General features: G+C 32.0%; 4 protein-coding genes and 2 long non-coding RNA genes across 6 annotated transcripts in view; 4 read left to right on the top strand and 2 right to left on the bottom strand.

Annotated features, from left to right (window-relative positions):
* LOC134228517 (uncharacterized) overlaps positions 1–7,633 on the bottom strand; it is a 10,364-nt gene extending 2,731 nt beyond the window's left edge. The window contains exons 1-5 of the mRNA XM_062710174.1: positions 7,550–7,633; positions 5,619–5,729; positions 2,839–2,919; positions 2,421–2,465; positions 2,198–2,272 (exon numbers count right to left, since the gene is read on the bottom strand). Coding sequence (XP_062566158.1) covers positions 2,198–2,272; positions 2,421–2,465; positions 2,839–2,919; positions 5,619–5,729; positions 7,550–7,571 — 334 coding nt within the window. The 5' untranslated portion in view covers positions 7,572–7,633. The remainder of the gene's footprint in view (positions 1–2,197; positions 2,273–2,420; positions 2,466–2,838; positions 2,920–5,618; positions 5,730–7,549) is intronic.
* A 20,087-nt stretch (positions 7,634–27,720) lies between these two features.
* On the top strand, positions 27,721–31,266 carry LOC134228528 (uncharacterized). The gene is made up of 4 exons (XM_062710187.1): positions 27,721–27,912; positions 28,967–29,116; positions 30,013–30,184; positions 30,886–31,266. The coding sequence occupies exons 1-4, from the start codon at positions 27,721–27,723 to the stop codon at positions 31,182–31,184; spliced, it is 813 nt and encodes a 270-aa protein (XP_062566171.1). The 3' UTR covers positions 31,185–31,266.
* A 12,331-nt stretch (positions 31,267–43,597) lies between these two features.
* Positions 43,598–47,521, bottom strand: LOC134228527 (uncharacterized protein K02A2.6-like). The gene has a single exon (XM_062710186.1). It carries the CDS (start codon positions 47,519–47,521, stop codon positions 43,598–43,600), a length of 3,924 nt encoding a protein of 1,307 aa, XP_062566170.1.
* Positions 47,522–51,021: 3,500 nt separating this feature from the next.
* Positions 51,022–58,994, top strand: LOC134228526 (uncharacterized). Its single transcript, XM_062710184.1, has 4 exons — positions 51,022–51,264; positions 51,468–51,587; positions 52,226–52,301; positions 58,937–58,994. The coding sequence occupies exons 1-4, from the start codon at positions 51,030–51,032 to the stop codon at positions 58,992–58,994; spliced, it is 489 nt and encodes a 162-aa protein (XP_062566168.1). The 5' UTR covers positions 51,022–51,029.
* A 119-nt stretch (positions 58,995–59,113) lies between these two features.
* On the top strand, positions 59,114–59,723 carry LOC134228516 (uncharacterized). The gene is made up of 3 exons (XR_009984013.1): positions 59,114–59,188; positions 59,412–59,489; positions 59,671–59,723. It is a non-coding gene; the product is annotated as an uncharacterized LOC134228516 (long non-coding RNA).
* A 2,709-nt stretch (positions 59,724–62,432) lies between these two features.
* LOC134228515 (uncharacterized) lies at positions 62,433–64,012 on the top strand. Its single transcript, XR_009984012.1, has 3 exons — positions 62,433–62,577; positions 63,332–63,491; positions 63,688–64,012. It is a non-coding gene; the product is annotated as an uncharacterized LOC134228515 (long non-coding RNA).
* Positions 64,013–72,089: the final 8,077 nt, after the last annotated feature.

The following is a 72,089-nucleotide window of genomic DNA, read 5'->3' as shown; positions in this document are numbered from 1 at the left end:
TACTCAAATTAATGGTTGTCACATGCAAAAATTACCATGTGTAAATTGTGAAATATTTGTATACTGTGCTACAAAAGCAATGTATGGAAAAAGAGAAGAGGATGAAAGGGGCTTGATCAGTTAGATTATCCCAATTGTAGAAAATGTCAATTAACACCATTCTATCGATCAAAAAAATGAAATACATTACCAGGTCTAGTGATATTTTTTTTCATCTTATTCAAAAGACCAATCACAATCTATTTGAAATATAGATTTATGTATATTCTGCTTAATTGATATGCATTATAAATATCTGTGTGACAAAAATGGTTTATGCTAACTAAACTGTCATTATATAAATACTATATTTACCAATACCATCTATTTCTTGGATGTTTTAAAGACAATAATATAAGAGATGATTTAGAAAATATGATCCAATCAGGGTAGAAAGCTATTACGTCCATACGAGCTGTATTGAAGTCATAATTTTTGGATCCTACATCTGTATATAAATCCTTTTTTTTCCCTAACAACTGTTATTTTAACATACATGTTAAGTAAACTAAAACTAAGTAAAGGATTAAGAAAGCACATTTAAAGATTAATTTTAAATATTATTCGAAAACGCATTTTGCCCGGGAATATAGGCAATAAATGTTTTGTAATACATTTCATTTTATTTTTTTTTTTTACATACATACACATGTATGTATTTCATACTTTCTTTTGTAACGTAACCATAGGTTCGTCAATTTTGAACAATAAGGAATAAAAATGAAAAACTAAAAATAAAAACTGCCCATTCTGCGGCGTAAGCGGTCGTACACCATCTCATCGACAGGTCCAACATCTCACTCAGTGGTCCAACATTGACTTTTTACGCCCTATCAGCAAAACATTCGAAATGTTAGACCTTTTTCCCGTTTATATTTGTATAGAAACTAATTTTCAGAAGTAAAACAAATTATTATATTGTTATCCGGAAATATTGTCCAAGAAAACAAAGTGACATGCAGTGAAAAAAAAATTCAGCAAGAATTCTTGTCCTTGTTTTTTTTTTATTCTTTGGGAGTGGATTTTCATGTATCCATGCTAGTTTTGGGTTGTTTTACTATTTACTTTAGAACAAATAAACACACATATTCATTTAATATTTTGATGTTTTACTGACTCTGGAAGAAAAGTGACAAATACATGTAACAAGACATAGTGCTATATATATTACATAGCTGCACCATTATCAATGTAGATATTTATATACGTAGACTGTTTATGTTCATCTCATTTTTCATAAGGTATATTTACGGTTCTTGGTTTCATTTGGAACATGGTAGAATATATGTTTATTCCCACGGGTTCATATATGTGGAACTATTGTTCAAATGTTTCAAAAGGACAAGCGCAGAAAATATGTTTATATCTGCTGATTTACAATTACTTTTAATTTTTACAGATACTTGTATAACTGCATTTTGCCCTTTTTGCTTCCTATTTCTTTGGGTCTGAACTTGATTAAATGATTTAAATATTAATGATTTCTCGACCAAATATTAAGTATTTTCTTTAAATAAAGTCACATTAGTGGCAAAGTACAATATATTTAAGTCTTTTGTTTTTTTTTCTGAAAAGGGAGGGTGAAGGCGGTTTTTCTAAATCCTTCGATAAAACAATAACTATAAATGGGATCATTACAATAAACGGAAATTTTAAAAATGAGAAGTTCCACTCATTAGTCATTTTATCAAAATGAATTAGCATTGGCAATTGTATATAGATAATGCTTTTGTCTAACAGCTTACTCTAAAAAATTGTTCTGTACACAATCCATTCAATCCATGCTTACATGTGATTAACTGATAAATATATATTACTGGAATTTCAAGAATATCCTTTAAAATCTAAATTCCGTAAAATTCCCTGACGTTATAAAGATTTTTCCATTGCAAATATAGCCTTTAATTTGGTTATGTTTTTGCTGAGTTGATTAACAATTGACTAGGTAACATTCCATCGATCTGATTAAATGACAAACCTCAAGGTGATTGTGGCCAGTCGATAGGTGTTGCTTATTTCTCCTTTGTACCTATAACCACCTCTCGAATTTACAGTTTCTATATTTTATGAGCTCTAAACTCATTCATATTCTAATACGTTTTTTAACGATTTATTATTGGTCGTTATTTTTAGCTTTTAATACGTCCATTTAACTCACCTTTTTTTGAGGTAGATGGTTTTGAAGAAATCTTGCTGCAATTTTCATCCTCCTCAATTTTTTTCCTTTTTCTACCTAAAATTTCAAAAATGAAAGGTGAATAAATGCTTGTTTTCCATATTATTAACGAATTTGATGTGTGAGAAATTAATTTTGTAAAAACGTTTTCCAACTAAACTAAGCAATATATTTTTTTCAAAATGAAGTCCTAAAGAAAACTCACATTTCCAACATACACAGCATGAAGAGGAAGGAACAATTCTAATTTCTGAAATGTCTTGATCATTAATGCTCACACTTTGTATTTGTTCTAAAACACAGATATTTAATTTTGGATTTTTGTAATTTTTTTTAAACATCATCTTGACAAAAACAATAACTTATTATGCGTATAATTAATCAAATAAATCTACTCTTTATCTCTATTAATTTTACAGCAGATGGACAGTTTAAAAGTCAAAAAAGTTTACATTCCCCTTTATCAGTATGTCATTTAATGATGTCTTTGCAAAATAATTTATTTTCAAGTAAGTGAAGTCAATTTTACAAACCTAAAATGTTTTAATACTAAATATGATGACTTTGAAAATCTCAGAATTTTAAGGATGTTCAAAAATACAGTACAATCATATAAAACGTACCTGTTCTTGAGCAGCATGGACTACAGTAACAACCACAAGTTTCTGTTTTTTCTTGAGATTCTGGGTTTTCGTTTTTACTTCCTGAAAACCAATTTTACTTTCGATGAAAACATATATACACACAGTAATTATAGTTCTAAATGTTTTAGGTATGCTTCGCAAACGTTAAGCTTATTACTAGATTAACTTTCTGTTTTCAATCAAATCTGAATTAGTCAGATATTATTCGTCATCTTCCAGTTCATAGTGTTCATACAAATTATTTACATTTTCGGTGATGATGATGCCAAGAATACAGTAAAGTTTTTGTGAAATCGATTTTTTGTGATTTTTAAGCTCAAGTCAACCAGATGAAATAAACGCTATATTTAATGGATTAAATATACATATGCACAAGTTATACTGTGGGGAGAGGAAAAAGTACATATAACATGACTGATAGAAAATTCACAAAAGAACTTGGAATGTATACCTCTCTCTCTCTCTCTCTCTCTCTCTCTCTCTCTGAAGGAATGTTCATAATTTTCTGCTTAATAGCTTGAAATGCATAAAACCATGTAACAAATTTCACAATATGAATAGAGAAACACTTTGGAATATAAATACCCAAAGAAAGTATAACTAAGTAAACGGTCAATGCTGTGTTGCTATGTTGATAATTCGTTGCTTGTGTTTAGTTTTTAATAAACAATTGAGTACTGTAGAGTAATTACATTTCATAGTGGTTCAATATTCATGGAATTTCAATGATTACATCCTCCAAATTCTACTACTTTAGGGTTGAAAGCTATCTCCCCTTTCAAGATATCAGAAAATGCACGAAATTAGCTCACCCCCTCAAACGGAAAAACTAAAGAATTCCACAAAAATTGGCTAACACAAATTTTGATGATTCAACAGTATTCTTAAGTGTTCGTTATTACTTTGCAATGTCTTGTAAACTTGTAAATTTTGTAAAATTCAAGAAATTCCATTAACAATCCACATATATTATTTGAAGTTAAATGTGAGAGGAGGAGTGAAAGGATGCTCACGCGAGCTTAAAGTTGACCCCCTTACCAGTAATTTCCAGATTAGAGAGGTTGAGATTTCAAATGTGTACGTGTACGGGTACGTCTAGAAGGGGAAAAACCTAATTTCTGTGTGTATTACGTCATCAATTTTAGTGACGACAAGATTGCTACACGTTCGTAAAACGTGTAGAATGGAATCTACACGTAGGTGAAAACGTGTAGCTTTAATAATAAAAATTAGCCAATTGAAGTGTGAAAATGTGATTGTTATACATTATATAGGATGTTTACTTTTACGAGCACTTATTTTTATCAAGTTTTGTTTACTAACTGACGACAAAAAATCTTCGAAGTAGTTGAAAAAGAGACACGATCGCAATGTACACGTACATGTTACACGTCATAAAAATCTCAACAGAAAAAAAAAACGTGTACGTGTACGTCAAAATACATACAAGTACACGTACGCGTACAAGTTTAAGATCTCAACCTCTCTAATTATACAATGTAGTCTTAACTTTTAAATAAATTAATGATAGGGCTTTCATATGTCACACATGTATTCAATGTTATATGACCTTTCATTAGGTATATATTTGACATTGACCTTAGAGTTTATCTCACATTAAAAAAAACACTAACCTTGACTTTTGAAGCATTAGTACTAAGGTTTTCATATTTCAATAGTACAGTATATTCCTTACGTAAAAACCTTTTTGGGGATACCAACAACTTTTAATCTTTTGAAGTTAACCATACATAGAGTTTGACCCACTTAAATACACTGTAGCTTTAACCTTTATAATTAGTTTTGAACTGTTTGTACTAATGCTTTTATATTCACAGGTGCATTTTTGTGAGAAAAACTTCCTTTTGATACGAACAAATTTGACCTCTTGATCCTAACCTTGGAGTTTAATTAGTATTCAACAATAGCAATACGCTGCTATACGGGGACATCAGTGTTTTGCAAACACAACCTCTAATGTTTCTGTTTGTTGAGGAGAAAAGACAGTTTTTATTCTTTTAAATTTTGTTCGATAAATGTTTTTATAAGACACGCATGAGGGTTGTCCCATAAAGCTCGTGGACAACATTAATAATTTCTATATAACAAACATTCATAAAATATTAAAAACTTATTTTAATTACAAATAATTTTTACTACACCATCTCATTTTCTTTATTTGAATGTGTTAAGATTCCTATGCTGGTTTTGACAATTATACAGGTGGTTTAACATATCGATTATAATGGATTAAAAAAAGATGGAAATTATTTTCTTAGAACTTTACAATATCATTAACACAACACTTTAATCAAAAGGATCTGAAAAGGAAGAGATGCAATGGGACGAAGACCATTTTTAATATCAAAACTTTAATCTAGACTCCACTTGAAAAGTGTTGAAAATTAAAAAACCCTTAAAATTGAAGAAAGGTATTAAACATATTTTCATTCAACAAAATTTAGATTATAGTTTCTTTTTAGGTACTTGAATCATCAACAATTCTGAAACCAATAAATATTTGATGAGTTGCATTGAGATAACGAACATTCTCAAAGTCCATAAAACAATACAAAATAAGAGCAAAGCAAACACGGACCTCCCAAACATCAGAGGTGGGATCAGGTGCCATGCAGGAGTAAGCATTCCCTGCCGACCATCATAAAAAATATATAATAGCAATAACCAGTGTATACAATTGTGCAGTAATATCGACCAGGTTGCGAAATATATGTTACAAATGCAAATTTTCAACGTACCATTAGAACAATGTTGCATTAGGCATAGAATTATTAAGTAGATGAGAAGAAAAATTAGAAATCCAATCAAAGAGCGGCACCATATATCCTCCAAACTAGATGGTGTTTTACCTGTAAAATTTTAATTACAGATGAAAGAAAAAGGTGCAGTTGTCATTCAAATGTGGCCCTGTGTTCTAAAATATAATGGAATTGATGTAAGTAATTGAAATTCAATGTTTCAGAACCATTAAAATTCCATGCAATAAAAACCTAGAAATTGCTTTTCTGATAAGACCTCCTGAATGGAAAATGTAACAGGATAAACTAATAATTTTCCCTTATTTTCTTAAAATGTCCAGGAAGACATCAATTTTCAGTGGAATTTTCTTTAAGAAAAGATACAGCACATGTATCGCATACAAACATTTTCATATATGTAATTTTTCAAAACATTTTACACGTTATATTCAAAAACTGAAGTTTCAACGGGAAAATAACCACAAAAATTTGTCATTTTTGATGCTTTTCTGAAAAAAAACTTAGAAAAAGTACCATATTAATGACGCATGATACATACAGTATTCTATAATGATTTTGCATTTTCATCTATTCAAATCATGTGCATATAGGAAACACCCATCAGCCACGCAAATTATAAGACCCGGCAAAGTGCTGTAATTGTTCTTATTTCTTTTTGATTTTGACATCGTTTTGAATAACTTAATTTTTTTCGGGATCGAAATTCCGAGGGCTGACATATCAAGGAAATAATTATAAATCTACGTCAAATTAACTGTTGAAATTTGAAAATGTATCAATGATCTCCATAGTATTACTGTATTGATGTATCAATCGCCGCCCAAACAACAATGATCGATTCCGCAATTCAATTACTGTACTGCAATATACAAGGGGTGGGGCTTACTGGCGGCGCCCATCACTGTTAAGGCTTTCTATGAGAAATCAACGGAAAATAGACCTGCAAAAAAGGGGGTTTTTTTTAACTGAATTTATTTTAATTAAGCTGTTTTATTATCACAGAACTTTAATACTTATGTAAAAAGCATAGTTTAACCCAATCTGTACTGTATTTAGTTAAGTCCCATCGATGGACAGTCACGTGATGAATGCATAGTTATTGTACTGAATGTAGGTAATTAACAAATTTCATTATCGCAAGAGCAGACCCTAGTTGAAATTAAAATTCAAGGTATTAATTGTTTCTGCATTCTTTGTAGTTTCTGAAAAGTGCTGCTGCTTCGAATAGAATTCGCTATTTAATAGTTAATTTTTTAAGTAAATAGGCCAATATCAAAATATGTTTGACTTTTACCAAATATTTTGTGTACAAGTTTATAAAATCACGCCTTCGTTTTAAAGAAAGCAGTAACACTTTTCAAGTTAATAAAAATATCCTTTATCTATATTCAAAAAAATGGTTCAGATCTATGCAGTGTATGCTCGATGTAAAATAGACATAGCCTGTAAATAAAAATACGACATAATTAATAAAATACATTGTCTTGATAGTTGATTAATTATCGCACATAACAAGGGATATACATTGGTATTAATCGACTATTTAAAACATGTAAATAATATTCCGTTTAATAATAAATCGCATTTTTCATTGTTAAAACAGTCTCAATCTGCCTCTCACAGCACACGAAATACGTCATTTTTACCAATATGACGTCATGTTTACAAGTTCATCGCCATCAGAGGTTTATTTATAACCAGCTACATGGGATTTACCTAGCTACTTTTTAATGCATTGCTAAGTTAAACTGTTGTCTATTATGCTAATGCAATTAAAAGTTGCAAATTATTTCATTTTCAGGTATTATGAGTAATACATAAAAGTCATAGTTTTGTGTGACGTCACAGTAAACTTTTCCCGTTTAAATGCCCCGTCCCCTTTTTTCAAGCCATAACAATATAAGACTTACCTGACATACTTTGGATCTTCATACATTTGCTCCCTATGCATACAAAGAAGAATATAAAATAGAATGATGCACTTTATGTAGTAGTTGAAGAAGTTTCCATTCTCGTGAGCAAACGCATGTACCAACTGAAAACTGGAGTTTCAATGTTAATCAATTCATCACCATTTTATTTTTCAAAAAGGGGAAAACCCCTAAATATTGTGTTTTATCGTCGTATATTTCATCAGATACAAAAGGTGTATGTGTAATAGTAAATTGTATACATTGTGCAATGTAAGGATAAAGATGTTCATTTACATGTATGACATGGGACCCAGGACAGAAATACCCCCAGCAACTATAATGGAATTACCTACAATTTACAGTGTGAAATGAAGAGTTTTAGAATTTTTTCGATCACAGTCAGCATAAAAACCTTTAAGAAACATTGAATTTGGACTAATGAGAATGATAAAACAGTGTTTAACTTCAATTTGTCCCTGAGTAAGGAATCATTTGTAATTCTATCTGAAAAATCCTCGTACATACATGTAATATCTCTGACCATGTCACGTAACATTAAGTATTCTGAATTCTTGTACCCTGGCAACATACCTAAACTTTTCATGTTATCGATTTTTTTTTTCATTTATACAGAGGTTGTTTGGAAAGTTTTGTGGGCTTTTGTCATATTTTAGGTCACTTGGGTAAACTTAGGGACCTCTTGCTATCCGTTTTCGTCTGTTGTCGTGCGTCGTTCCTCGTGATACAAACATTTGAACATTTTCAGATTCTTCTCTGCCACCGCTCATCCAATTTCAACCAACTTTGGTATTAAGTATATAACCATAGCTGAGTTATGGGTAATCTATTATGGAACAAGAAATTGTAAATTTTATGGTCCCCTGGGCGGGGGGGGGGGGGTCTGTGTGGTTTTGCTAAAACCACTTAAATTAATGTAATCTTTAATTATCTTCTTACTCCTGGACACAAAACAGTGAGACTGTTTTCATGATTCTAACTATCATTAAGTCCTCTACCAAACTTGTAAAATTCATGGATCCAGGGTCAGGGGTTCAAGTGCTATGGCGGTGCTATATTAGTTATATATTGATAATACATTATTTATTTGAAAATCCTCATCTCTGCTCCTGGGTATTTAATAAATAAATCACATGCATTGTTACACTGAATAAAGCTGCTTCTTACAAAATTGTGAATTTCAGGGCCCAAGTGTCAGGGGTTCTGGTGTTAGGGATTGGATTTATTAAGTATATACTTAAAATGCACATTTTTTTGAAAATCTTCTCTCTCCTGAGTATTAAACAATCTAACCAAGTATATAATTATGATGATTGTTTTTATATAACGTTACATGTTATCCAAACTTGATAGAAATATCTAATAAATAAACTCAAATAATTTGTATAAATGACTTTTTAAAATATCATGATTTATTTTAAACTTAAATCGATTTTAAAACTGTACAAATCAGATCACAGCACAGGTAAATATTTAAATATGAATATTTTATAATTATACGAAACAATACTCAAAAAATGTCTTATAAATCATCTTGAAGAACTGGAACATAGGTTGTGCTGATCTTGTGACAGCACTTAATTAATCAGGTATATAAATTTAAAACATTGACAAAGGAACTTATACAACGATATCGATTGTTAGGGACATTAATAATGTCGAGTGATAGAAAAGAGATTTTTGTGAAAGGTTAATAGTGAAGGAATATTTGACTTTACTGTGTGAGATGTAAAGGAATGGTATTTCTGAGAAATTTTTGACGCTATGTTTTGACATTACATTGCCGTTAAGTGTGCTCCATGGTTACAAGGCATGTACATTTTAAGATGAAATAAATTTATTTCTATTAGATCGAATATTGTAAAACATCAAACAGCAAAACAGATATTGTTATCCATGAAATTGTGCGTATTTAAAATTTCATGAAAGAACATTTAACGAAGATTGACTTTGTTCAGAAATTATTTATCAAACCTTGTATCTTATACGAGCTACCTACAAACGTGTGTCGTATACCAATAAAACTTTTGAAATCCAAGAACGATTGCATTCAAAAATTTAAAGCACTCCACATTTTAGTTATTTTTCGGACGGAAAGTTTCGAAACCAGATTACATATCTATGTGGTATCGTTGATTAAATTGATTGTTCATCTAAAGGATAATCCTAGTTAAAAATATGTCAATTGTTTTGAAAGAATACAATGCTTTGATCCAATTTTGGCTGCATATTCAAAGTAAAAAATGAACGTCTATTCAAATGTAATGGAACATTTGTAATGTGATGTAAAACAAAATAAAAACAACAAATCATCCATTTCAATTTTGAAATACAGGATGCTACCAATTACAGTTTGAAAGATATTACAGTTAATGATTGAAATGTGAAAGGAGTCTGAAGAAGAAATTTATGTGACACAAGGACTGGGATACTAATATGCCCAAATCGTGTTAGCAGTTGTTGAGATAAAAAGTAAAGTTAGCCTCCCTCTGGATGTCATGCTCACTCCTCCATGGCACCTGATCCCACCTGATGTTTCGGAGGTCTGTGTTTGCTCTGCTCTTAATTTTGTATGTTGTTTAATGGACGTTTAGATTGAATACTGTTCGTTATTTCCATATCCATCTTCTATGCTAATACATGTTCCATTACAGAGCTATGGTTGTATACTTTACTATACCCCATATTCGTATATTTTCTAGATTGTAAAATTTCATACATTTATAAAAGATGCATAAATTACTTACCACTTGGTGCGTAATCTAACATTGGAGCACTTAAAATGTGATTTTGTTGGACTTTGTTATCGACGTCAAGTTATCAGTTTCAGGTTATCAGTTTGTATACACTTTATATGTCCTTATTTTTATAAACTGGTGGATTCCCCGTCAAATGATAAAAGGTAATAGTTTATGCATTTTATAATATTTCATCTTAAAATTAATTGATAAAATAAGTTTCGCATTTAAAATTTTAACAAATATTATGAAAATCGAATGGGTAATCGTGATATTTTGTATTATGTTTGTTGAGTGGTTTTTTTTTTTAAAAAATAGCAAACGATAGTTAGAGATTCCTTATCAATCTTTATCTAAATACGAGATTATCAAATGAAAACTTCACTAACTGCGTAGTAAAGTATTCGGGGCATATTTTAACTCTACAGAGAGTCTTCTTTATGATTTTAAGGAGATGGAAACGATTTTATTATTAATTTAAATTCCAGTTAAACATTGCTAACATTTGTATACGTGCATTTGAAAGTCAGCTGTATAAAGATTGCCTCAATCAGTTTTTCAACTCCTTTGAGAGACTAAAAATATTCTATACAACTTTATCCAAAACTATGTTGTTTTGTCTGAAAATGTCAAAAGTTTTCGATATTTTTTGTGTTTAACCTATTACAAAGGATCAGGGCCTTGAGCTGAAAAAAAACCGATCAATGTATTTTTTCGTATCTTTGATTTATTATGTACTTAACATTTTTAAACGATCCTGTCATTGGGTTTCTTGCCTTAAAAAAGATTTCGCCTCACAAAAATCGTCCTTAATAATGTTTGTATGAAGTATCGATACCTGATGTTTACGGGTCCATTACGGAGTCCACAATGCGCACAAAAGAAAAATATGTTAGATAACACTATATACACAAATAATGCAGGGCATTCATTGTGTTTATAGTATCTAAAAGCATTTGTTTTAATTTCATATTGTCTTGAGAATGGATCAATTTTGCTTTTTTTATGGCAGGTGCAAAGACAAAACCTTAATTTGAAAAAAAAAATCTGCCAATAGATATTGCTAAATTTACGATTTAATGTTAGTCTTTCATCGTTATAATTAGCTGTATAAATATCGCAGGGTGGGTGAAGCCTACCTCAATATCGCACAGGGCATCGTTGCATCAGATGTAAGCATGGAACAAACGCTTCACATCTACATTATCCGAGTGCAGGGAATCAAATGTGACCTCAAACGAAAACATAGACACGCAAAATTATCTAAATACAGAGCATCTCTGTTATCAAGCACGAAATAATATTAATTGAACATATCAGCTACAGAAATTTACCACGATGCATTGAATTTAAATTGTTCATTATGAAATGAAACTGATCATGACGAGTGTAGCTAATTATATATAATGTGTGCATGATGTCGCTGCATTGGGAATTCAAAAATGCGTCACTGACGTTATAGACTGCAGGGTAAAAAGAAACGGATATGTGGATTTGGCGAGATTTTTAAAAACTCTTAATTTGTTTATTATCAATGTTTAAACAAAACATTTTTGGAATAGAATTTCACAAGACCTGTTGTTGTAAACAAAGTTTTAAATTTACATCAGCAGCGACTATAACGTAATCTGTCTTTTGAGTCATGTGATATGTTTCCTGTCTCTCCTTAAGTGATTTATACTTATATACGTCAATTTACTGTGTGCCGTCTCAATCTGTAGAAGCATGTAGCAACATGTGCATTTTGTATATTAAGTAGATATGGTTTTTGCTACCCATTTTGATCAAAATGAAATTCAATTTTTTTTCCTATTGTTGCATGGTAGATCTGTTTTTCTATGTTTCCCTCTCAAATACTATAATTATGGTAAGCATGTAAAGTATAAAAAGAACGGATATTGATTGACTTAAAAAAATAAAAATTAATTACGAAGTTAACGAACATTGGTCGTTTTTAACTAAGTTAATACCAATCTCAGAAGAAGGCATCAAACAGGAACCCTTTGAAATCGGGTGACTAGGAGTAGTAATCATCCCCTTTCGACCGGCTGCATTCGTCGAGAGCCTGGTGAATTGATCGAGGCTACATTGACTAGTAAGATTTGAAATAAAAAAAAAGAAATGCCTCGAGTATACTCTATAACAAGTCAGGCAACAAACATGTACCGGCGTCACGATGATAAGTTATATTTCCTAATTAGGTCATTTCGCCGTACTTACAACGTATTTGTGGATCATATTTTTCAATCAGGAGTTAAACTTTTTTTTTCAAAACCATCTATATTGGGATGCATTGTGATAATATGGAAGCATTGTTATAAGGAAAACATAATGTTATTTCTTAGGAAATACTTGCAGGGGAGGGGTTGTAAATTCTAGAATAACAATAAAAAGTTAAATTATGAATACACTTGAAGGTCCAGATAGCCTTTGATATTTTTACCTTGATTATTTTTCAACCCAGTTACCCTTAAGGTACTTGTCACTTATCAAACTTATGCTTCTTATGATTTAAACGGTAACGTTGAAATTCATAGTTTATAAGTAGGTCTATGATTTATCTTAAGTATTTACGATAAAACACTATGAGCTCGGAATTAAATGTTGCAACAAGTAACTTACAAACTTGATCGATCTCTTTATCTCTAATCTTATTCTTGTTAAGGTCTTCCGTTCCCAGCCGAAAACCTCCTACTGATTCTGTTGGTAAAAATTATCATTCTTTTTTTTTTTCTTCTACTTCCTTGACTCCAACTTTGAAGCCTCATATCTCACTCATTTTTCAATAGATTTCGCTCAAATTTTAGGAGTATATAGACGTTATTAAATTCTCTCTGAATACTGTCTGACATTTCAAAAATTCACTTCCGCTTTTGAGTGATTTCCCTTTAATTGAAAATTTATAGGCTTTCGTTTCAAGACAAAGGCTCGGAGACGGCAAAAGCTGGAACATAAATTCTACTGATTTTAGATAATAGATGGATAGAAGTTGTGCATATCTGTTTTGTTTTTTGATTTATCTATTCAAAATAGCGCTATATAAAGGTAAAAAATTAGAAGGTCAAAAGAGCGAAAATTTACACATTTCTCGCTTTTTATCTTCTTAACTAAAAATATTTTGTTAAATTGTATAGAACAAAATTTGTGCAGACTTACAAGATTTTTAAAATTATATCTCGGTAAAGGGGCTTACCCCTAAATTAAGGGACTTAGAGGGGCCGAAAGTTTCTTTTTCTACATATATCTCAAAAATTATTGAAAATTTCTATGCATGAATTAAGCAAAGTTGTTTCAAATCTATAGTAGAATCTATTGAGATCATCAAACTATGTCTTATGACGTCAATACCGACCAAACTGGAAGTAGTCAGAAAATACATATTTTTTGCCGTGCTTGACTCGTTTTGAGGAAATATTTGTCACTGGAAACAGAAAACCTAATTTTCCGTCCTTCGACGTCACTTCTGATGGAACAGGCAGTAGCAAAAATTGCTCACTTTTGCAATTATTAACGAAAATTTGGAAGATTTATATCAAAAGAGACGACATTCTTCTTTTTCTTAAAATTAGAGTTACTTCCGATCAAACAGGACGGAAGACTTACTAGTTGCTAAGCAACGAGCTTTGCTCTAGTTTCTTTCCTTTTTATTCAAGAAAAGGAAAAAAAAGAACATAAAGTGTCTTTTCTATGATTTCTTAAGTTCCTCATGTTTAATTATGTGAATAAAGCATCACTTTTATTATTAAGAAATGCTAAAAGTGTAAATGTTTGACGTAACGAAAAAGGCTTTCTTTTACTCCGATAGATTTTGCAGTTTATATGTGCCTTTTTTATCTAGGAATTTTCATCTTATATGGATAACAGTCTAAAATATTTGGACAAAACGAATTTCACATATTTAAAAAAAATAAAAACTTATGCATGTATCATAAAAACCTCACATTTTTTAAGCTTTTAAAGAAATACTGCAGAGAAAATGAGTTAATATTTGGACAAAGTGCCATAAATTGATCAGATGTTGTGCTCCATAAGAACTTTTGAAAAATATGATACAATTGTAGGCCATATTCAAAGGAATATATATTAAGCAAAAGGGCATTAAGAAGACTTATTACCAATAATATACAATTATTGCTGTTTTTTGAGGTCAATACAATGATTTAGCCATCTGAGGAGTACAATATTCACCGAGCCCGAAGGGCGAGGTGAATATTGTACTTCGAAGATGGCTAAATCATTGTATTGACCTCAAAAAACAGCAATAATCGTTTTATTATATGATTCACTGATAAAATGATACAGCTCATTACTTGTTTGCATTTAATTAAGTCCTTGCCAAGGACAAGACAAGAGAGAAGCAGAATTAAAATGTAAATAAACCTTACAAGTCGTATGAATTTGAAATGTTTTTTTTTTTATCAATTTTAGTTACCATGAAAAAAATGTCAGTCTTTTTTATAGGATAGATTTGAAAGGAAGGAGTATTATCAGGGAAAACTGACAATTGTTGTTCGTAAAACGTAAAAAATTGTTGTTCAGTAAAAGTGTTGGAGGGGGTCCCTGCATCCCCTCTTACCACCCTCACCCGAAAATATATATTCGCTTATGTTTTGTTCACATGAAAAAAAGTTATAGTCGCTTAAATAGCTTTCCAAAACAATTTGTATCAATTTGGAATTTCCCGATCTATTTTTAGATCAATGTAGAGGAAATAAATCCTTGTATTTACCTGTAACGTCACGTGCAAGTCAATACAACGTAGTATTTTTCTAACATAGTTGGATCTCAGCCAATCAGAGAGATGGAAATTATTCAATCATATAATAAAACAAGTTGTCGGTTGACTTTTTCTTCTTATGACATCTATAAGAATTGCTAGATAAAGGCTTAATTAGACAAGTGAGAGGTTCTTGGTTCGCATCTTGGACGATTCTTTTTTAAAAAAAAATACTTTTTACTAAATGACAGTATTCAGCATGTAAAATGAACAAGTTATGACATCTGGGTTGTTCAAACTCATAAAATCATCATTACAGTGTAATAAATATTATATATAAAAATTTTCTATAGATAATAAACAATAAGCAATCAGAAATTGATATCCATCTTGGCCTTTTTTTTTTTGCTTCAATAAACATATATACATTTAATTAATCTACAAATTCAGATGGGGGATTAACCCCTTTCCTCCCAAACTGTGCATAGGTTTGTTTTTTTTCCTAAGGGGGAGACACAAATTTTCTGAAATAGACTGTTTAACGTCAACCTGGAATCTCTTAGCAAGATAAATGATATGCTGAATTATATATTAACTAATATATAAAACACGTTTGTTTCTATGATAAAAATTGAAGTTAAAAAATTGTATTTAGAAAAGTACAGTTCATGAAAAATCTACTTTCACATGTACATGTAAGGTTCCAGCAATAAGATTAAGTTTTCCTGTATAGTAATTCAGATGGTAAAATATTATTTAAGATTAAAGGATTAAAACGCATGTCTTACGCCTGACCACCCCCCCCCCCCCCCAAGACAAAATAGAAGAACATGAGAATCAAAATTATATAATTAAATAAATACACTGTATAATTTTGCTTAAAGGAAAGAAAAAAATCTAGATCCAAATACGTGTGATATCAATATTATCTAGCGGACTATGATATTCCTGGTAATATAACTAGAAAAACTCGAATTTAGGGCTACAATCTATACATACCTATCTTTGAAATCAAATTCATGTTACTTCCACCACCCCCTTCCCCTGCCCCCCCCTTTTTTTTTAAACTTCACGAATTCTTTTGTTGTCAAAATGCACGAATAATCAGGGTTCGTCACATACCCAAAAACATCAAGATACATGTAATGTTCAGTGATCAATCTATAAGTAATACTTAAGTGAAACAAATCTGTAAAGAAGTGATTAAACAAACTTAAGGATCCCTGGAAAAGCCAAAGGGGGATCAGTTGTCTCAGAAAAGTTAAAATCCCCAGTTTCTATTTTATCCCATAGGACATTTTTTTTTCAAAAATTCAAAATTAGGTAGAGAAACATAAATTGTTTAAATCGCTAGAGTAGCATAACGCAATTAAAATAATCATATTCTTTTGTAGGTATTTAACAAGAGAAGCAGAAAAAAAAATGAATTTATCAATTTCTTTTCTTTGATTTCAAAAATTGGAAAAGACAAAATGTCTTTATATTGTTCTGTAGTAACACATGTTAGATATTATCATAACTTAAGCAAGGCACGATGTACAACTGTGAATAAAACAAATAACTAAAGAGTTGCAGCACTGCACAGTAAATTCATGTCTATGAAAATATTACAATGCAACATGTAATGTCTCTTTTTCAATATTTGTATAGGATCAACCGTTGTCAATAATACTTTTTGGTTGAAATGGAGGAGTACAGCGCTGACATCATCGAACTAAAAGAAATTATATCTTCAAATAAAAAAGCATATAAAAGTCTTGTGAGCGATTTTTCTGCATATGATGAGGATGGACAGGATTTTACAGATATGGAATATAACAAAATCTTACAGAAATGTAAATCGAACTTAAAACGGAAAGAAACCTTTCTGAAAACAAGAAAGCAAAAGAGGGATAAGCTGCGAAAAAGTGAGGTTTTTTTTCTTATTTTCATTTTACGATATTTGTCATAAACAATTTTTTTTTTAAATGTTCTTTTTCTCATGTTATGTTTCAATATAAATTCATATATATGAATCAATCTATCAATCAACATAAATTCTTACATACCTACAAAGCTACCAAGCTACTTACCAACCAACCCACTTCCGCCTCATCATGGCGTTGAGCGTCAGATCTTCAAAATCCGTTTCCTAGCTGCACACGTTTGACTGCTCGGCTATCTAAGCAAGTCAAACCACTTGTTTTCGATGCTAACGGAATTTTCGGGCCTTACACCGGTAATAAAGAATAGAATTGATAGTGATTGGGACATAGAGTTTTAAGAGAATCGTTACCAATAAACAATAAAATATATTAATAAAGCATAATTTGTATATTAATCAATCAAGTGAGGATTTTCATGAATTTCATATTTGTCTTATTAATCTACACCTGTTTATTAAATTTACTGTGGGAAAGAGCGGATCAGAACTACCCTTTTGAGATATCTTTATAATTAAGGAGGGTCGTAAAATAGACGGAACTATTAAAAAGGCTAAGTTTTCTAAGATTTCTGTTCTACTAGACAAGGGGCACAAAAAAGATTCCGCTTGCCGTTACACATAATCATCGGAAACTACATGTAAAACATTGTGCAAATTTAAAGGAATTATTTTACATGAAGAGCATAATGTATAACTAGCGCCATCACCCAAACCTACAGATCTAGAAACATTTAACAAGCGTCAGATGGTTGTCAAATGAGACAAATGCACAGTTACCGAAAATGATATCTATGTGTGTCATTATTTAAAAACAAGAAAGAAGTTTAAATGTGTTAAAACATTTACCGTTGATGCGTATATTTCATACTAAAAATTCTATATACTGCATTGTAGCGACCTCTTATGATAAAACACCGATTAATGATACAAATAGCATTAAGCGTTGCAATTGCAACGCTTAATGCCATAAATTATTGCATTAATAGCTGACATCAATAACCACTAAAATAAATGCTAAGTTGCCGCTTAATGACAAATTTATATCATTAAGCGTAACAAATGCAGTGCAACATCGACGTTTAACAACGTTCAATCCTGATATTTAAAGTCTTAAACTTTTTTTGCCAAGTGTATATATTTTTAGTTTCTACATACATAGCTTAATTAAAATTCAAATCAAAAAATGGGGATCAATATGCTTCTTTTAGCGCTACAGTACATTCCATATGACCTTTCTACACTGAAATTTGTGTCTTAATTAAAAATTACATCTTCGACGTTTTCCCTCCAATATTTTTATCCAATTCAAGCATAAAACAAAATGAACTCTAAGTCTGTTTAAAAAAAGACACTTCAAAATTGTGACTAAGAAATAGTTTCAAATTGCTTCGCGTAATCAATTATTTGACCTTTCTCTACTAATAAAATGTTAAGAAAATTATTTTAAAGTCTTAAACTTTTTCTGATTTTAAGCAAATAGGTCAAAGTTATCTTGAATATTTAGAAAAGAACATCAAAAGTGGGGGTATATGATGTACATTTTCAGATATTACTAAAAAAATTGTGAATTTTACGTTAAAATTGGATCATATTTTTTCCGGATTTTCAGAATATATTTACTATATTTGTCACACTTTGTTGATAGTAATCATTTAATACATATTTCAGAACCAGCATAAAACATTTCACTGCAAAAACAGCTTTTTGTGCAACCAACATGGAAAAAATAGGCATCCAAAATTAACAGTACTGTTATAGTTCAAATGGAAAAAACTGATCATTTTCGTCTAAAAAAACCCGCCACAAAATATAGTCCCTAGCTTAATTCTACTTGAATGGAATTTAATCGCGGTTTTTTCATTGAATATAGTTTAATTTGCATTGTAGAATTCAGTTTTATTGTTAGAAGCTAAAAATTATGCTTAATTTCATGAATGAAGGACCTGCGCGAAATACGCTCAAAATATCAGGATCGAACGTCCTAAATGAAACAAGCAAATATCGACATATTCGACGCTTTATATTAAATTTATCAAAATTTATTAAAATTCAATTTTTATAAAATAGTTGAGTATTAAAATCAGTGTATCAAATTAAAAGGAATTTAATTGGTTGTTTGGTTATGTATTTTCAGTAAAAGAAATGGTTCTTTTAAAAGGATTTGAATATCATTTTATTTATCCCTTTGTTTGTATCTCTTTCTTCTAGCTATCTGCCTATCTATCTCTTAAACATCCGGGGCTTAACGACATTCCCTTGACTAGATAGAAAACACAGTAAAACTTCAATGATTACCATTTATATAGCACAAGGACATATATAAATATTTTGACAAGTGATATTTCATTGTTCAGGAAAGGTTGATGTGTGTTTCTCTTAGATATAACAAGCGATTTCTTAATTTAATATCATTAAGGGTTGCAACTACAACGCTTAATGATACACTAGTGTGTATCATTAAATCATTATGCGTCGAATATGTCGATATTTGCTTGTTTTATTCAAGCGTCGGTGTTGCACTGCATTTGTGACGCTTAATGATACAATTCCTTCATTAAGCGGCGATTTAGCATTAGCGGTTGATGATGTCAGCTATTAATGCAATAATTTATGGCATTAAGCGTTGCAATTGCAACGCTTAATGCTATTTGTATCATTAAGCGCGTTTTATCATTAGAGGTTGCTACACTGCATAACTTCATGAAAAGTGCATTGGACATACCGGTAACAAACAATGCTGCCGGTGTAATAAACAGCAAATACGGGACTTTTTTCACGTGCAAATGGAAACGTTTTTCTTTATATTTCCACTTCAAAATAGTTTAAGAAGATGATGAAAAATTACGGAGGGTCAGTGTACATGTGTTTAATTCTATACTTTTGGCTTCCAATTGGCATATACCTGCGCCAAGTATAACGCTGCCTTCATTTTTAGGTAGTATTAGTTAAATGGATATTTATATATAAGAAAAAAGCAACACTTCTTGTAAATATTTGTTCTTTTTTTAAGAAGTTCCCTTTCATTTGCTTGTAATATTAGTTTCCTGCCACACTGCTATTTCTTTCCATTGTAAATGACCGTTTACTTCAGGTCAGCGCAACGCAAAGTCAATATAGCGATCAAAGATGAAAAAAGCTGTAAAATTTTAGAAAAACAAATATTAAGATTTCTTTATGTTCATCATTTCTTTCTTTTTATTTATATTACATATTGTATGTACTCACGGAAGCATTTAAAACGTATCATAGCTGAATAAAATGTAATGTATTTCAGCTATAATCAATTGAATAAATGTGTTGTAAAATATCAATTTAACAGGTTTGTTCAATAAAGGTAAGAATTTTATAACCATGTATGCATCCCAGAAAGTTAACCTTACCTATACTTCGTATTTGATGAGCATTTGCTATGGAGTTGCGGAGAGAAAATTTGATCCGAACACTTAGAGATTTTAATCCTAATGTAAAGTACATGTATGAATGCCGTTGCTCTAAAAAAAATCAATATAAGCAAGGGTACAGTGTTGCAGTAAGTGTTAACACAAAAGATTCTTTAAGGTTCCGTTGGACTGAATCCCAAGATGTTAACATGCCGGAATTTTTTAACTGTGTAAAGGAGTTATCGTATGCAGGTGAAAGGCTTCAAATCTAGACCTACACTCAGCACTCAGCGACATTGAGCATCGAGGGTACTTTATCGTGCCATCGCCTACCGTTGTATGGGATATACTTTTCACGGTAATTTCCAAAAGATCTGTGACTTTCATTTCCAATACCAAACGCTTCGCTAAGGAACAGTTACTACCTATATTTAGGTCTTAGATATTTAAGTCTTAAATTTTGACATGGCTACGCGACCAGGAATCGAGCTCGGGCCTCTCCATCACGAAGCAAACGATCTAACACTAAGCTATTGAGAACACTTGTGATGGTCTCGATCAAGTCGCAGAATACCTAAACCGAGAATACTGCTATTTGGGATTCCCGTGTCATAAAAATGAACAAATATTTTAACTTTAGCGAAATCGTTTTATTTATTGTAAATACAATCATTGCGTGGACCCCAAGGTCCAGGCAATAAATATATAAGCGAGGTTAAACCGGATGCCCTGAGCAAACGACAGGCTACGCATGCGCGAAAATACTAGAGAGTTCGCACCTTAGGTAACTTGCGCGTAGAATAATTCGCCCTATTCGAATTAAAATTTGCCTTTCATTAGCAAATCGCGCTTTTTAAAGATCTGCACATCGGCATTTGCATATTAATTGGCAGGTCCGATTTTCTCTTTTTTACATATAATTTTTTTTATACAAACTAAACATTGATTCTATGGTACAAGCATTTTAAAGAAAATCGTGACTCGACGAATAGAGAGCTTTTAAAAAATAGGGCAAGTTATCACCGGCATTAGTTTTGTGAATCAAGGCAAAATAATTTAAAATTTCAGCAATCAAAATATCGTTTGATAAAGGTTTGTTGCAACGTCTTCTAATGAGTGTGTGTGTGTGTGGGGGGTGGGGGGTGGGGGGAGGGGGGTCTGACAAAAAAATCGGCGTATTACAGAGCTGTGCTACTCCTTAACTATCAGATCTCTATTTTTCCCATGATAAATTTCTTCCGTATAAATCCAGAACAGATGTCAAGGTCCAGTCATTCTGAGTTAAACGTATCAAAATAACCTTTTTTTTTACACTGCATGACAAAACTATATAGGTCGCTAATCGGAGATAAAATTCACAATTATGCTTTGAGACTACAATCAGTTATAAGTAGGCAAATCATTTTTGAAAAAGTGAACAAACCTACATGAATATTCCCTAAACCTAGTGATTTTCTTAATTGAATTTCAGTTAGAAAAAAGGCATATGGTCCACGTATTGCAGTCCTTTCTTAAAGGACAGCAACTTGTTGTTTCTTATATCAAGTGAATTAACTAAAAAATACGATTGAAAACGTCCATAGTCTGGTTCCCTCTCCCTCTTATGCTTCGTGTACTCAACATCACAAGGGCCAGGTGAAGTATTATGGATAAGAGGTGAATCTGACAAAATAAACCTAAGCCCATTGTAATGTTAAATTTAGCTGCATTTCCGGTGTAGAAGTTCATTGTGACTTTGAATTTTTCTGCTCCGTCGAAGGAAGGTGTCATTGTTTCGTCATTTTTAGGAGTTGAACTATGTTCAATCTCCCATGGTGATCACGTATTTAACATGTGCATTAATTTGTGTTAATTATATAGAGCCAAAAGCGAGGCTACTGCTGTGTCGGCCGATTTACTCCGATGATATTCAACAGAAAACATGCATAAACATCCGCCACACATAGTTCATGTCATTTTCTCCTGAATTAATCTAATTTTCATAATGTAAGTAAATGTAATGATAAAGTAATCTTATTTTAAATGTTAGATTTCGTTCAAAGTACATATGTAAAACTTAATTATGAAGAACCTTGAAAGATTTTCGTAACGGAACTATTTTTAGTGTAGCTTCATACACTGAAAGAGATACGAACAACAACTCTACATACTAACGGTAAATTTAGTCTTATTCAAACTTTTCATGAACACTTTCTTGGTTTAAATGAATTCATTTATGCATAAAAACTTTAGGAAACATGCGTATTTATTACAAACTCAGTAGTATCACCTGCCAAAAGCGGTAAATCTAGTACTCTTTTATAAATATTAAAACCAAAAAACGGACACCGATGTTTTCGTAAAATTGCGAATAAAAACAACAAAATAAAGTATATTTTTTTACTTAAAGGAAAACTTCATTTACATATGAGATAATTTGTACGCACACAAACTCTCACATATACCACTGTTTTTATGTTTTGTAAATAAATACTTGTTTTTAACTTGGTATTGCACTTTTCTTCACAATATTTAAAAAGCAGTGAGTATAAAAAAAGACTAATGTAGGCAGGCAAGCATTACGGCCCATGATTTTTTTTTATATTTAATGTCTCTGAATGTCTTTTTCAAGATTGTTGCATTTCAAAGAATCTGAAACAGTTGTCTGTATTTGAAATAATAATATTGTTCACTCTCTTAACCTCTCGATCAAAGATTTTATTTTACACAATGTTCAACTCCCATGAGTGCTTTCAGTACTTTGATTTCCCGTGGTTGACGGCAACGGCTCAGATACCCACGATTTATCACGCATTGTTCTGACCAATCAAAGGAAGACATAGAATGTAATCTACCTGGCTTTCCTGCCTTGACAAGGATGGGACAGTAGAACAGGTTAAAATGTGCAATGACCTTAGTAACATTTACATCCGGTATCTATAAATGTAGAACATTGATGATCGGAACTGAAACTTTCTGATTTTGTTTAAATTCTATCTCTCAAGCCTCTTGATCTATTGAAATTCACATGTAGACACCATCACTTGCTGGTGGAATGCTGCAAATTCGTTGTATACTCAGCTTTCAGGCCGTTGAGAACTATGGGATATTTTTCGTACCAACATGTATTGTGACACAGAACCTCTGTTTAAACGATCCCATCTAAAGGACCGGTTTGGGATTAGAACCCACGACGTTAGAATTAAGTTCCTTACTCCGCAATTTTGGAGCTGAATTCTAACCATTACATTACACGGTACACTTTTTTAAAAAGAAAAAAACTAACTTTTACACAAAAATATAATGAGAGCATCAATCCTAATTCCAAATTTTTAATATTATCCTTTTGCATAGTATTACTGCTTGATGTATACCCTATTTTTATGTTACACGGATCTTTTAAATCAACATCAATATCAGCCCATTATCGTAATTTTAAGGGCCATGATCACCATTGCAACTATTTTTTTAAACAAGCTTTAATGTTTAAAGTTGTTGCATTATTGCTTTAGAACTTTTTTTTGGTCTGGGAATATGTGCGATTTTTTTTTATTTTTCACTGATTTAGCAATCAAATACATACATGTATACATGTCCCTGAAAATTAAGTCAGTGAGGATAGTGATAACGGATTAATTGTAACAGAGAAAACCGTAACACCTAATTAATTGTTTTTCTCTATTTGGTAACAGTAAAATATGAAACTGGTATAGTAAAAAAAAATCTTTGAGAAATTTTAGTATCACAAATCTGGTGACTCATATGTTTTATATGTGTTTTTAAATGGTTGACCATAATAACTTTTTTTCAACAATATATATATTTTGGGCATGATTTTTTTTTATATTGTTCTTTTTAAAACCCAGACTCTGAAATAAAGAAAGAAGTAGAGGCTATAACAGTGCTTGAAAATGAAATTCAAAGGTTTAAGAAGAAATTAAATGATTTCCAGTGGACAAAACAAATTTTAGACGAAAAGGAGCAGGAGCTAAAAAACAACTTAGATAGCGGTTTGTTTTTAAATCACATCAATTCAATTTTTTTTTTAATTGTGAAAATTGATCATACAAGTTAAAAAAAAAATACTCATGAAGTTGCTTCAATCGTGCATGTTTTGGGTAGGCAAAATTAGTTTTTAATTAAAAAAACATATTTCTCTTTTAAATATACAATGTGTCATATGTGCATAAATTTATAATTTGTTATAAGTAACAATTAAAATCATAATCTAGTTTTTTATACTTAGATAAAAAGAAAGGAACAACTATGTGGCGAGAAATAAATGCAGCTCGTGCAGAGTCCTTCGACGATAAGGTAATCAAGGAACATATTTAATAATAACATATATTCTGAACAAAAAAGAAGGTATATATCTTAATAAATGTGCATTTATTTTATTTTGGTTTGAACGTAAACCTTTACGCCAAAACGTCTTACATGTATGTAGGAGACATAACCAACAGCCAATTCTGATGAAAAAAAGCCCTGATCATTCAAGCTTTACCCTTTTTAATTTTATGTTCTATTGATAAAAGACGGTGCTTAGGAAAATCATATCACGTGTAACTGTACAGAGTTTGACATAGAACATATACCCTTGTCTTAAGTCCTCGAATAAATCTACAATTTGGTTAAATTTCAGCGGTTTTTTTTGTTTTGTTTTTTGTTTTTTTTTTTGCTTTCTGTTTTGTTTTTTTTTAATGCAACGATTTTATAAAAATAAACATGAACGTTCCAAAGGGAGGCTGTAAGCAGGCATGTCTCAAAACCCTGTTGCGAAACAACTCCGAAGACAATTAACCATCTCTGTAGAGGTTTTATGAAGAAGGATTTGCTCTCATATAGTGCGAAACTGATTGAGGCATTGCGGTTTTAAAGCCTGTATACTGTACACAGGGACATTACTAACAAATTGGCACAAGACATTAAGAAGGAAGTTTGCACATCATCATTTGTGCTTTCGATTGCAAGACTAGTCCAGAGTACTCTTCAATGATTGATTGATTGTATATTGTTAAACGTCCTCTTCGAAATTTTTCACTCATATGGAGATGCCACTACTTGTCTGTAGAAAGCTGAAATTATGCTATACTCGGCACTCATGGCATTGAGTAGTAAGGGAACTTTTTTGTGCCAGCATCTACTGCAATAAGGTATTATCCAAAGGAGCGATCTCAATAGTAGGATTCGAACCTGCAATTTAACAATAAACTCCTTACATTGCGAATCTAGAGCAGACACAAACCTATGTGCCACATTGACGACTGTCTTCAGTGATAAGTCTCCTTTTCATTTAAAAGAACTTGTGTCTGGAGGAAACGTGAGGAGGGTTTTGCTGGTTGCTGTTTGATTGTAGTATATAGATTCGGCGTCAATTGTGTCATGGTTTGTGAGGTACTTTTGGTGGAAACCGCAAAATATTTGTTGTAGTGAAAGGTACGCTGACAGCTTAAAGATACAGATATGAAATTCTTTCTCGTCTTGTACTTATGTATCTACGCATCAATAGTCGTGGCTTAGCATTAGTTCAGGACAACGCAACAACAAACACACCCTAACAAAAAATACTATAGTTAACTATAGTGAAAGCTTTGACACTTTGAAAACTTTGATTTACTATATAATGAAAACTTTGACACTTTGAAAAACTTTATCGAAAACCTGACACTTTGAAAAACTTTATCGAAAACTTTGACACTTTGAAAAACTTAATCGAAAAATTTGACACTTTGGAAAACCTTGTCGAAAACTTTGACACTTTAAAAAACTTTGGCGAAAACTTTGACACTTTGAAAAACTTTGGCGAAAACTTTGATACTCTGAAAAATTTACGAAAAGACTTTGACACTTTGAAAAACTTTATCAAAAACTTTTAACTTTAAAAAAAACTTTATCGAAAACTCAAACATTCAAAAACTTTATTGAAAACTTTGACACTTTCAAAAACTTTATCAAAATTTTGACACTTTCAAATTCTTTATTAAAATCTTTAAAACTTTTAAAACTTTATCAGAAACTTTGATAATTTGAAAAACTTTATCGAAAACATTAACACTTTCAGAAACTTTATCGAAAACTTAAACACTTTAAAAAACTTTATTGAAAACTTTGACACTTTGAAAAATTTTATCGAAAAATTCGACACTTTTAAAAAACTTTGGCGGAAATTTTGACAGTTGGATTTTTATAATTAACTACTGTAAAATATAGTTACTATGGTTAACTTTTCTTAGAGCGCGGCTCGAATAACAAAAGATTTGAGATAAGAAATCCTGACGTAAAACAACGTGAATATGTTCTAGTTTGGCCCTCAAATCTCCGAATCTCTCCCCAAATTAATATGTTTGGGTTAAGTGAGGTAGGAGAGCTAGGGTGCGCAGATCCCAGCCATATAGCCTCTTCGAACTAGCGACAGCGCTAGAAAAGGAATGGCTTACTATCCTGGGACATTTTACTCGACAATATGTATCAGATGTTTCGCAGTACTGATGCTGGCGGTAAACATACAACTGACTTGTAAAATGCGATTAAAACCCCAGGGTAGATCAAGGCCATGTGTGTATTAAACTGAATAGAATACTCTCAAACAGTGTTATCTTTTTATTATCACTAAATACTGTTTTTATTCTATAACTTTAAAAACAATTGAATATAAATTATTTCTATTAAACCTTTCCTTTTTTACTCTATAACTTAAAATATAAATAGAGGATATTCAATGTTTTGTAGTTGAATATAGAATTTATTTCACGAGTGGGACAGGATCTTTGATATTTTCACGAGTGCGAAGCACGAGTGCAAATATCAAGAAATCCTGTCTCACGTGTGAAATAAATTCCATATTCAACTACAAAACATTGAATTTTCCATTTATTACATTTTTTTTTTAATTTTTCCTTTGCCTCTGTCTTTTTTGTAATGCATTCATGGACTCGTGACGTCATAGTTGAGCAGTTGAGACGTCATAGCTAAGTGAGGTGAAAACACTGTAAACATGAATTTGACAACATATTTGTGGTAATTTTGACAGTTGTATTCGCTGTCAGAATGATTTATTTATTTCCATCTATCTTATATTATGTCAAGGAAGATATTTTACAGCAATCTTCGTTATGAGAAAGGAAATCGAGAGTTTTCCCGCACTTTTGATATTCGTCACACTGTGACAGGATATCATTTTGATATCCTTTCACACTGTGACAGGATATCATTTTTATTCAATGAAAAAATTACAGTATTTCACGGGTAAAAATGTAATAATTGATAATAAATTATTTCTATTATACCCTTCTTTATTGTTCAGAAGACATCAATATTTCTTTTGATTTATTTTAATGTTTAAATACTTTTTAAAACCATAAATACTTAAGTAAATTGATCACAAAAGATTTTTTTAGGTTAGAGAAGAATATATGAAAAAGATATACGACATCGACGCAAATCTTCCAAAAGCGGTCAAGTATATGAACTTACTACTTATTGGAGTAGCGGGTTCCGGGAAATCTTCATTTGTGAATTCATGTGCAACGGCTTTGCTAGATGATGGAAGACTGGTTCAAGCATCTCTGGCCATGAAAGCTGGAATGGCTAGTGCTACACGAATGGTAAGTAAATCAAACTGTCGAAGACTGTTTCATTTGACCAATATTCGAAACTCAGGGTCACTAAACTGTGATTCATTTTTTTTGCTCGTGTTAGCATTTATAGCAAAATGAGCATTGGTTCATACCGTAACATCTGAGAAACTGTTTCCATACCTCTCAGTGGGATTCGAATTATTACCGTAGAGAAAACGTTCTAACATCTGTACCACACAGAAAGGCATTTTCCTTAAGATAAATCTGGAGTAAAGGTCAATTCAAAAAATTAAAAACCTAGATTAGGAGAATCCCTAACAAAAAATACTACAGTAAACTATAGTTTACTAAAGTTAACTATAGTCAACTATACTTATAACTTTGACACTTTGCAAACTTTGCTTTACTATAGTGATAACTTTCAAACTTTGAGAAACTTTATTGAAAACTTCGACACTTTAAAAAACTTTTTTGAAAACTTTGATACTTTGACAGATTTGACTCTTTGAAAAAAAAATTATCGAAAACTTTGACACTTTCAAAAACTTTATCGAAAAACTTTGATATAATTGGGTGAAAACTTTGCAACTTTAAAAAACTTCATCAAAAACTTTGACACAAAAACTTAATCTAAATCTTAAAGACTTTGAAAAACTTTATCGAAAACGTTGATACTTTAAAAACTTTGACCCTTCATATGAAAAAAAAAAATCATCAAAACTTAGACACTTTCAAAATCTTTATCGAAAACTTTGATATAATTTGTTGAAAACTTTGCAACTTTAAAAAACTTCATCCAAAACTTTGACATAAAAACTTGATCTAAATCTTTAAGACTTTGATAAACTTCATTGAAAACTTTAAAACTTTGAAACACTTTATCGAAAACTTTGATATTTTGAAAAACTTTATCGAAAACTTTAACTCTTTGAAAAACTTTGTCGAAAACTTTGACACTTTGAAAAACTTTGGCGAGAACTTTGATACTTTGAAAACCTTTGACGAATTTTTGACACTTTGATTAACTATAGTTAACTATAATAAACTATAGTTAATTATAGTTTTTTCTCTGCATATTTAGCTTAAGCTAGCACCCTTGAGAAGAAAAGGAGGAGATGTAATACCTATTCGCCTTTTTGATACCAGGGGTATATTGAAAGAAGGTACCGAAGTAGTTGGAAAAGAAGAAATGAATTATATAATCGATGGTTACGTGAAACCAAACGCAAAAGTGAGTTTCGATGTAAAGTTACGTTGTTTATTTGAATCAAACCATACCAAAGAAAAAAGTCTATTCAAAACAAATCAGGTTCATCCAAATAAGGCCCATGAAAACGAAAATGTCATTAAAGTAGTTAGAATGTGAAATGCCGAGAATCAGCAATTTTATTTAAAAACCGAAAATGTTTATCAAAATGGTTCTTAATCAACAAAGTCGAGATAATTTTCTCATTGTATATTTATTCAATTGTAGATTGATCACAAATTTCAATTGGAAAATGATCCAAATATATTTCGGAATATAGTGAAATATGAGTTTCAAATATAAGTATGGAGACAATAATATGTTAAAGACAGTTACTGTAAATTATGATAATGTTCTATTATTTACACTAATCTAATCTTAGACAACTTTTGGAAAAGTGTAAATAGATGTTGTACATTGTATGTTTTGCTTCGGAATGCATCAATTATCGGTTTTGTTAGTTTTCATATCATATAATTGAATCATATTTGCTTTTCAAAAATAGCGTCGAACAGTAATATTATGCCTAGAGCCTGTGGTTTGTAATTTGTTCAGGTAACTTGAGATTTCTTTGAATATACAAATAGAATATCCGAAAATCGCCACTTGGTTACTCAGATGCATTTGGTTTTCCATATTTTAAAAGTATATGCTTTGCACAATGCTTTTAATGAACACAAATCCTTACTAAATAAATACATGCATCTTTGCCGAAAAAGAGACCAAATTAAAAAACGGAGATGTTTCATTGTGCTTTTTATCAATTCGGCTGTGAAACTTTTCAATCCCTCAGCGGATATCAATATTATCCATATTAAAAAGAAATTGTCATTGAAACGCTTAATTGTAAATGATAACAATATTTAAAAAATATGTTACAGATGACATCCTTGTCTGATATGAAAGCTGAAAAAAAAAGTCAAAGAGAAACACCTAAGATAGGAGATGAGATGCACTGTGTTGTTTATGTAGTAAGGGCGGATAAAAGCATGGATGATAAAGATCCTTGCCTGGGGGAAATAGCTGGCATTCGGGAGACAGTAGCTCAAAGAAGTACTAAATTATATTATTATACTTTCATGTTAAATACTAAAATCTGATTGGTTTAGACGCAGGTAACAATCCGTTCGATTACCCTGAGCCTTAGAAACACACGTGACAACGGGTAACACAACGGTAATGCCTCATGCGTTTAAGTTATGCGCGTACGGTTCACCGTAGAATTCTCAAATCGTCAGTTGCGCGTTTGAAGGAACCGGAATTAACTTGACGTCAATAAAAGCTTGCGTCCGATATAGCTTACTTGAAAACAACAAACGACAGACGATACATGCTTGCGAGTGTAGGAAACATGCTTGCGAGCCAGAAATAACGAAACTTTATATGATAAATGACTCGAATTCGAGTATCAAACAAACAATAAGGAGATTAGTGAACCGGTGAGTGTGAAAGCTTTCTATACATGAACGTAAAGACGATCGACGTTTTTTTTTTTTGCTGACGTCCTAAATCAATAAGACATTCAGTATAATAAAATAGATGGTGCCTGTTTTGTAGGGTAACATTTGAAATTGACACCCCTCGGAAAACCATTGTCAACCTCCGCTGACGCGTCGGTTGACAATGGTTTTCCTTGGGGTCTCAATTTCAAATGTTACCCTACAAAACAGGCACCATTTATATATTATTTATTTATGTAACTTTTCTATTAACGTTTCCTATTTTCTGATTATTATTTTTTTTGCACTTTGTAGACCTACCTCAATGCGTTCTTATAACAGCAATAGACAAAATTCTTCCAAATGCAGATGACGTTGGTGACATGTTCCGGTATTCAATTGTACAGAAACTTTGTAAATTTGTCTCTAACTCTCTTAAACTTTCACCGGGGAATATTTTTCCAACCGCTAATTATGTCATTGAAGGGGTACCAGATGCAGTAAAGGACGGTATTTCCCTTTGTACTCTATGGAAAATTGTTAGCCTTGGAATTGATTATCTGAATCAGATGGAAGGGATTGGTGATAACATTCCTGATGATTTTTTCGATTAAGACTGAGTGACTTTGATTGTTAAACTTTTGAAATACATCTGAATGCACAATGATATAAGACATATATAATCTCGACGAAGGAAGCACAAAAAAGTCATAAAAATACTTACTCAAAAACGAATGATAACAATTAAGGGTTTCAATTCAAATCTAGCCGTAGTTTGAAATAATTGAAAAGTTGAAACTGCTCCTTTTAAGGTCTTTCAAATTTCATACATTTCAATAATATATTTTCCCCTTTTCATAACATTCTTAAGGTAGGATTCTTCACAATCAAAATTGTATTTCTCGTGTCTAAAAGTTAATGAAATTTTCACAGAATCATGAGGACAATATTACTAAGTGATGGTATTAGTTAGATTAGTTTTGACCGTTATATATTAGAGTAAATGTCAGGTCAAGATCATAACCTTTCCCCTGGTCATTAAGAATAGAAATAACTGCATCCAATCATGAGATGGTGTCTTGTATTTCATAATTTTTTTTTCTTTTTGCATAAAAAGATCTTACCATTTAGGGGCTATAAGACGATATTACCAAATTGACACAAATATTTTAACAAAAAAAGATTTTTCCTAATCCGATTTTTTTTTTATTTTTCTTAAATTTTTAGTAAATTTAAGTTATTTTTATATGCACCCAAAATTGATTTTTTATTATTTTCAAACATGGCAAAACAGTCATAAAGAGATACAAATTGATACAAAAACAAAAAGATTTTACTGTTTAGTAAAAGAGTCTAATACTTCCTATGATTTTTTGGAAATTTATATTTATTTGATATATTTTAAAATCTTTTTCTTCTTTTTTTTTAATTTAGCTAACATTTGAAAGATTCTTCTAGTCTTTGCCTGTGTAAAAATTATAACCAAATTCGTAGTTCTATAATAATTTTTAGAGGTAGAATAGAAGATATTTTCATACTCCATCATCCCGCCAAATATATAGTCCCAGCTAATTTTCAAACACAATTGACCATTTCTATTTAAAGTTGTACAATTGTGATGAGGAAAAGAAATATGTTCTTTTTAATCTATTCACCTAAATATATGACATATAAGCAAATATACATTGAGTATTTCATCTACTCAGAAACCAGATAAGAATCCTACCTTACGGCTAAGATAAAGTAAATGAAAGGTGCGTACAGATATGTCAAATTAAGATATAAATTCCATTAGGGATTCCTTAAGGTTACCTCGTTTTAGAAATCGGCCATACCAAATATAACTAAGGATATCTGCAGAATTGTAGCTCTCTGAAAAAAATATATTGATAGACCGGAGAGCTACATGCACAGTGCCACCCATTGAAAAAGTTGTGCGCTGTTTCTCGTTTTCTTTCTCCATTTTTTTTTAAATTGTCATATCAAAACATTTCAAAACGTGTGTTACTAATATATTCTTTCAATGTTTCTACAACAAAACATTCAATATAATTGCTGCTAAAGCCTTCCTGGCCCTGAAATTGAGATAATCGAAAATGTCGGCTATTTATACTGCCATTTTGTTTTGCAAGATAATAAGGCCCAACACAGTTCTTGCACAATTCAACTACGAGAGAACTTCATAGAGGATTTGTTTTAAATCTATGCTTTTCATGATTGACATGACAACGTGGAAGAAATAATCCAGAACTAAACGCACTTTTTGTATGACTTTTATAGATTTTTATGAATGAAATCATGAATTATCTTTATCGAAGAACCCAATGAAATGTTAAAAAATGGTCGGTTTTAAATGACCTCTTACATTTGTATATATTTTCTTAAATCAAACTATTCGTTTTTTTTTACGTGATTCTTATTATGTTGTAGTTTTAACAATGTCCCATCAACTCGATGGCTCGATAAGACATTAAGAAAACACTTTTATTGTTTTTTTATCAAAATTAGATAACTATATATATATATATATATATATATATATATATATATATATATATATATATATATATATATATATATATATATATATATATATATATATATATATATATATATATATATATATCTTTGAATACTTATCAAATTTAAGTACCAAACACTGGATAAGACAAAGATTGAAAAGCAAACACAATGTGATGTGACATGATTATGTTTGAATCTATATCTATACAAGCTGCAACATATTTTTATTTGAAGCAAATGAATTTGTATAACTGTGGCGAGAAGATAACACAGATAGTGAAAGAAATAAATAAACTTGATTTAAACATTTATATATTTATATTCTTTCATTGTTTAAATCATATTAATTCATGAAAGTCTGTAAGGGAAATTTACATTCGTCAATAACTTGAAGTATAGAAAAAACATGTTATCAACTTGTTTTCAGTTTTACATGTTCAGGACACTTTTCAAGAAAAACTTTCTATTTGTATAGCTTATATTTTCAGGCTTAATGTGATTCTCTGAGTATACGCCCTTGCACTAAATCCAGTACTAAGATTCTCAGATTTTAATCAAATGCATCCACAGGCAATTATACCACCCTATCAGTTAATAGTTAACAGTTAACTACAAAGATCTTTATGAGTAAAATCATAAACAATCTTTATCGAAAAACTCAATAAATTTGGGATGTCAATGACTCGTTTACCGGGTACTCGATCGAATACTAAAAGTGATAGCTGATTACTTGAATATATGTTTTGGTCGTGTTACAAGCATCAAAGAAACTTTTTAAAATAGCCTAAATATGCAGACATGTACAACAATTTAGGTACCATGGCCTACTACTGTAAAACACCCGTTATTGCCCGTGACTGTGTATCTTCAGGAATTGGAGGCCATCCCACGGCACATAGCTTTCACTGATGCGTGAAGCAGATCCCGCTTTAATCTGGCCGCCAGTTAGCCCCGCCCCTTTATTCCACTACAGTAGTGGATTGCAGAATCGATCATTTTTGTTCTGACGGCGATCGATACATGTGCACTGTGCATGTAAACAGTGACAGTATGTAGACAATTGATAAATTTTCCAAAATTCAACTATTCATTAGACCTTATAGTAATTCTACTGTTTCTTATTACTATTATTCTTTTTATCATTTTTTTCCCCAAAATTTTGTGCACGCGATTTCTCGAAGAAAATACATGAAATTTTCAGGACAAATGTGTCGTAACGTGAACTTGATCTATCTGAGCGTTTTTTTGGAGACTCACTTCCGGTGCCAAGTTACGGAAAATTTTCTGAAATTAAAATGACATTTTGTCCACGGTTAAACTAAAAAACGGTAAAAGATATCAACATGAAACTTTCAGGGATTATAGATCGTGATAGATTTTTTTTTCATTTTTATTGGCTCTTTCTTCATATACAAATTTATAAAATAAAAAAGCATGCAACAAATTCAACTATAGACAATAACATCTATCTACATCTTTTAGGACAATGTTTCTGATTTATAAATCATTAAAAACTATTGTGGAGCTTACTATCTACATAAATTTGTACAAATTATCTGTTCATTGTTTTAACAAAGAAATCTATTACAGGGGAATTTAACACTTAATTTAATAGCATGGTATATAAAAAATATGATAAAATATAAGATAATTATTATAATATATCTAATATTGGTTGCCAGATTTCATTAAAATTATCTGAATCATTATTTGAGCAATACACTTCTTTTTTAAGCAGTAATTTCTTTTTCAACATATTTAAAAAGTTGTGAAACTCTGGTACATTTACTTTTCTAATGACATCCAAATTAGATACTGTCACTGAATGTATATATGACTTTGCGAGCAAAATGCAGTAATTCAAACAGTCACATTTTCTCTCATATAGACCTAAAATAACATTTTTACAAGAAAGATTTTCTACATTAAATATATGTAGATCATTCCACCATGTTAGAAAATGGTTCCAAAAAGTTGCAATACAAGTGCAATAATAAAATTTGTGTTCTAAAGTATCTTCCTTTTTACAAAATAAACATTGTGCTGAAGTTTGAATTTTCATTTGAAAAAGTAGTTTATTATGTGATAAAAATCTATGAGTTAGCTTATATTGAAAAGACTGTAATGATGTTTCATTAGAACACACAAAAGGTAGCATAAATTTTTTTCTAAGTCTGCAGGTGAAAAGTTTGTGTTAAATATTTTCTCCCATTTTTGTACACATGTTGGTACTTCATTTAGACTTTCTATTATAATCCAGTAAAAGTCTTTACAAGATAATTTTGACAATGGACTTATTTTATCATTGAATCTTAAGATCAAAGAATCTCTATTGATTAAAACTTTTTTGTTTTGCCTTAAGTATTTTCGCCAATGATATGGAATGGCATTCCTTAAACAAAAGTAATCAAAAAAAGATACATTTAAGTCATACTGTTTACCTAATTCCTCATGACTTAAAAAATCATAAATATCACCTAAAACATCTCCAATATATAAGATTCCTTTTGTGTACCATTTTTTCCAGAACACAATTTCATTATTGATTTTAAATTTATCATTGAATCAAAGAGCTTCTTTAAAAATTTTATATCTTAGTTGTGTCCATGTTTCAAAAATTTCTCTGTAAAACTGTGGTAATGTTAAATCTGTATATAGGTTATTAAAGCAACCTCTGCTAATTATAAAGTCATTTAATACTATATCCTTCAGATAATATTGAATTGTACTTCTCCATCTTGCTTTTGTATTACTAAATATCCTTCTAACCCAACCACGTTTTAATGATTTCATTTGTGCTTCAAAGATCGTGATAGATACTATCCAGGACGCGACATTTTGTTCGTCGTCAATACTTTCTGTTGTAAGAAGATGCGGATAAAAAAAGGTCGTATTTTCTAACTTTTTTGTTTTTCAATATTTTTTATCTATTTTTGGAATGTTAATAGAAACCTTTCTATTGATCATTACTACATAATTTATTTGAATATTGATAAATCAAAATTCTAGATATTGACATTTGAAAATCTGAAGCGGGACCAAGATGGCGGCTATCTCTGTCAACTCCGACATTTCGCAATAGGGGTTTACGGAGGCAGTCGGGCGTTTGTTTGAACAAAAGTAACATAAGGATAAATGAAATGTAAATGAATACGCTGATTGTCACTTTGTAATTACGTTACATTTCTGTGTCAAACTAAAGATTTAATCCAGGGTCTTCTCAAACGTCTTCTATAATTGGTTTTGGTTTGTTTTCAAAGCAGAAAAAGTAAAGACTAAATGCGCAAATGAGAGCTACCTATTATCATTTGTTTTGCACGACAGAAAAACAGATCTTAAATCATAGTTATAAGTAATAGTTTTTAAAGAAACAATATCGATGTATATAGTGGATGGCTTCGATGATTTGTTTTCATTGAGGAACGTTTAAGTATGTCCTGGTTTTATGTAAATCATTTTTAAATTATTTTGTAAACGGTACCTAAACGGTACCTAAATCTGACATGCAAACTTGTAAATATGCCGCTACCGACTTAAATTATGAAAACAATTCGTAATACATGTAATTGAGAGTTGAAAATATACTAAAAGTCAGCTATGAAGAGTACATTTAGCGTATATGGGGATACATTAATAATTTAGGTCAAGGGATCTCAACAACGTCCCTTGCTTCTGCTTCGCTAGTGTGGTCATCACAGATTGAGGTGCATTGCATATTGATTAAAACGTCTTTCCAAACAAAAAATCTAAATCAATTGTAATTATTTATGCATCAAATCGATATGTCTTTTTGTGTGTTTAAATGTATACTCTTCAAAAAATGAAACGCACTGTAGGAACAGTGTCTCGAAAAAATGTATGATGGTTTTGTCATATATTTTACTTTTAGATGGATATGGTATATTCAAGTGATTTTTTGATGTTGTTAACTTACAGCTATTCTACAATTCACACAGACAAAAAGACCTTATTTTGCGAAATATCCTCTAAAATTTTAATTTTAATTTTCATTTGTTTAATTGTGATTCAATTTCTTGAGGTATTAAGGGGATATCAGAAGCGGGTGTTCTTGATAGTTAAATCTTCTTTTATCTGAAAATTGAAGCTTTCGAAAAATGCTGCAGATGAATGTTGCATAGAACAAAAAAGGAAAATGGGCGACTGAAAGCAGGGGTACCTCTTGAAATCTGCAATTTCAAGAGGTTTTAATGTTACGCACAGCGCCATATCTAACCTATCAAACATAAACCATTAATATCGAACACCCAATTTTCGCAAAAAAATATGGAAGACTACGTGTGACATCAGCAACACAGCATCACTTCAGAGGATTACGTAAATTGCGTGAATGTAACGCAATGACGTCATCTAAAGCATTAGCTATCCCTGAACTGCACTGATCATCTAAGAGGACTGTTTTCAGTTCACTACGAATTATTGCAAGAGGATTGTTCATGCCATAGTTCCGACCCAACATCACTCTAAAATTGACTTCAAAGATCTCAGATCAATGGAATATGACCACAACATCACTGCTAAACATTTGGGTTAAGCTTATAGTCCAGAATGTTTATCTGAAATCCTCTTATAAGTTTAAGAGTGGTAATGCTTTCTAATGAACGTTAGACAGATAACTTCCTCCAGGACGTTAAAAAAGTTTGTGGTGGTAGTGCAATGATATGGAAAACTGTATTATAAGAAAGTAAGATTGATTTGGTTCGAATTTAATGTACTTTGTTGAAAAAAGGTACTCTTACAATGTTCTACCTACACATGCATATTCAACTTTGCAGCATCCTATAGCCTTATTGCAATCTCACAATACACTGTCACACGGCCCGTTAAACACTCCCATTCTTGCAAAGCAATAGCAATATTTTTCTGCCACAGTCAAATCGCTAGATTTTAGCAAAATTAAGCAGCAATGGACAAAATGGATTGATATAATTTGCCAAAAAGCTGATCAAAGCTCTACATTTTGGGTGGGAGAGTATTCCTATACAGTTTTTTTTTACACACATTTGTTTCCTTTAGATTCCATTTGTGGCTATCATTCGTGTCTGTGGGGGTATACCAGATATTGATCTTTAATGATCTTAAACTGACTATAATCTTAAAACTCTTGTCTAATTATGACACTCAGATGATATTCCTGTTACTTACTACATTTCTGCTTTTTTATTACATTATTTTAATAACTATTTTTTATGTTTAATTTGCCACTAAAATTATACTATGCGGTTCTTTTTTTTGAAGAGTATATTGGAAGAGTATAAATAAATTAAGTAAAATAATTCATTTTCGTTGGACGCCCGTGTTTTTGAACATGCACTAAAATTTCATAAAATCAACACCGTGATTTTACTGAGCTTAACTGGGTTTAAGAAAAATAACGGACTTGTATTTACCGAGTACATGGGAACTCGATCAGAAAAAATATCAGATAAACCGATTGTCAGATATCGATCGATTTGACATCCCTACAGGATATGTAACATGTCTAAGATTTACATTGAAAACAAATGTATGATGCTTTAACAATTATTTTTTATGGTTTAAGGAAACATACATAGTAGATGTTTACTTTATTGGAATTTATTTTTTCTTTTCGTTTATGTGTGTAACATTTCATTTGAAATTTTTAATAAATCATTCATAAGAAGCATTTTATCTAATGTATATAAAAATACTATATCAATATAAGTGCTGTAATAGATAGGATCAGTACAAAGTCTTCTCATTAAACGTGTAACTCAAGTGCTTTGTTTTTGTATCATGATCTAAATGAAGACGATTTACATACTGGAGGTAAGCAATAAACACTTTTTTGTACAAATTAAATGTGAAAAAATTGAAAGAAAAATTTTTTTTTTTAAATTATTTATATCATGTTACATTATTGACGGATGTTCACAAAATATGTGGCGAAAACGAACAATATCACTATTCAAACCAAAAAAAAATCATTAAACATTACAAAAAGGAAGTGGAGTACAAACGATTTCTAAAACATAAAAATTAAAATCAGGTAAAAACAGTGGGATAAAAAGAATCACAGAGAAAAATCAGTCGACAAATCAGTGTGTATAAAAGAAAAATCAGTATGAAAAAGAGTCAGTCATCATTTAACATAATGATAAATTATATTCGCTGAGCACTCTAAGGTAAATTTATTTAAACAATAAAATGGTTTCTTTGTTTGCTATTATTGGAATCAACGGAAACAACTGTTGCCGTAAGCAGGTTATGTAAAATTTTTCTGCAATAGCTGCAGCCGTTCATTCTAATACTAACAAACAAAGAAAGACATTTTATTGTTTATATTTATATCTGTTTAAATGATCATTTAAAGTAGGATAGAAAAGATTAATTATTGTATTCATGATGCAAACGTCCTTATACGTTTCATTGATGGAACAGTCACTGATCAAGAAATCTGTACAGGCGGCATGTCTAATCTAGTTCATGCAGTGATTAACGCAATGAATTTTCTTACAAAAATAAAGGAGAAAATATTCAGTGGATGTAAATATATTATACATGCATTAGAAATAAAAGGTAAAATTGTACATAACTGTATGATTATATTAAGTAAAACCTGTGTACAAACGCAACACCTTGTTGCTATGCAACAAAATCATACATTTGCTTGCATTCCGAAATTTGACTTGTGCCTGGATACGTTTTGAGTCAGGTTATCAATAATGAAGAAAGGCTGGGCTATTGATCGGCATCAGTAACTCCATGTCTCTTTATCCCTTACTCTATCCCCCTCCTTCTAGAAATTGGAATAAGTGTAAGGTATATTACGTTGATGTCAATATGATTTATAAAAATGGATGGTTTCGTACAATTAAAAAAAAATTACTACATTCTGAAAATGACAATCAATTCAAGACGCTATTCACATCTGGCCTTTATAATATGTACAAATAAATAACCTGGTTATATATATATTAAATACAACAAGTATTCTGAGAGTATTGCAATACATGTCCCCTAACGGGTTCCCCTTTTTTCTTCCGGATGTCATTTTATAATATGCCAAAGTTATGTCCAAGGTAAAACTGCATGATTTTTATGTTGTGAATGCCTTAAACCTAATGAAATAATCCACATTTAGACAAAATTTCAAATCATTTTTCCAACGTCTTTTTCTCGCTTTACCGGTAGGAGACTAATAAAAGAACGATCGTTTGTCTTTTATAAAATATTGAACAAGTTGCTAAAATAAATGCAGACATTTCTAGGATTCTATGAATGATCTCCTGTTTTCTGACAACGTTTTATGTGTCAATTAAAATCTGTGGAAAATAGCAAAAACTAGTAAAATTAAAGTCCATGAAATACAATCGCTCCTAAAAGAAAAATGCTTTATCATTTAAGAGAATATAAAACATCCATGAAAACAAAACATCCATGAAAACTATTTACGTATCTCATGAATAGACATCAGTGAATAAACATGCACATCGATGTTTAACTGGATATGTCTTAACCAGTAAAAAACTAAATAATGGACTCCTACATGTTTTAATTTTAATTTTAATAACTTTAAATTGAAAAGCATGTTTTCAAAGCCTGCATTTTGTGTAGGTAACATTCTTTGATCATTTTTTTTTTATTCTCGATGTTTTGCATTTCCTATTGCATAAGTTTCTCAAATGCCTTTTTGTATTGAAAAAAAAAACCAAGCAGATATTGAAGAATAAGCTACAAGTTTAGCCCTGCGTGGAATGGGTCGTCTTCATATAATTAAATGCCTGTAGAAGTTCGTCACTATCAAAACAGATGGGATAATGCAGAGAATTCTTACCAATATACCCTTACAGGTTCTCTTTATCTCTCTGTTATCAAATATAAAGAAAATATTAGTCAATTGTAGATATCATATATATTTTATCTATCCTTAAAATGCTTCTTTTTCCTGGAATAATTAGTTTTATTTAAAAGTAAATTTTGTTTTAAATGATTTTTTTGTGAATATAAGCAAAGTAAAACTGAATCCTTTTTACGTGCTCTTCGGTGTCTTATAAAATTGATTGATTGATTTTATATTGTTTAACGTCCCTCTTGAGGCCTAATTAAAGAAATAACAAAATTATGACCAAATGTTCAGGGAGCTCAGGTAGAGGGATGACTTTTCTGTTATTTATTTAGTTTTCTTTCTTTTTATAGGTTTTGCTGTTAAAGCCGAACATACTGGTGCTGCTCTTGATGATTCTCTTGCATATCACGGTAAAAACATCGGTCATGTGAAATATTGGCTCTTCCGTGTATTGTTGCTTTGTATAATGTGAGCTATTTTGTCAATTAAGGGGGCTGGTGGGTCAACAAATTATTCCCAAATTAACCACCAGATTTAACTTTTTTTAGATACTGGATCTTTAGCTGTCAACGATCATTTGACAAATAAAAAATCATACATTTTAGTTTTAAGATTTGATCATTTTTGTATATCTTTATATGGAGCACTCCTTTTAAAGGAGATTGAAAAAGTCTAAAAATGACTGCCACCCCCAGCCTCTTAAAGCATGAAGATAACGAAATTCGATCACGTTATAAGTTCATTGAAACAATTCAGATTAGAACACGGGTTACTAAAAGCCTTCAGAGTGTCAGGTACCATAAAAAGAAAAAAAGCAGCCATCAATTGACCAAACATGTTGTTTGCTCTCTGTTTTAAAATACACAAATGAAACAAATGCAAAAGGGGAAAAAATGTGTAGTTCACGAGCCATGACCCAATTTCATAAACATTAGTAAACATTCGACGCAAAGATAGAATATATTTTATATCAATATCATTGTATCGACTATAGTATTAAATGTTTTTGTTATCTGTTGATATTCTTTCAGCGAAAATTTTTTAATAGAAGCTTATTTTGGTTTAGAAACTGTTTGTATTTAAATATGCTTTTGAGTATTCAACATCAAAGTCCATAAAACAATGCAAAATAGGTGCAGAGCAAACACAGATCTCAAAAACATCAGAGTTTGGATCACGTGCCATGGATAAATCGTTGCCATTTTCTGATCTTTAAGTAACAATTTATTTTCATGAAATGTACAGTTTAAACCAGTAGAAAAAGAAACTTGAACACAAATAAAGAAGATTGAGATATGAAAAGGTTATTGTCTTTAAAAAAACATTTAGTTCTCTGTGTTTATATGCATTCTTGTAGAAGACTCTGGAAATATTATACATATGTGATAATTTGTTTCAGAATCCATTTTCTAAAAATCAACTTGTGAGTTAAAAGGAATATTACTGCTTTTTGAAAAAAAAAAAAAACAAAACAAAACAAAAAAAACATCGTTGATTGTGAAATAAATATTTAGTTAAAGATCACGTTAAGAAATTTTCCTCTTCGAAAAGAAGTATTTGAATAGATTCTGCTTCTTCTAAATACAAAACCTGGCCTGCAAAAACAAGGAGCGGTTGATATGAACGGAGGTTTCCGAAAAACTGTCGGTAGAGGTGATCTCCAAAAAGTTCATCGATGTTGTAAATTAGAGCCTTAAGCACAGTTAAGGGAAAACAGGACACATGCACATGTCTCAAAAGACATGCGGGTATGTTAAGGAAGCATATAAATCATTCTCGGGAAATTAAGACTTTTTAAAGAAAATTAAGTTTGATAATTTATTCAAACCACTGATGAACGTAAACTCTAAGTAACTATTGCATAAAGATAAAAAAAGTGTCTAACGCAAAGACGTGCACCACCACCACTGCATCACGTGACTTCTATTTATAGCGAATTGTTCCTTAATAAAAAAGCGAACAGAACAACAATACCCAGGAGTTGAATAAATTCTTTGAGTAAATAATATAGTCGAAAATCATCTATTTTGCATAAAAAGTGCTGCTAGAATCCCACTGTCCTGTCTGTAAAATAATTATTCCACACATTCGCACGAAACCTTACCCGATGATTTGAATTTTATACATATGGACCGAGATTTTTCGTAAAACCATGCTTAACTCGGGATTCTAGCAGCACTTTCCAAGTATTTTAGAAGGTGAACTTTACATCTGTTCAAATCTTATGTTTTGAAATATCCAGCTTATTGTTGTTCTGCTGCATTATTTTTATCAGGAATTGTTGTGTATGAATTAATACAAACACGTCTGTTCACATTGACTACATTTTATTAAGTGATATACATTAACATGCATTAGCTACAACTCTAGAAATTCTCAGACTATCAAATATCAAGTTCTGCAGAGCCAGCGCTTTCAATATAAACAATTTAAGGTTAACCCATTAGGAACTGTCAGAATCAATTACTGTTCTAAACATTATTATATTTATGTTAAAGATGCATATGTGAACTTTAGAATATAGAAGTTAAGATCAATGAAGATATAACATTTCCTCCCAGCGAATTTATGAACATAAATCACTTTAAGTATATTTAACACAAAACAAAATACAAACTATTCTACTTGATTAAAATTCATAAGATTATGATATTGTTATAATGTTTATGTACAAAGTCAACACTCTTCAATGAGTCTTTTGGTTTGTTTTCGCACACGCGTCGGATAACGTTTATTTAGCGGTTCGGATATCGCGTTATCTGCCTGTGGGCTGACTGGAGACTCGTTGATACCTGGCGCGTTTGTCTCATCAGTTACGGGCTCTTGTTGTTCTGACACTGGGTAATTTACAGTACATTGTTCATCAGGTTTTGGTTTTGAATCGCGCATTTGATCTACGTGTCTTTTCCATACGCTTCCTTGTTTTGTTGTAACCTCGTAAGATAACGGTCCTAGTTTAGATCTTATCTGTCCGTCAATCCATTTATTGTTACTTCTGTAATCTCGCACAATTACATGATCGTTTTCTTTAAATTCTCGGACTGTTCCTTTCTCCTCCACGGCGTTTTTCATGGTTTTGTCTTCCACGATTTTCCTGGTATCGGGTCGTATTAAATCTAGGCATGTCCGCAGATTTCTTCCATGAAATAGTTTTGCTGGTGTCTCATTGGTGATACTGTGAGGCGCGTTCCTATACAGCAATAAGAAATTCGCAATCTTTTTGTTGATCGACATTTCGTTGTTTTTCATAGATTTCATGCTTCGTTTGAAAGTTTGTACGAATCTTTCGGCTAATCCATTAGTTGCTGGATGATATGGAGCAGATTTGAAATGTTTAATTCCGTTTTTCTTTGTAAAATCATCAAATTCACGTGACGTAAACTGTGGTCCGTTGTCTGAAACGATTTGCTCTGGAATTCCATTTCTTGCGAAAACTGTGCGAAGGATTTCGATGGTTTTAAACGATGTGATTTTATTCATCGGGAAAACTTCAGGCCATTTAGAGTGCGCGTCAACCATGATGAGAAAATTTTTGTCTAAGAATGGTCCTGCGAAGTCAATATGTATCCTCTGCCAGGGTGCTGAAGGCCATTCCCAGGGATGTACGCGTGCTTTGCTTGGATTGTTTTGAATTTTTGCGCATCCAGTGCAAGATTTTGTGATGTTTTCGATATCTTTATCAATCCCAGGCCACCATACGTAACTTCTCGCAATGCCCTTCATTTTCACGACTCCTAGGTGCGATGCATGAAGAGTTTCCAATATTCTATTACGGAATTTTGTCGGAATGATCACCCGAATTCCCCACATCAAACATCCATGTTGTGTGGTAATTTCATCTCTACGATTGTAGAACGGCATCAAGGATTTGTCCTCTGGTTTTATCCATCCTGATGTCACATGCTGGTATACACGACTCAGCATTGGGTTTCTTTTTGTTTCTTTTGCAATTTCTTTTGCGGTCACTGGCAAATTTTCTATTTGCTCAATGTTAAATATTTCCGATGCATCTGGTCCATCGTTGTCATTTGACTTCATAGGGAGTCTCGATAACGCATCGGCATTTGTGTGTTTCTTGGTACTTTTGTACACAATATCATATGTAAATCCTGACAAAAATACAGCATATCTTTGCAATCTTGAAGCAGACGTTACTGGGATGCTCTTTGAAGGATTAAAGATCGATGTAAGTGGTTGGTGATCCGTAATCAAAGTAAACTTTCGTCCAAAGAGATAAGGATAGAATTTCTTAACTGCCCAGTAAATCGCAAGTGCTTCTTTGTCGATTTGTGCGTAGTTTCGCTCTGATTTTGTCAGCGTTTTTGAGATATAAGCTATCGGTCGTTCGCTTCCGTTGTCATACTTGTGTGACAATACAGCTCCTATTCCATAAGGTGAGGCATCACAAGCGAGACATAGCTCCATTTCGGGGTCATAATGCGCAAGTACGGTATCCGAAGTTATAAGCGTTTTTGCTTTTTCGAATGCTTTCTGTTGTTTTTCTTTCCAAGACCATTTTCGTCCTTTCTCCAACAATTCGTGCAAGGGTTTTAATTCGCTTGCCAGATTTGGTAAGAATCTGTTGTAATAGTTTACGAGACCTAGAAATGATCTTAGTTGCGTGATATTTTCTGGAGCTGGCGTTCTTAATACTGCGTCAATTTTGTTTTTAGTTTTCCAGATTCCCTCTTTTGTGACTTCATGTCCACAATACTTAACACTGTCTTTGAAAAATTCACATTTTTCAAGGTTCGCTCTCAGTCCAAAATTTTGGAGGCGTTGAAGAACACTATCTAAATTTCTCAAGTGCTCGTTTTCGGTTTTACCTGTGACAATCATGTCGTCCAAGATACAGTGAACTCCTGGTATTCCTTGGAGAACCTGGTCCATTGTTCTTTGCCAAATTGAGGGCGCTGATGCTACTCCATATAATAGTCTATTATATCGATATAGTCCTTTGTGGGTGTTGATTGTGAGGTAAGTTTTTGACTTTTCCTCCATTTCCATGTGAAGATAGGCTTGTCGCAAGTCAATTTTTGAGAAATGTTCTCCTTGAGACAGTGATGCGAAAATATCCTCAATTTTTGGTAGGGGATATTGATCCACATTCATCTTAGGGTTGATTGTGACTTTAAAGTCACCGCATATCCTTACTTTACCATTTTTCTTGGGCACCGCGACAATGGGAGTTGCCCATTCACTTGTGTTTACTTTTTCCAGAATTCCCATATTTTCTAGATTTTCTAGCTCTTGTTCAATTTTGGGTTTCATTGCGAACGGAACGGGTCGTGCTTTACAGAAGATTGGCTTTGCATCCTCGTTTAAATGGAGATTAGCTTTAATCCCTTCAACTTTACCAATTCCATCTGAAAACACTGAACTATACTTTTGTAACACAGATTGCACTTTGCTTTTATTTTCACTTTTGATTGTAGTGACACTCATAACACTTTTGACACTTTTCCAGTCAATTTTTATTTGCTTTAGCCATGACCTTCCAAATAAGGTTGTTGATCCGTTTTTCACCACGTAGAGCTCACAAGCGACACTTTGACCGTTGTGTTCCGCCTTTACATCTAGAACTCCTACCGGTTTTAATTTTTCTCCTGAGTAAGTACGGAGTTTGATATTGCTCGGCTTCAATGGCTGCTTTCCGAATATTTCTCGGAACTTCTCCTCGGATATCACAGATACGGCTGATCCGGTATCTAATTCCATTTGAATATCCTTTCCATTTACTCTGACATTTAAGAGTATCGGACTATCATCAGGTTTGATGACGGAATTTATGCTTAATTTTTCTATCCCGCATGAGGAATCGCTGTCATCACTTTCTGTTTGGTCAACGTTTCTTACATATTCCTTCTGTTTGAATGTTGTTGGCTTTTGTTTCGTCATACAGGCTCGTTTGATATGACCCTTTTTCCCGCATTTTCGGCAGATGGCTTCCTTAAAGTAACAGTCGGCTGATGCATGATTTTTGCCATTGCATCGATTGCATTTGCTAGACTGTTGTGTCTCAGACTTTTGTTTATAATTTCGATTAGGATTCAATTTGTTGACACTTACTTGCTTGTCTCTGAGTTCATGTGCATCCTTTGAAGCAGTTTCCATGGCCACTGATATTTCTATGGCTTTCTGTAGTGTGAGTGTTGTTTTGGATAACAATTGTCTCTGAATTTGCTCATTATTCAGTCCACACACTATTCTATCGCGGAGGGTGTCATTTAGATTGTCCCCGAACTCACAATGTTCAGCCAGTTTCCGAAGTTTTGCAACGTATTCATTTACCGATTCGCCGTCCATTTGTTGCCGCCGATTGAATCTGAACCGCTCTGCAATTACTGATGGTTTTGGTGATAGATGGTCCTTCAATAACTTTACAATGTCCGGAAAGTTTTTATCCGCCGGTTTTTCTGGACTGGTGAGATCACGTAACAATGAATATGTTTTACCTCCGATAAGGCTTAAAAGTGCTGGAACTTTCATATTGTTTTCGACTTTGTTTGCCTTGAAATACTGTTCAAGTCTCTCAACATATGAAGTCCATGTTTCAATACTGTCGTCGAACGGGTCGATTTTTCCTATGTAGCCTGCCATTATGATGTATCAACTGTTAATCACAGAAACTTTGCAGTTTCAAACGAAAATTTCCATGGAATTATCAATTGTATTTTAAAACATCCTCGTCGCCAATTTGTTGTGTATGAATTAATACAAACACGTCTGTTCACATTGACTACATTTTATTAAGTGATATACATTAACATGCATTAGCTACAACTCTAGAAATTCTCAGACTATCAAATATCAAGTTCTGCAGAGCCAGCGCTTTCAATATAAACAATTTAAGGTTAACCCATTAGGAACTGTCAGAATCAATTACTGTTCTAAACATTATTATATTTATGTTAAAGATGCATATGTGAACTTTAGAATATAGAAGTTAAGATCAATGAAGATATAACAGGAATGACAGAGGAAAGGCCGACTAGGATACGTTTAAAGCTGACTGTCCTTAAAAGAGAATATAATAGATGAAAAAAAAAATAGCATACCTGTATAGTTAACTGAACTCCATTTGAATTTCATACAATATTCACGGTATTTGCTTTAAAACTCCATTTTACGTATCTCTGTACATGCCGTTCTTAGCCAAATTCTCTTTACACGACATGATCAATTCCCAAGTTACTTGATGTACACTATGACGTCATCGATGGTAGATTTTTATCAAAATGACAGATACATCATAACAATATAAAAAAAATAATTTATTTTTGTTAATGTTTAGACGTTTCTATTCATTTTCTAGAGTAAAATTACATCTCTAAATACCAATTTTACTAAAACTTGTGTTGTGAAATTGACATCATCTCGCCTACTATAACGTCATATGTATCACTGACTCAGTCAAGGTAGAATATTCTGTATGCTTCCTTATCACCCCTGCGCAGATTAAGTCATAGTCGATGCTGACCTACATGTAAAAAAAATTGTTAAGATTAAATGTCCTTGTTTCATTTTATTCTCAATTTGTTTTTTACGTTTATTTTTTTTAAAGTAAATAATTAAGATTTTTAAAGATCTTGCCAATATTTAGACATTGTGAATTTATCAAATCCACAGATCCGTTTCTCTTTACCCTGCAGTAGTGATTGAATTTTAAGTGCAGCGAGATCAATTACAAAATAGCTACATCCACCATGATCAGTTTTATTTCATAATAAACAGGTTACAGGTACCACTATTATTATTCTTTTATTGCTTAATACATACGTATCACCACAACGCAGTTATGATAAGGCTGTCCGAAGGCTTAACATGTCTAAAAAGTACACATTTTATTATGAGCTTGATTTTAATTTCAATATGTGATCCTTGTTTGAAATTGCAGTCAACTTGAGATAACAGTTTAATCAGGTGTTATAATAAAGCATTTTTGTGATGTCAGATGACTGTGTTGATCACGTGACGGACATTTTTGATATTCTTCAATGCTGCACAAAAATCACCTCGGCACAAGTGCAAAACGAAAATATTGTGCAAAGTTTGTTACATAGATCGATTCATCGTGATCTCTGGTACATAAAAAGTGCTGGGGCAGGTTTCATTTTTTACTTCTTAAGAAAATATTTTACGATAAATTAAAATTACCAACGTAAAGAGGGGTGTTTTCCACAGTTTATCGCGATTTATTCAAAAACAGATAAACATACATACGACCCCCCAGCAAAATTCAGTTAGAAGACTTACTTCTCTTTTAGATTCACGCAGGATGTCTTCTACTTGTGCCAGTCCAATATAAACACGATTCATAAATTCTAACTCTGTCTACAGAAGTGTAAGGGGAGCGTTTCAAACATAATCTTTTGCTATTGCTTGAATATATGCATATCGGACAAGCAAAAGGAATAGAGGCATTTAAGTATTAAATGTTAAACATAATAACAGCACACACACGCTTAAATACAACCCTTATTCTGAAATTGAATACAAATTCCCATAATAAATCTACATGCCGTGTAATAATTATGATACTTTCCCCGTCATGTCAGCTCAAGTATGCAGTGACGTGACGTCATATTGTCTTATGACGTCATATCTAGGTAGTTCAGAGAAGTTAATACAGTTTGAACAGTTTGATATTTTACGGGCAGCCTTATCCTAGCTGCGAATTTATTACAAATATAATTGAGAAAAAACAGATTGGTATGGTATGGTATCAATATACATGAAGAAAACAGCGCCTATAATGAAGTCACTTGGTGTGGCGCGTCTATACATTAAATATAAAAACTTTGAGTCACATAATAAATGTTAATAAATATACTGATATAAAGGTTGGACAAACGAAGAATGAATCACATTTTTTCATCTCTTAACTTAAAGGCTAAATGCAGAAATTTACCTAAATTACAAAGCTCAGAAAAGTTTTGTACACTTAATAATTGGACTAGCTTGAATGCGGATGGTTTTTTCCAGTAATAACTTTTAACATATTTACTTCTCAAGCCCTTGTATAGGGGACAAATTAAAACAAAATGAAATTCGTCTTCTATGATACTTTTTTTTACAAAATTCACAAAAACTTAATTCCTTCACAATATGTCTATGCCTGCCAGTATCAATTGCAAGGTTATGGGAAGACATTCTAATTCTACCCTTCGGTCACATTAAGGTGAAATCTCTATCCAAATTTCTACTGTGTCGTCCGTTCAGTATTCTTAAAGTGCTAGCCTTACATAGAGTCAATAGTTTAATTCCATAATCATTTATTCCTCTGTCAGGGTTAATACGGGGAGGTAATGCAGAATGCATTTCGTATGACAACAGGTAATGTATAGTAATAAATATCTAAAGCAGATTTTTCTTCAATTAATATACAGTATATATTTTCGTGCTTGATTTCAGAGATTTTCTCGAATTAAAGATACTTTTGCATGTTTATATTTTGTTTGACGTAAAATTGATATTCGGCTCTCGGAAAATACATATGTGAAGTAATTTTAACATCATATAATTTACCGAAGTCATGTGCAATATTGAGGTAAGCTTCACCCTGCAATATTTATGCAGGAATATTAACGATGGAATTTGAAAAAATTATTAAAATATTTATTTTTTTTCCAAAATGAGGTTTTTGTCGTTGAAGCTGTCTGAAAAAAAAAATGCAGAAATTACCCCAATCAAATACTTAATAATCTAACATATTCATTACTTGTTCGTAAAAAATCGCAATACGGACTCCAAGATGGACCAGTAAAAATGAATTATTGAAACTTCATACGTACATACACTTACCGAGCCAGATTTGTGAGGCAATATTTTTGGAATAAGTACGAAATCTCATTACAAGACCGTTTTAAAGTGTAATATAAAGAATGCGAAAAAAAAATCATTGACAGGATTTTTTTCTTCACAAGGCCCTGTTCCTCCTTTAATATCAGCATTTCAAAAATTTGTGTACAGTCAGAATATTACTTTTTACATAAAATATAAATCTGTTCTTTCAGGTTTCTGTTCATATGTGTTTTTAAACTTTTCAATGAATTGAACAACACTGGTACATGTATTTTGTAACGAGCAAAAGAAAAATGTATTAACCATGGAAATTGTTAATCTTTTATTTTATTTTCAGCACTTTAGTTTGACATTACCAAACTTTGTAAAGAGAGTCTCGACTTGTCCCATGCCGAAGAATTTTTCAGAATGGAAACGTGCAGCATCGAGGTTGGGTTGTGACAATTTTGAAAATGCACCTTATGTATACCATTGTATGCCAAGCAGTTTTCTAAACGAGACCGTGGAGTTTTGTGGACGTAATGTTCCACACGTTGGCGGTAAGGTTAAATATTTTAAGAAATTCCAGTACTCAGATATAAAAATGTGACGCCAAATTTTAGCGATCACCAATTGCTTTTCTAAAAGTAAGTACATATAACAATACTATTATAACGTTAAAAGCAGTTATTATTTATAAAATTTGTAATAATTGAGTGTTGACTCTATAAGCAGAAGTAAACACCGTTTTGTATACTTTCAGGTAGTTGTCCTATTTACACCTATAAATTTGAAGAGAATAAGGCTCCAAACTTCAGAAATTGTTCAGAATTTAAAAGCGGCTGTCCAAACAAGTTTTATTTCTCAAAGATGATTTATAAATGTAGGTTTTCAGAAATAATAAAAGACTTTTGAAAGTACGAAAATTTCAAGAGACAGTTTTCCTTAAGATAACAGTCAAGTCATTGTCTCCTCTTCCAACACAACCTACACCTCTTCTTAAATTCTATGACCGTTCAATAAAAAAATACATATTAGATGATGTAGGGATAAGATGTCGATGTGAAAATGGTTTACACCGTCAATTCTCAAAAATATATATTTTTTCCAATCCGTAAATCGCTCTATTATACATGTTTTATCGTTATTATATTCTTTAACTGGAAAAACAACCACATTTAACATTTAAAACTGGATTGGGATCGGCATGTTTTACGCAATCCATAACGCCATGCTGACCCAGTCAGACGACAAAACGCGCCTCTAATTCTGAAGACTTCACCAATGGAAATAGAACGTAGCATCAAGGCATTCTTACCCCTCGTTGTCACAGAAACTTTGAAAATTTCTTAGATCAATGTTTTATGAATTTTTAAACATTTCATATCTACGAAAATTTAGATTCAACAATGTTTTCTTTATTTTTCCATCCTTGGATTTTAATAAACAAGACGTGTACCCTCCAACCCACCCCTCCTCTCTCCATCTTACTTCTGATTCATTTTTTTTCTTTTCTAACAGATCCTGCATGTTTAGACATAATTAAAGACAGAATGTGTTATAAGGCTGATCCATCCTGCTGTTCTAATATGTCGTGGTAAAATATTCTTAGCTTAATTTTTTTTTAAATATTTATTTATTTATTTATTCATTATAAACTCGATCGTGAGGTTGTTTTTTTCCCTGGAATTGCAAAATTATTAACTAATGTACTGATCTCAAAATCTAACTCATTATTTAGTTAGCTCGTTTTCAATGTGGCTTGTGAGAGTATATCTTGAATTGTACATTTGTCTCCAGTGTTTTGAATTTTAGCATTACTTCCATCGTCCAACGGAAGTAATTATAACATATGCATTTTTCAGAAAAAATATTTTCAAATGTTTATAGCATATAGACATATAGGGTGTTTCAAATCATTTTATATCCACCGGAAATTGGGTTTTTAAAACCTAAAGTCGGGTCGTACAAAACGGAAGTTGTTCAAAGTCATTTTGAACCCTTCCTGTTATACCGGAAGGAATTGAAGTAATTTGGAGGCCCGGGTTCGATTTTCGTTCGTGGCGCTGCACCAAATCTAAGACGTAAAAATAGGTAGTGACTGTTCCTTCGGCAAGCGCTCGGCATCAGATGGGAAAGTCACGAGTCTTTCGGATTGGACCTTAAAACGTAGGTCCCATTTCACGGTCGGCACTGAACCCTCACTGCTCAATGGCCCTGAGTGCCATGTATAGGTCTAAATTTGAGGCCTTCACCGGCATACGGTGACGTCCCCATATGAGTGAAAATATCTCGAGATATTAAAATGTATAGGCCACATTTCAGACTCTGTGGACAAAAAATGTGTGGTTGAATTTTTTTTATATTATATATAAAAAGAGATTTTGTACCCTAGAACAAAATATCAAAGTTTCAGAAAAATTGAATTTGAGGAAAAACTTGGTCTTTCTATGTTCTACATTAAATTAAATTTAATTTATTGTGTAATTTCATAACATGAGATAGTCTTGGATTTGTCCACTTAATTAAAGTCAAGATCAATTAAATGAAGATGTCTACAAATTTCTCAAATTAAAACAAGATGTGTTTGTGAAACACTATGCGCCGGGCGGCAGCAAAGTTCGAAAAAAAAATATTTATAGCATATAGTTCACAGTCAAGGTCACTAGGCCATTGACTTTGGCGTCATGTGAAAGAACTTGATTAGTGGAGTATAAATATTTAATATGAAATCTCCATCTTTCATGGTTCAAAAGTTATGGTGAGGGTTAAAAAAATATATTTTTAGCATATAGGTCACAGTCAAGGTCACAAGGTCAATGATCTTGGTGTCATATGAAAGAAATTGATTAGTGAAGTATGCATACTAAATATGAAGTCTTTATCTCTCATGGCTCAAAAGTTATGGTATAGATTCAAATAAGATATTTTTAGCATATAGGATGCAGTCAATGTCACAAGGTCATTGAACTTGGGGTCATGTGAAAGGGCTTAATCAGTAAAGTATATATGTCAAATATCTAGTTTCTATCTTTTTTCTTAAAAAAATGTGGCGAAGGTTAAAGTTTGCCGAAAAATAAGCTATATTTAGCGTATAGGTCACAGTCAAAATCAGAAGGTCATTTACCATGGTGTCATTTAAAAGAGCTCAATCAGTGAAGCATGCATACCAAATATGAAGTCTTTATTTTTTATTGTTCAAATGATATGTCGAAATATGATTTCATATTTAATTTCTGTTTGTGGTTGCTCTTACTTTCCATCAATAATTTTTAGCTGCCCCAGCTTTTTAAAGCTTTGTAGAAAAGCTTGTACTGCAGAGATATAAAAATATTGAAAGAACCGCTTCAATACAGTGACATGGCAATGCATATAATACTTATTCATTGTACATGATTTATATAATTAAAAGTTGGTACGAATTTCAACTAAGCTTTAATTTCTTTAAATTAGAATTCTTAGATATGCTACGAGCAAAATGCCTAATAATCATTCTAACTTACTCATTTCGATTGATTACGTATAGAGGTATAACTAAATCACATCTTTGACTCGGCGTTAGATATTACGTGCAGGTCAACATTTCGCATACACGACGTTACGTCACTTGTAACTTAACCCCTCTAATACATTAGATCATTTAGCTTTGTGACCAAAAATATATAAATTAAAGATACATCAGGTAAGTTCTACGTTCAGTCTGGTCCGATCTATAAAAATAAAATACTTCTAGCGGCAAATAATTATTACTTTGTTCAGCATAGTTTTTTTTTAAAATCTATTTCGGGTATCCAAATCCAAAAAAAAAATTATGCTGGCCTTCTTGAAAATTGCGTTAAGATGGTTAAACTGGCAATTCAAAATGACGGACATCCAATTTTCTTATTTTTTCTCTTAATGTTATTCAAACAGGAAAAAGAATGCATGTATATCTCACTAAATGTAAAGCAACTACAAAAAAAATTATAAAAGTATGCTAACATTATTACGGAAACTCAGAAAATGTAGTCGTTTCTACACTTAATACGAATTTTCTCTGATCTATTTGTCTATTGTTTCTTTATTCTGCTTCGTTCATAATTTTACATTTGCAAATACCCATATACTGCAGATTGGTAAATTGTCTTCCGATTCTCACTATTCCACATCTTAATGATGTTACAGCTGTAAGTTATAAGTCAAAATGGCGATTAAAAATGGTGGATATCCATTTTCTTTTCTAATTATTTCTACCGTTCACGGTAGCTCAGTCGGTAGTGCGTTCCTTCCTTGATCGGGAGGTCGTGAATTTATCACGGCCGCGACTGACCTTAGTCGATAAAAATTGGGTATCAACTGTTCCTTTGCCATGCGCTCGGCACTTTAAAGTGAAAGCTGCAGGTCCTTCGGATGAGACCTTAAAAACCGAGGCCCCGTGTCAGCGGAAGGAGTTGGCATGATAAAGATCCCTCATTGCTAAATGGCCCTGAGTGCCGAGTAAAGGTCAAAATTTGAAGCCCTTAACCGGCATACGGTGACGTCTCCATATGAGTGAAAAATATTCTCGAGAAAGACGTGAAACAATATACAACCAATCAATCAATTAATCTTTATTCCTCTTTGTATCTTTCAAATAGGAGAAAAGATGTTTAAATCTTACTGAGCGTAATGCAACTATATGAATATGATAAAGAACGATAATATTATCATTATAATCATCATAAAATTGTGTAAATTTGCTCAAAATGACGATTTAAAAGGCGAATTCTTCAATTTCAAAAAATACTCAAAATTCTTAATTCTGAGTTGTTTTGTATAAAATAAACAAATGTTCAGAATTTTACAGATATCCATACACAACAGAATGGTGTTTCCCCCCTCCTCATCTTATTATTCTACAACTAAATGATGGTGCAGCTGACAGTTATGATTTAAATTTAAGAAAAATACCTGCAATGGCCTATTCATATTTTGGACCAAGAACATCCATCCCATCTCATTTGACTTAGTATTGTGAGGCTGCCACTATATCTGCCTATCTTTGTATCACGTACTACCAGGTATTGTGCTTGCCTTACATGCATATACATAAAAAGAATGCGAAATTTCAAATAATTTTCGATGCATGTTAGTGGAGACTGTATATGTTACACAACTAAAAGACATTTTTGGAATAACACATTTTCCTTCTTAGCATTCTATTGACATGAACTACAATGAGTGAAGTGTATTAAATTTTTCTTAAGCTCTAGATCAGATAGATTTTTTGCCAAAACAATTTATAATGAATGATTGCAGGGCTAGAAGGTTGAACTTGAATTCTACAGGTGTCTATTTTGGAAAGAATGAACAATAGCACACCGATATGCAATATGCTAGTATGAGAACAGTTAGAGCTGCAAGAGGATACTCAAAAACAATACTAAAGCACTGCTTAAAGAACTACAGACTGCTTCTTTACTTAGCGCAGAATGCTTAAATCAATATCATTTTCACATTTCATTCAATCGTCAACCATCCACTTACCCTTTCCCTCCCTAATGTTCAAACAAAAATAATACTAGAAAAGTTTAATTTTGGGAGCTCATAGTTAAAACAAACTCAATTCAACACTTTCCAAATGTTTTCGCACATTTGACCGTGTTCCAAGTTAAAAATATAAGCCCCTGCCCACGTTAATCACTGCCGAATCGCTGTCATTTTCAGCTAGCACTTCCACTTCATCATCCACCAGCACACCATCAAATATGACTGAAGAAATTCTTGCCGGACTTCATCGAACCCTATGTACTAGCTTTTGAAATTAAGACTTGTAAGAGCTTAGTATTCTCTCCCTAACATCCTTTAATCCGACTTTAAATACTTTTTGTTTCAGACTTCAGCATTTTAGTCTTTTCAAAAGCTCAAGGAACAACTCATTTATTTTCAAATGTTAAAATACTATTTTGTTTTCCAACACCTTATGCAAAATGGGGAAAAAATCTCTGATAAGACATTTATCTTTCTCTTGTGTTTGAATTTGTTGTCTTTTCGGGTAAAAAGGTCGTTTAAACCATTAGCTAGCAAGAAAATTCTCCAACTTGATCATCTAATGCCCTGTTCACACGACGAGTTTAATTCGCAGTAAATTAATGCGAAGGAAGCTAATCCGAATCAAACTAATGCGAATTAAATTGCGTTCACACGACAGCTAATGCGAAGTAAACTAATGCGAATTAAAATTCTACTTTTACGGCCAGGCGTCAGTTAGGCTATTATGACGTCATTTGCAAATCACGTCACATTATGCAGTAGCAGATGCATTTGGCATAATGTTACAGTGTCTGTACACACATTTTAGTGATTAATACAATTTTTCTTAGTTTTTTACTCAAAAATAGCACAAATACTTCAATTTTACCACGGACATGTGGCATTTAATCTACTTTTGCCATTACGCATGCCTCAAAATTTTATTCGAATTAGCTTCGCTTAGCGTTCACACGGAGCTAATGCAAAGTAATTTAATGCGCAGTAAACTAATTCGAATTATACTAATTCGCAATAAATTCTCCGTGTGAACGCTGAGCGGAGCTAATTTGCAGTAAATTTCCGTTTAATTCGAACAGGGCATTAAATAACTTTTTTGGAGAGAAAAATGGTGTACATGTAATTCCGAGATCTACAAGGACCTGTAGATTCTTTGTGATTTCTCTCACGCACAAGCTTTTGTATCAATAAGCCGAAGCCATTCTTGACTTTGATCCAGTCAACACTTCTCTTGACAATGCGGTAGAGCACTCCCTCCTTTCACCGGCATACGGTGACGTCTCCATATGAGTGAAAAATTCTCTCGAGGGCCGTTAAACAATATACAATCAATCAATCTCTTGACAATGCAAATATCTTGAACACTCCAAGAACCTTTGTTGGCATCTTGATCCACACTACTTTGTTAAAACAAGAATGGGGGGGAAATAAACACAGATATTTTCCTCTTTCCGTTTTGTAAATTTAAAATTAACATCACCTTATTCCATATCCAAGTATGACAAAAATTATGTATGGATAATCGATTTTGATTTTGAATATATACAATATTCCAAAATAGGGAAATTTGCAGTCGCTTCAATTTATTTATAACAAAAGAAGATAACAACAACAAATACTTCTGAATACAGTGGATAATTTTTGGCTATGAATATCAAAATACAAATGCAGGGACGCAGAATCACAGCTGTGCAATCAAGAATATTTATGGTTTTCGTATCTAAGTCTTTATAATTCTTAATGAATTTGTTGATATATAATACGGTATATCACATTTAAATTTATATGATTTAATAATTCCTAGTTCTCGGATTTGTTGTGGTCTATCATTTTCAAATCAATATGCTAAGTTATGTTCCACTAGGCCTTCCACATGAAAATATACATTTTTTTTTCAACACTGAGATGATTTAACAATCCCTTGAACAACAGAGATGATTTAACAACCCCTCGAACTACAATGTTCATTCGCTTTTGGCCTAGGGGAATACTGCTCTTGGGGTAGCTTAATTGTCATATTGTCCTCTAAAAAGCAATTATCGTGTCGTAATATTGACTTCTTATATAAAGAAGCATGGTTAGAGAGGTAATAGGTAAAAGTTCTTCGTATAATTGTCGTCAAAAACTTATCTTAATAATAGAAATAATAAAACAGAAATCCGTTTCATAAAAACCATATATAATTCGTTAACTCGTTGTGTTTGAACAACACAAAGAAATAATTAGAAAAAATGGGTTTCCGCCATTTTGAATTGCAATTTAGACTTATTACTACAGCTGCACCATAATTCAGTTGTAGAATAGTGAAATGCAGAGGAAAAATACCAATCTGCAGTGTATGGATATTTGCAAATGTAAATATCTGACTGAAGCAAAATAAATAACAATAGACAAAAAAAATAGGAAAATTGAATGTCCGCCATTTTGAATCGCCATTTTGATTATCTTAACTTCATTTCCTGAAAGCCAGCATATTTTTTTCGGATTCAGCATACCCGAAATAGGTTAAAAACTATGCTTGACCTAATAATAATTATTTGCCGCTAGCTTTCTTCTTAAAAATCAGGATCAGACTAGTTAGCGTGAATTAATTATAAATTATAACGTAACGTTACGTTAAATTCGACGTCACGTTAAACCTTCAATTGAAATTGCAAGAGTTATCTCCCCCATGTGTTGTACGTCTTTAAATATAAAATTTGATTGATGTTATTTTATTTTCAGTTCACGGCCAATTCTCTCAACCAATGGAGGGACGAATGGAAGTACAGAGAAATGGTAAAATAAAAAAAACCTAACAACATCCCTTTTAATCCTCCTCAAACAGATAGGTGAAAATGTTATTTAAATACATTCATTATTACATTGTATAAATATATTATATATATTTTAGGGCTTTAGTTGGAAGTCTTCTTACCCTTGGAGCTATAATTGTAACAATTGTCATCATATTTAAAAAGTGTAATTATGGATCAGGTATGTTGAAAAAAAAAGATTAAGGTATGCAAGGAACATTTTGCGACAATCAAAGCAGTATATTTATCAAAACGATATCAAGGTTACTCATTTCCATTTTAGAGGTACTATGATCAAATCTTATCTTAATTGTTCATAATTCCACAAAACCATTTTAGAGGTAATATGATTTGCTGATATCGATTAAAATGTTCACATAGTTATTTTTTCCATTTCCTCTCAGTGTGCAAAAATCCTTCGAATATTAACATCGAGGCTGCTCCTGAACAATTAAGTCTTGCACAATTTCCAAATGGCGAGGGTAAAGCAATTTGATAATTTAGCTTATAAAGTTCAAAACTAAACTTAATTGAATGTAAAGGAAAATTGCAAAGACGTTTTGATGTTATTTTTTGAATTAAGAGGATATCCTCGTTTTTAATCAATTTTATCGTTTCCTTACGAAGAAAATAAATATTAGAATCCTACTGTAACTTTTACAGCGCGGCAAGAAAAAAATCGTGTACAAACTTCAAAAGACAAAGGTAAAATATGTTCTTTACATTATATATTTAAATAAAAAAATTCATAGTTTAATTGATTTTTTTAAATGCTTTGAACGTAAAACAAAAAACTTACATTTTATCGTTTTACTGATTACTATCTAATTAAATACCCTATATTTGATCTTTCAGCGCATAACAAGCTAATATTATGCATTATGATTTTAGTTTATACATGTAACAAACTTATTTCCTGCGTGACATAGCAGGCAGTATCAGCATCTTTACGCTTAGCTGCAAAAATGTAGCTCTTAGAAAAAATATATTGACAGATCGAAGAACTTCAGTGCCGCCCTTTGAAAATAGAGTGTTGCAAGGAAGGCATGTGTGGTCTGCTTTTAGATTCGTTAAAGATGTAACTAATTGTAAGAGTGGCCAGCAATCAGAAATTTTAATTATCAATATTTACAGTGTTCAATTTTGTCCTGGAGCGCTTGTGCTTCCTAGCTTATTTAAATAGCAATCATCCCCTGCAATAAAACACAACAAAGTCATATACATACAAGTCTTGTTTATCAGTTTTTCCCCACCTTAATTGACAACCAAGAGACACATAGCAACTACAGTTTAGATCTGTCTAAGAACTTGGATTAATTTACTTCTAAACCCTTTATACCCGGTATCACGTGATCTCCGAGGATTGAGATTGTTGTTTTAACAATAAGAGCATATCATTAAGCTTCCAGAAGATGGAATGGGACAATTGATTTTGATTCTGAATTATTTCAGTATGTTTTATAAAATTGCATGTTGTGTGTTAAGAGATGAATTCAATGTTTGATCCGATAAATTCAAATATATACATGAAATACGACGCTCCACTTCTGCATACATCATAAGTCGTGTCAGTGTTTCATGTTAAAAATGCAGGCGTAAAACGTTCTTTTTTTATTTTTCAATTGACTTGTCACATGCTTTCGTAATTCAAGAATTGTTTTTGGAAAAAAAAAAAATTTGCATTTCATTTGTCATTTCAATGATTGATTGATTGTATATTGTTTAACGTCCCTCTCGAGAATTTTTCACTCATATGGGGACGTCACCGTATGTCGGTGAAGGGCTTCAAATTTTGACCTTTACTCGGCTCTTATGGCCATTGAGCAATGAGGGATCTTTATCGTGCCAACGCCTGCCGCTGACACGGGGCCTCGGTTCCTAAGGTCTCGACCGAAGGACCCGCAACTTTCACTTCAAAGTCCCGAGCGCGTGGCGAGGGAACAGTTGCTACCCATTTTTATCGACTTAGATCAGTCGCGGCCGAGATACGAACTCACGACCCCCCGAGCACGAAGCGAGCGCTCTACCGACTGAGCTACCGTGAACGGTTCATTTCAATGACACAAAACATAGAACATTCCTACTCATGCCATGAAATTTAATGAGGACATGGATTTTTTTTCTAATTTACATACGGAATCTTAAAGATTGATTAATTGTGTATTGTTTAACGTCCATCTCTAGAATTTTTCACTCAGATGGATACGTCACCGTATGCCGGTGAAGGGCTTCAAATTTTGACATTTACTCGGCACTCAGGGCCATTGAGCAGTGAGGGATCTTTATCCTGCCAACGCATGCCGCTGTCACGGGGCTTCGGTTTCTAAGGTCTCGACCGAAGTCTTATAGAAAAAATTTTGGAAACGTAAATAGTCTACATGCAACCCTCTCTCCGTGAAAATGTAATGAGTTATACCCATACCATAAGCATTTCATATGCATTGTATAAAGAAAATATCTCTCTCTGTCTCTGTCTCTCTCTCTCTCTCTCTCTAAGGGTGGGTATCTTTGTGTGCTTCTTTTTTTATGCAGCGTAATATTTCATTTGACTGATTTTTTAAAGATGTTTTGGAAGGAAACAGAAGCGAAACTCATCGGTTATGGCGTAAGTTCCATGACAAAGAACAGTTCCTAACAGAACGGGTATAAAACAAAGAATATTTCTATGTTTATAACTACAAAAAGAAAATGAAAAAGATCGATTCGATTTAAATATCATGACTTTTTTTACTACCTCTTTTATTTCTATTTTAACAATTCTATTTGCATATAAAGTTGTAAGTTAAATCAAAGGAAATTTCATTAAAATATCCTTAAATACAGAGATGTGTGTCACAAGGGGGAACAGTGAAGAAAATCATTGCAGGCATCAACCGGTCGTCTTTTGTTTGTTACCTCTCTGATATATGTTTATATTCGATAAAATGTATATGTATCATATAATTAAATAAATTAAACACTTAGGTTGAACCTTTTTGACATTCTTTGGATTGTTTTATTCATTTTTAAAAATATATATTCTTAAAAGTAAGCATTTAAACTTTTTTCTTTTCTTAATTTCTCATTATTTATTCTACGTATGTGGTTCCAGGTTTGGAAAATGATAAAAAAGCAATTAATAACCTTAAAACCGCCAGATGGAATAAAATATTTCAATATATTGATGCTTGGGCCATCAGGTACAGGGAAATCTTCTTTCGTCAATACTTGTATAACTGCTGTATCAGATGATGGGGAAATGCACAAGGTAGCATCAGTGGGAGCAAATTCCATTAGCAGTGTAACAATGAAGGCATGAAAATACTTTTTGTTATTTTTGTAGCTGTCTATTATGTAGCTTAAGTAAAGATCCTTCGAAGAAGCACTGAATATTTTTTTTCTTCCAAATGTGGCATTACTGTAAACAAGTGTTATCATCAATTTTAGCTACGTCCATACTGTCTTCAGTACGAAAAGGATAAAAACCTACCGATCAGATTATTTGACTGTAGAGGGATTCTTGAAGCTGATAGTATAGCGCTGAAGGAAATTGAACTTATCATTAAGGGATTTATCAAATCCCATTCAGTGGTAAATATATATATGTATAGTTAATAATCTGTAAACTGCAGTTTTTCAGATAACACCAGGGAGACATAGCGTATTCTAATGGTCAAACATCATTAGATATAAATCGGATTTTATACGAGTAGTTATTAGATATTAATCGGATTTTATAGTTAAAAATGCAGAAATAAAAAAAAAGGATGAACCCCTTCCCCGCAATCGCACATTTCATCGAATATACCATTTTCTATTTCTAACTCAATATCAACACACACCGTTTCCCCGCAACCACACATTTTTTATGCACTTCAAAAAGTTCTTTTAATCTTTTATCCAATTTCCATCTATTTCATACTTGCTAAAATCACATAAAGGAAGAAAAGTTGTTTTCTTATTGAAATACTACGTCATAATATTATTTACGCTAATCTTTAGAGAACTAGCACAGCGCTCATGATAAAGTGCTTGCGGGGAAATGGTAACGTCATATTTCTATGATATGAACATCAATTGTATGTAGCATTACAGTTAAGCGAGCTGTAAAGAGTATACTAAATTAGGGTCATATCAAGTATTTCTTCCGGCGGCTCCTTATTCTTCCGCCCTTTCAAAGACAATACAAGTGCCTAATTGCAGTTTAAAAAAGGTGTGTGCTATCGTGGAGGTTTTTCATTCTTATAACCGTTTCTTCATCTTGAATAAGGTATTCTTTTTTATGCTCATGGTGTCGGTCATTAAAAAATGTTTTTTTAATTATAATGATAGAATTTTCTTTTAGATAAAAACGGCATCACAGATGAAGGAAGACAAGATGGTATATCGTGATGATCCAGATATACGTAATTCAATGCATTGTGTGGTTTTCACTATAAGAGCTGATAAGGCGATAAATTGCATAGACGAATTTAAGGACCTTCAAATCATACTCGAGGACCTTGGTAATGAAACTCATACGACATGAATTTTTCTTAATTTTAAAGACCCTCTCTCTTCTCTCTCTCTCCCTATGTGTGTGTTTGTGAGAATGACCGGGTGTTTGGGTGAGGTTAGATTTGCGTGTGAGGGAGGCTGTATATGTGAGGCTGTGTCCACGTGTCTGTTAAAATAATGACAAAAACATGTCTTAAATTTTAGGTATTCCTTTGTGCATTTTGTTCACTGCCATAGACAGGATAGGAGGGGCTTCTGATAATGTGGAAGGAGTCTTTCTCAATAAAAATGTAGAAGAAGAATGTAAAAGACTTGGTGAAAATCTCAATTTTGAATTTATAAACATTTTACCGATGTCAAATTTTCATGACGAATACTCTCCAAAGGATTCTAAAAACGCTTTGGCTCTTATTAACCTAAAATGGATTGTTGACAGAGCTGTTGATCACCTATACCAAAAACAATGCGTGGATAAAGATTTTTATGATTAGAATTTTGTTCTTTATTTGCTACTCTTACATGTTTTCAAATAAAAGCAAACTTTTTCCAAAAAGACATTTTTTTTCATTTTCTTTTTTACATTTTATATTGATTATTCAATGCCCCCCCCCCCCCGCCCACGAAAAAACAAAAACTTATTTGTTAGATGTAGGAGTTTTTCATTATCCAAAATGGAATAAAACTAGTATTGGTAGCATAGAAATATATGAGATGGAATGTTTACCAGCTCTTTTGTCTGGGTAAAGCAAAATTATTGTTTATCGTGATAGATGTTTTGGCTCTTTGTCTCTTTTTCTTTTATTTTTTTCAATTGTCATAAGCTTATTTAAAGCCCGTGAAGAGATAAAAAAGCTTTACAAATAAAACTAAAAAGAAAACATTTCTTTCTATGCTGTACCTAAATGGCGGGTACATTCTTGTCCGTGAACTTTTAAATGCCTTTCAGCACCAACACAAATGCTTTTTCAGTAACAATTCAGCAAACGGTTACCTTTCCTTACCTTTTTCATCCTCCTTCGTGTTCACGTTCTTCTTCGCTCTACAACTATAGTCCTGCTGGAAATGTTATTATACAGTACGTGACATAACAACGAGGACCTTAGATCACTGAAGTTAAAAGGTCCTTAATATAGGGAACTTCGATCCTTCAGCTGGCGTTTCTGAATTTCATAAATATTATGGGTTCTGTTGACGATTACACCAGATGATGTGCCAGATATGAAAAAGAAGACATTGACACTTTGTCAGCATGAATTAAATGTATCAGATCTATGTTTAAGTCGCGTATTAAAAGATTGAGGGGTTATATGAAAACCATCTATCCTTCTGTGTTTAATAATCTAGAAGTGAAAAAAGAATTAGATAGATTACATGATCAGCACGTACTAGTCCCTGCCGACAAAGCATGCAGATAACAATATTGTTTTCGTTTGTAAGGCTCATTATATAAACTGTATTTTAAAAGAACTTAATTTAATTCTACAAGTGGTAATCCTACTTAAACTCAAACGTCCCTTTCTGATGAAGAAGTGCTTCACAATCATATGTCTGTTATAAATCTTTTTGATATTCCACAGAGCCAAAATTAATTTAAACTACCCTATATATATTGGATTCCAAAACTTCATAAAATCCTTACAAACAAAAGTACATTGGGGGTTCCAGTACAACAATGCCTCTTTCGTTACTCTTTACCAAGATATTCACAGTAGTGAAGGAAAAACTTCAAGAGTACTGTTTAACAATGTATTCAAGAGGTGGTGGGAATAAGATGTGGATACTCAAAAATTCCAAAGAACTTTTGGACAATTTGAAATGGCAAGATTTTACCAAAATCAAAAGCCTAAAAACTTACGACTTTTCAACTTTATACCCAATCGATCCCCACGATAAATTAAAGTTCAGGTTTTTTGATATCATTGACACCTGCTTTTCAATAAAAATGGAACTCGTATATCTACTTACCTGGTCATTGGTCATTTGTAAAATTATTTTGTCAAAACACATTCTTATTGCACAAACAAGTTCCCTGAAGTTGACATCAAAGATATGTTTGAGTTTCTGATTGACAATATCTATGTGGTTTTTGGAGACCAGGTATTCCAACAATCTATTGGAGTTCCCATGGGACCAATTGCGCTCCGTTATTAGCAGACCTACTTTTATATTCATATGAAGCAGAATTTGTGCAAAATCTTATGAATAGAAGAAAACACTTCCTGTGGTCTTCAACTCGAAATTTAGATATATCGACGACGTATTGTCAATTAACAATTGTAATTTCCATTCCTACATGTATATCATTTATCCCGTTGAGCTTGAGATAAAATATACCACAGAGTCTGACACATCTGTTTCGTACTTGGATATTTTACTTCAAAAAGACTCTAATTGTAATATAACAACCAAGCTATATGATAAACGTGATGACTTAAACTTTTCTATCGTCAACTTCCCTTACTTATGCAGCAATATACATGTACCTTCATCATCTGCATTCGGAGTATATATATCTAAGTTGATTTGATACATAAGAGCATGGTCTACGTATGAACAAGTTCTAAAACGGTGTAAATTATTGACAAGCACGTTGATGAAACAGGAATATCAGCAGTATCGTTTAAAGTCATCGTTTAGTAAGTTCTATAGTCGATACCTTTTCAGCAAATACAATAATTTATCATTGAGGCAAATGCTGACATTTGTCATACTAATTGATTGTCCATTATTTATACTCTGAATTGACTTATTATTTCACGATCATGACAAGGAGCACACGGCAGGTGTGACCGGTAGCAGGGGATGCTCACTCCTCCATGGCATTGGATCCCACCTCTGATGTTTCGGAGCTCCGTATTTGCTCTGCTCTATTTTTTATTGTTTTATGGAATTTGAGATTGAATACTGTTCTCTATATCCTTTTACTCTGTGGTATCTGTAATCTCAAGCTCACCAGCATATATCGTATCGACATAATAATGAAAATAACTATTGTTAATTGACAAAACGCAGGGTGATCAAAAAGTTCATGAACTATCTAAATTTTTACAAAACCACATATCGGATTTGAATGAAATTTGCCACACCTCTAGTAGTGCACATGTTTTATAAAGGGGGGACCTATGTCCGAAAAGTCTTTGTGTGAAATTTTCAAAACATGGCAAGTTGCTCTTATTTTTTAGGTAGTATAAACAAACCTTTTATATGCTTGATTTTACACAGGAGCACTGCAAAAAGGGTGTGAAATTCTAAAATTAGATTATTTTCAGACATTACTGTTCCACCCCAAATATACGCTAAAAAAAACCAAAAATGTCAAATCACATTTAAAATCAAAAGGTGTTTCAATTATTTGACTTGTACCTTTAAAATGAAGGCAAATTCATTGTTATTCGTCTTGCATGAAAAATTATAAATGAGCGCAATGCAAGTAGAACTCAAATTTCTTGTATTTTTTAAAACTTCGACATGTTTAATAGGTTATATCTTTAAAAAGTTTTTTTTGTGAAAATATTGTGAAAATATTGTAATGCACATTTTTTGAAAGAAATAAATTATCTCTTTATTTTAACAAAGAAAAAAGTACATCTTTATGATAAAATAAACGAGAAATATGAAGTTTTCTATTATATTTACTCTTGAGTTATAAATATTGACCTTTCTGCACTAAGAAAAAGGTGAGTAAGTACTGGCAAACATCCGAATATATTTACATTTGCAAATGTTTTCCTTTATAAAACACTACTGAAAGCAATGCGCATGTATAACTGTATAAATACCGGTACTCGGTCAAGAGGTCATAGATGTGCGTATGGACAAACGTTTGACGTAATTTCTCAGTGACGTCATAAAGGGTCGACACGCGTTAAGTGGATTACATATTTGCCGTTGGGTTTGAAAAATAAATCATTTCACGTGTTCAAAGTCACAATCTTGCAAATATAAAATATGAATTAGTCACAAATGTAAATATAAGTAATAAGGTATCATTTTAAACCATCTATCGGGCTATAAATACGGGTGGGTACAAGATTAAATTCATCATAAAGCCCGAAGGGCTTTATGGAATTTAATCTCGTGACCCACCCGTATTTATATCCCGATAGATGTTTAAAAATGATACCTTATTTCTTAAATAAATTATTTTGCGGAAAACAAGCATTTTGTTTGATTAGTAACAATTTCTACTGATCTATTTTTTTTCTTTTTTCATTTTCATTCCAATCGTTCTGTTTCTCCACTCCCATACCCCGAACCCTCTTCTCCTTCAACTACCAATATGTAGAAGGATCTAGGAATGACTTTAGACAATTAAATCTAAATGTACTAATCAATAACCAAATATAGGTACAAGTACATTTCTTATTTTTTTTTCTTAGTTTCAACCCAAATGAGGAGTTTTCTGATAAAAAAAAACTGCATAAATCTAATAAAACTTCTATTAATGATGTATAAATTCTCTTCTTGTAAATTGCGTACGTTATTGATAATTAACAGTGTTAAGCTTATATGGAAAATTTTGATCTGATATATATGGAAGTGGTATCTTTTGTTAAGAATTTGAATGAAATGAAGGATGAATTGTTAGAGAGTGCTTTTATCTACCTCCCCCTCCAGAGACCCCAGTTGTGCCCAAAAGATTCAAGTCTTTCATCGAAAATGATTTAAAACAGTTTGAAGATGCAAGGCAGTCAAAATCTACTAAAATGAACGCAAAGTGGGATATAAATTATTTCAAGGTAGTTCTAAATAATTTAAAAAGTATTTATAAACTTTTCCCTTTAAATAGACTTAGTAAACAAAATTGAATTTTAAAAAATGTTACAATAATTAGAACTGAATTAAAAAAAAACTGAAGCTGTTTCATACTTCCTAGCATACAGCAAAACTCGTTTAGTACGAACACGGATATAGCGAATTTACGGATATAGCGAAGTCATCATGGATCCCCAGCTGTATTCTGAATAACGGATATAACGAAGTAATGCCATCGGTTCCAGTGACTTCGTTACAACCGAGTTTTGCTGTAGTTATATGAAATTTTTAGATTTGCATTCTGAAGTCTACCATGAAGTCCTTGATTTTGATAATGTGACAGCTGAGGTCCTGGCATCACACTTGCGAAATTTCTACTGTGAGGCCAAACCAAAGGAATGCACTTAACGTAAAGAAAAAATGATCGATGTTCAAACGCAACACTTTTACAAGAATACTCTGAAAACCATAAGATCTGGAATCAATAGGCACCTACAAGATATTGGATGGCCAGTAAATATTGTTCATGACACTGTGTTGAAAAGCGCAAAACGTACCATTGATGGAATACTCAAAGCTATGAATCAAAGCGGGGCTTCAAGGCCAACAATGCACAAAACAGTTCTTAATCCACGTGATCTTGAAAAGATCTCCTCATATTTCAAAGCTACATTTTATATTCCATTGGTTCCCAAGCTGTTTCCAAATAAAATGAATTTCTTGAAGCAATAATTGTATCCCAGTAATTATTCTTTCAGCAAATGATTGTACTTTTTCAAGATTCTCAATGTCTGTTTTTGTGCATCCAGACCAAACTTCAACAGCATATTCAAGCTGTGGTCTAATAAAAGTTATATACATCTGGGATAGAATATCCCTTGACACAGTAAATTTTGATATTTTAAGAAGCACCATTTTTTGTATGCTTTTTTGATAATGGTATCAATATGATCAGACAACCTAAATTGGATGGAAGAAATATCCCCAGATGTTTGTGTTCTGTAACATATTCCGATTGGCTATTGTCAAAAAATAATTTAGGAGAATGCTGTACATTTTTAAATCAAAAAATACTGCTTAGGTTTTCTGTGGGTTAAATTTCAATAACAATATCTTTGACTATTCATCCTTATTCTACGATCATGGTTAAGATTTTGTTCAATATAATTAATATTATCTGAACATTGATGTAAAGAATAATCATCAGCAAATAGTCTACGAACAGATATCATATTTTCAGCCACATTATTTACAGGCATACAATAAAAATTACTAGGGACCAAGTACTGAACACTGGGAAACTCCAGCTTTTACATGTCCTACATAGGAAAAAAAATATTTCTATACATGACTTGTTGTGTTCTTTTGCTTAAATAACTATCAAACCAATCTAGCCTATCACCATTAGTTCCATACATTTTTAATTTGTAAATCAAGCCTTTATGCCAGAATGATATGTTTCTAAAAATTGATATACTGTGGAATGAATTATCTGGTAAAAATACTTGCCTGGTATTTATAAAATATAATTTGTGTATACAAGAAATTGTAAACATGCTTACAAATGATTCTTTCAAAGATTTTGCTTATACAACTCTGCAAAGAAACTGGTCCATAGTTTGAAGTGATAGAAGGGTATCTTTCTTTCTTAAATAGTGGAAGAGCGTGTGCTAGTTTCCAGCAGCCTGGAAATGTTTTTAGTAATAGGGATTTGTTGAATAGTATACATATAAGTTTTGATATCGTTTCTTTGCAAGATCTTAACATTTTATGGCTGATGCAATCAGGATCAACAGCTTTATTAACAATAACTACAATAACTGTTAAATTATAAAAAAAAATTAATTTTTTCACGCATGATGTATGATTTGTTGGCTTTAAAATGAGTTCCTTACAATGTTACTTACAATGCCTGAAGTTTGTGAATTAAACAGATAAAGTGTGAAATTTACAGATTAAAGTGTAAGTTTTACAGATTAATGTGTATATTTTACAGATTAAAGTGTAAAATTAACAGATTGAAGTATTATTTTTACATATTAAAGTATAAAATTTACAAATTAATGTGAAGAAATTAAAAATAATAAAGTGCCCTAGTAGCACTAACAGCAACGTAAGAACTTCACCTTAATAAAAAGTTAGAATGTTTTAAAAGTGATGGAACAATTTGTATTGTTATACCTTTAAAAGTTTGTTCCTATACAAATCTATACGGAAAAAAAGTCTAACATTTTTAATGTTTTGCTGAGCAGGCATTAAAAAATTGATGTTGGGCCGCTGAGTTAGATGTTGGACCGCTCGGAGAGATGTTGGACCGCTTACGTCACAGAATGGGCGGAGCTTAATTTCATTTTCATTCGTTGGTATTAAACATTGACAGACCTGATGTTACATCACTGAATATAGTACAAAATACATGTTTGTCAAAAAAATTAATAAATGAAATGAAATGAAAGGTATAACAAAACATTTATTGACAGAGTTCTCGGGCAAAATGCGTTTTGTCGACCCTCGAACCAAACTGTCTGCCTTCGGCCTAACGGCCTCAGACAGACAGTTTGGTTCTTGGGTCCGACAAAACGCATGTTGCCCTCGAACTCAGTCAATAAATGTATATTGATTTTGTCTCAAATTGTATTAATTTTAACATTTAAGTGATGTATCATGTTTGCCAGTTTTACATTAGGTTTATTGTGTATAACATCAGGAAACAGATTATGGATACATTACAGTGCAGCAAAATGACGGTATGTCTCATATTTTTTTTCCGAAAAGGTCGAACATATGTCCAATCTGTTTTCTTATCAATTATAAACTATCTTAGAAAGTGGGATTGTAACTAACGATGTAGACAAGCATTCGTATATCCGAATTCAAGTTCAAATTCAGTTTATTCTCCCAAAATATCGGTACATGGGGTACAATAAAACATATACATGTATACATTTCAAACAAACTATTCTGGGGTCCAAGAAAAAAATCTAATATATACAATACAAACTATTTTACAAAATAAAAAAGAAGGAGAAACAGAAAATAACAGAGTAAGTAATATATTAAGGAGGACAGACAGCGTCATAAACTTTAAAAATAAACAAATATAATTTTTCCAGAATTTGCTCGTTTTGAATTGACATAAGTTAGTTCTGTAAATTTAATAATATTCACTCTATGAGAATAATAATTACCTAGGTATTATTTCCTTATATTATCCAAAGCTTTGCATTCAATAATAAAATGAAATTCAACAGCAATTTAACGATTATTACACGACCTTCCGGTTTCTACTGGTAAATGATGATTTGTGGTGCGAATTTTTAACTGTCTTTTACTAAATTTAGGGGATAATTTTCAAAGATAGTTTTCAAATCCAAAGTTTCATTTAAAGATTCTGTAATTTTGTCCTTTTGAGGAATTATTTATATCACTGAACCAATTTTGAATAAATTGATCTTGTAGTATTTGCTTAACGGACTTTTGCAAAGACACTGACTTTTACAGTTGACGGCTTACTTTTACATCATGAAAATATGCGGGAGCTCTTTTGTGAAAAATTATTGCTCTGAACATTTATCAAAACGATAAAGTATCAAATTAATTTTATTCTACCACCAATTATATTTTTTGGTTTGAAAAATTATTTCAAAGCCCCGAATACAATAACTTTCACCTAAATGGATGCTTTCTTATTTATTTTCAATTCAGTACATCCGTACATGACGCAGGTTAAAATGTCCAAGTAAGCCGTGAATTGTAAAAGTCAGTGTCTTTGCAAGAGTGCAGCAGTAGTAGCACTTATTCATTCATGATTAATAATAACACCTTGCTCGTCCCATACATTTGATAAGCCA

The sequence above is a fragment of the Saccostrea cucullata genome, unplaced genomic scaffold, assembly GCF_032062105.1.
Source record: "Saccostrea cucullata isolate Sc308-1 unplaced genomic scaffold, CSIRO_AGI_Scuc_v1 ctg213, whole genome shotgun sequence".
In the NCBI taxonomy this organism is placed as follows: Eukaryota; Metazoa; Mollusca; class Bivalvia; order Ostreida; family Ostreidae; genus Saccostrea; species Saccostrea cuccullata.
This window is presented reverse-complemented; position numbering and strand designations above follow the sequence as displayed.

Bases quoted from the DNA above. Each gene is read 5' to 3' on its own strand.
- LOC134228526 (XM_062710184.1), top strand. From the start codon at position 51,030: ATGGAAATTGTTAATCTTTTATTTTATTTTCAGCACTTTAGTTTGACA. The intron at 51,588-52,225 runs GTAGGTTTTCAG...CTTTTCTAACAG, and splicing joins CTCAAAGATGATTTATAAAT to ATCCTGCATGTTTAGACATA. The intron at 52,302-58,936 runs GTAAAATATTCT...TTTTATTTTCAG, and splicing joins TGCTGTTCTAATATGTCGTG to TTCACGGCCAATTCTCTCAA.
- LOC134228528 (XM_062710187.1), top strand. From the start codon at position 27,721: ATGAAAAAGATATACGACATCGACGCAAATCTTCCAAAAGCGGTCAAG. The intron at 27,913-28,966 runs GTAAGTAAATCA...CTGCATATTTAG, and splicing joins TGGCTAGTGCTACACGAATG to CTTAAGCTAGCACCCTTGAG. The intron at 30,185-30,885 runs GTACTAAATTAT...TGCACTTTGTAG, and splicing joins GGAGACAGTAGCTCAAAGAA to ACCTACCTCAATGCGTTCTT.
- LOC134228527 (XM_062710186.1), bottom strand. From the start codon at position 47,521: ATGGCAGGCTACATAGGAAAAATCGACCCGTTCGACGACAGTATTGAA.